This window comes from Dasypus novemcinctus, chromosome 27, assembly GCF_030445035.2.
Source record: "Dasypus novemcinctus isolate mDasNov1 chromosome 27, mDasNov1.1.hap2, whole genome shotgun sequence".
Classification (NCBI taxonomy): Eukaryota; Metazoa; Chordata; class Mammalia; order Cingulata; family Dasypodidae; genus Dasypus; species Dasypus novemcinctus.
Genome location: NC_080699.1, coordinates 31,715,148 through 31,787,236, shown reverse-complemented (window position 1 = coordinate 31,787,236; position 72,089 = coordinate 31,715,148). Strand labels below are relative to the sequence as shown.

Sequence of the window (72,089 nt, the reverse complement as noted above, 5' to 3'; positions counted from 1 at the left end):
GAGGATGGACATCTTATCTATAGTGAATCAATCAAGCCATAACCACAGTTTATCTTTCATTTATGTCTTATGTTATTACTTTCATTAGCATTTTACAGTCTGTCATGTGTAGGTTACGTACATATGTTATTAGATTTATGCCTAATTATTTCAGGTTTTGGTGCTGTTATGTAGGGTATTGCATTTAAAAATTCACATATCATTTAATTCATGCCTATAATGTGTACGATTAATTGTTTTTTAGTTTATTCATAAGATTGGGCAGTCATTCCGATAATCAATTTTAGAACATTTTCATTGTATCAGTAATGATCTGGTTAGCGATCACTCTGCAATCCCTCCATCAACCTAGTCCTAGGCAAATCACCAGTCTACTTCCAGTCACTATACATTTTCCTACCGTGGACATTTCTATGAGTGGCATAATACAGTATGATGTCTATTGTCATTGTCTTCTTTCAGTTAATATTTTATGGTTCATCCATGTTTTAGCATATTGCAATAGTTCATTGCATTTTATTGTAAAATGATATTCCATTGGATGGATATACTACATTCCATTCATCCATCAGGTGATGGATTATTACATTTTTCCACTTTTGGTTTTTGTGATTAAAGATACAATGAACATTCTTGTGAAATTTTGCATAGACATACGTTTTCATCTTCCTTGAGTATATAGCTAAGGGTGGAATTTCTGGGTTATAACAGAAATGTCACATTTAGTATTTGATGGAATTGCCACACTGTTTTCCAAAGAAGCTGTACTATTTTGCATTGCTACCAGCAGTGTATGAGAGCTCCAAGTTTCCACATTGTGATAAATGCTTATTGTCATATACTTTTTATTTTTCTGTTCACTCTAGTGGGTCTGAGGTATCATAACATTTTGATTTTGATTTGCATTTCCTTTATTACTAAAGGTATTGAAATCTCTCATGTGCTTATTGCTCACTTGTGTATCTTCCCCGGAGAAGTATCTTTTCAGATCTTTTGCCCATTTTTAAATTGTGTTATTTGCCTTTATATTATTAAGATGTAAGAAGTCTTTCTATGTTTTTCATACTGGACACTTATCAAATAGGCCGTTTGCCAATATTTTCTCCCATTTGGTATTTGCTTTTCACACTTTCTTGCTATTTTTCAATCAGATCTGTTTTCTTTTCATTTTTTATTTGTTTTATTTATTTTTATTCTTTTTATTCTTTTATTATTTATTTTTCTTCTAGGCAGATCTGTTTTTAAATTTGGAGTAGCCAAATGTATTTATTTTTTGTTTTATGCTTTTTGTTTTGTTGTCTCTCTTTTATCTAAAAAACATTATCTAACCTAAGGTTATGAAAAAGCACTACAATATTTTCTTCTATGGCTTTTTCAGTGTTCTTCTTACATGTTTAGGTCTATGATTCACTCTGAGTTAACAATTTTTATGGTGTGAGATAGACATCCCACTGCCCATCCAAATATCCCAATACTATTATTGAAAAGAATACTCTTTCCTCATTAAATTGGTATCCTTGATGACAAAAAATCAACCATAAATGTAAGAGTTTATTTATGGACTCTCAATTGTATTCCATTTATCTATTTGTTTAATATATGCCTCTATATAAATGTACATATATATTTATATATATATCTGTATATAGATATATATTTATGCAACTATATTTATATGTATACACACTCACAAAAACACACACACCCTGCAATATATTTAAATACAGGAAAACTTTCTCCATGTTACCACACTTCGGTTTTCTTTTTGATATCATTTGTATATGTTGTAAACGACATGACTCATTTCTTAAGAGTTTCAAATTTCCACTTCTTAATAGTTAAAAATTACAGTAGAGGTGGTTGTGGAATGCTTCCAATCTATTATTTTCACCATTTGTAACCATCCTGAGCAAAAAGAGTAAAGGTGGGGTAGAAAGAGGAACACCCTTAATGATTTTTAGCTCTTTGAAACTTCAGCAATTCTTAACAAACTCCAGAGAATTCAAATGTGAGAGGAGAAGGGGAAATGAAAGGAGAGTGCAAAAGAATTGCCAGGTTTTTCTCCCACAATTTACAATTCATAATATTTTCTGGAGTTTAAAATTATACAATTTTTAGTCTGATGCAATTGTGATACATATATATATATATACATATATATATATCTCACATACATATCTTATGTATTTAGGATATTCTGCAAAGCAGCTTTTTTTTTCTTTTAATTAGTTCAAATCTTTAATCAAAAGTCTCAAAAGAGGGAGCTAGTACATTACCTCTGAAATATTAATATATAAGGAGAAGATATATATTTAGCTAACTATATAACTACATTCTTTGATTTTTAGGTAAATTTCATACAGATTTATGTTTCATTCTGCACTTATTTTGATACCAAAGGAAATTCTAATTTGAGTGCATTTGCAATATTTAAGAAAGCTTCTTCCTGAGGGTCAAGAGTACCCATTCTGCTATGCCATGATTTATGCTGTAAACCATGTAGAAAACTTATTTTCTAGCTACCTCTCAGAGATAGAAAATTTCTACAATAAGTGCATTGTGATAGGAATGTCAATGTACAGAATAGTGTAAAATTGGACCTTTGTGCACTTCTCTTGAAATAGGGCATATACAGATTGTGAGATTTATTAAGGAACATTTCTGAGTCCTACTGCACATAAATGTCATTAATTTTTACCTTTTCACACAGCATTTCCACACTTTTAATGGATTCATAAATTTCAAACTCTAGCCAGTTTTGAGGAGGGCAAACATGCATCTATTAAGCAAGGCTAACTTTGTTTTGGACACAGCATAGTAATTGAATGCTCTGGTCATATAAATCATGGATTGTCAGATGCCCTTTGTATATTATCCAACTTTACCTTAGTTCTAAGAGATAAACAGTCAGGTTAGCCAGCTCTTAATGCATCATAATTCTGATTTGAAGCATTATTGTATTAAATTCAGTTGAGCGACCTTTGATTAGACTGCTAGATATGATTACTTTAGGGCTTTTGAGTGGACTACATCACTGTCACTGATGCATGGGTCAGCTTGGGTCTCCACCCTCTTTCTTTCTGGCTCTGATATAAATGGAGACATAGTTTCTGGAGAGACACCGGGAAAGACATTTGCCATATATGATCCAGCTGTGTGAGAGAAAGGACTTCATGTTTGCCTACAGCTGAGCTCAAGGAGAAAAGCCTTGAGAGGCTAAAGATGCTGAGGCCCAGAGAGAGATGACTGATCAACCAGAGTTCAAGAAACATAGTGAGAGCATGGCAGACCTGACATCTTGCCTGATCACCACGTGGCAGGGCACTAAGCTCAACAGTAGCTGACTTTGGTGAGAAAGCATGTCCGATGGTGCTTTGACTTGGACTTTTCATGGCCTTGGAACTGTAAGCTTTTACCCCAATACATTTCCCATTATAAAAGCCAACCCATTTCTGGTATTTTGTCTTGGCAGCTCTGTGGCAAACTAAGACAAGTCCTAAACAAGGATAGCAGAGAATCCATTTCTAAATCATACATAAAATTTAAATTTCAGAATGCTTAATCTTTATTCTTATGCATCACAAATTCAGTGCCCAAATTCAATCTCTTTCTGTTTGGGGTTGCCACTCCTCCTAGACCCCCCCAAAAAAGTCATCATAATTTTGGTAACACAAGTCATTGTTCTCATGTTTGGAGGTATTCCTTATTTTGAGCAGTTTTAAAAGATTAATAATAGAGTCTGGTGTTTTCAGACTAACAAAGAAACCCTCTCTCTATATATATATATAGCTTGATGCCCCATCCACATAATAATAAAGTGAACATGCATGTATTTTTATATGGTATACTGAACCAGATTAGTTGATCTAAAGCATAAAAGAGCAAATTTACTTTAAAAAAAAAACAAATATGATATATAAAGTGAATAAACACAATTTCCCATACAAACATATTTCACTACCTTCTTTATTGTGGCAGACAGTGCTGATGCCTCCCTCTACTAGCTTATTTTAGAATCTTCTTTCCAGGGATTGAGGCTAAATGTGGGATAGACTGATTTTGTAAGTTTTCCTTGCATCTAATATTTGTCACCTGACATAAATCTGACTGAAGAAACATAACAAAAGTCATGTATTGGCTTCTGTAGAAAATTTGCTTCATCATAATCAGGGAAAGACCAGTGAGGAGAATTCTTTTTCTTACACACTTACTTTCTTCTTTGGATATTTTTACATGACGATATAATTCTTGAAGCTATAACTGTCATTTTGTGACCATAAAGTGACAAGTCTGAGGACTAAGACCAACAGTTGAGTGCACTAGAGTGGAGGAGCCTGGTACTTTGGGGAGAATGTTACATTGTTGAGCCTATGCTATGACATTCTACCTCCATCTTTATGGTTAGATGAGAAAAGAAAGCACCTATTTTAACTAGGATCTTAATTTTGTGTTCTGTAATGAAGCTAGAAGTTTTCTATATCATAGAAATAGATATGTGCTTAAAGGGTAATTTGCAAAGACACTGAATCAAAAATACATTACTTAACATATCAATATATTTGGGGAAATAACTGGCTCCTTTTTGATAAAAATTGATGAGCAAAATTTTAATTTAGCATTGAGTTGGAGGGTTTGTGCTGATTGAAACTTAAATTTTAAATATAATCTGTTTCACCTGACTAATGTTCATTGTTCATTATAACTATGATTTCTCTGTAATGTAAACATTCTCCAAGATACTCTTTATAATATTTGCTGAGAAAGTTCAGAATTTGCACAATACTTAGGTGCTCAAAATAATTAAATCAATCAGAATATTTCTTTCAGAGCTTGTCATTGGATAGAACTCCCTCTCAGTTCTTCCTTTAAGTTTCTTCAAGGTGGAATTATAGATTTGGGGGCTGTGAGCCTGTCTTCCAACTGCCAGAGGAAACTCAGGATATGGCAACAGAGTGTGTGCCAGTAGCTCCATTATAGTATTTAGGCTGGCCTGCCTTATCAGAAACCAAGTCCATGAAGATCTTTTCCCAGCAGGTCCATGGTGACAAGATTAGGACTGAGTACATGGAGGCTACAGTAAACAAGAGGGTAAGATTGGTTGGTTCTGAAAAATTCTAGGAAAATGAGACTGAAATGAGAGGCCTGAAATTATCTTCTCAATCAGACAGAGGCTTCTTTCAGATAAAATGGCCATGAATCTTAAACAAGTTCTCCCTCATACACCTTCTGATCCCACCACAGTGTATTCTGGAGACATACTATTGGGAATGGTTGTGGTTTCTCATTCACAGCTTGAAAAATCAGTAGTGTGGAGTTACTCTTATCAGATTTGATTCTCATCTGAGCTCAGTGGATTTTTCAAACAGTGACTCCTTATTCCAGATTTGGTAGAAAAACAAAGGATTATTCGCATCAGAGAAAGAGGTCTTGGATCTGGGAGAAGAAAGAGCAAACCAATATTCCCCCTTTGACCTTCCACATTTCAGAGGATGATGATAGCTGTTGATTTAGTTAGTAGATTTTGAAGCACAGAAAGCTTTGCCTCTGTCTTGAGGTTTAAGGCTGTCTATTGGACTAGAGGGCTTGGGAATATTCTCTGGTAGTCAGCATTTCCTGAGAGGTCCTTTAATATATGTTACGTAAAGGAAAAATATCATTATTAGCATGTGAGCATTATTGGACTTCACTGTTCCACTGGACCTTGGCTAGGGAATAGCAGTTCACTGGCATCAAACCTGATTAGTCTATGTATGATTGTAATGTTTCTTTTCTTTGAAAGAAATTTTCCTATATACAAAATAGAGTAACAGGAAAGCTCAATGTCATGCCCCTTCCCTACAAGAACTTTGAATATTGATGTTTGCTCCCTGACCATTATTTAATGGTTAAGGCCCCATCACTGACATTCACGTAGTTTCTCAGTTGGCATTTGAGAACTCTTTATCTAACCACGTAGTGTAGAAATATCAACTTCTTCACCCCTGTATAGAAAAGTCTTGCCTCTCACTCACGGGAAGGCAGGAGGAATTGGTGGCAAAGCCTGGAGTGTCCTAGTACTCCATATTCCACTAAGTACCTCTTCCTGCCTCCACACACACAAAGGCAGTAACCAGCTTCGCTGTGGGGCAAGCTCCCTTGGATCTGGTGCGTTTTTTAATTTTTAATTTTGTTTTGCTTTTTGTCTTATAAGTTTTAAAGTTAGCTCTTGAGGGGATGAACCTAAGCTGTTCGGGCTTGGGATGTGGAGTCCTAGATATAAAAATGTAAAATATTCAAGTTCATTTATAGCTTTTGTATGCTTTCAAGTTTTGAATCTGTAAATTGGTGAATTTCTTAAAGCTATGGATCTCACTGTATACATCTTTCTTGTCCTCTTCTTATATCACAGATACTCCATGAAATTTTTAACCTGGAAAAGCATTGTTTTGCTTACATTCATCCCCTTATTAACATAGGTCAAGGGCATATAATATTTTTACATAAAAGCTTAACTTTGTTAATTTTACTTTGTTCCTGAGCCAATCAGTTTTTGCCAGATAGGGGTGGACTTCTAGCCATATTTCTCTGGAAGATTGTAGCCCATAAAGTGGCTTCTGGCAGGTCAAGTCAGGAGGGGTTCTGATATGACAACACAATGTCTTTGGAAGTCAGGAAAAACATTAAGAAAACAAAGCACCCTCTGCCTCATTCAACAGCTTAACCAAAAAGCTGTTCAATCACCTGAGCACCAGCTACTGTGGCCACATGCGGAAGTGGGCAGCACGCATGTAAGCAAGGGCCTATGTTGCAGCTGAGAGGCCCAAGGAGCAGAGTGTGCAGCCTTAGGTGCAGCAGTCTTAGTGGTAGGAGCCAGGCTCGGTATCCTGCTGGTCCCCGCCCAAGCCTCAGTCTCCCCATATCAAGCACGTCTACCTGTTTCTTGCTGTGATGTCCTTTTAATGGCATCTAAACTAGTTGCATTGTGACTACACTAATATTGTACAAGGTTTCTGTAAAATAGGGCTTCTTTGTTATTTTCGGTATTTGAAATTAGAGGTGAAATTTGGTTCCAAATTGGTTAAACATTAAATGTGTCAACAAAAGAAAGAACTTTTACGATATTGACATATGATTTCAATTGTTAATTTTTGGATGGTTTTCAAAATGATTTTGGACTGCATTACTTACTTTTGCATTCAATATTTCTTATAGATGTTGAGTGGAAAAATATTATGATTATAATATAAAGAATAATTATTGACCAGTCTCTGTTTAAATACACAAAACTAAAAAAAATATGTTTCACAAGAAAGCACAAGTTTTCATTAAGAATATGATGATACATAATTTGGAAATATTACCTAAGAAAAAATAAAATAGCCACAAATCTCTCTTAAGTTACAAAATAGATAATTTTAAGTTCTGAATAAGTCACTGTAATATGATATATAATGAAAATACTGATTTTCTAAATTTTACTACCTGGCATAACATACATATTGAAAAGTTCATGGGACTTATCTTTATATTTCAATGAATAATGCAAAAAATCAATGTAATCAGCACTTAGGTCACAAAATAAATATTGCCAGAATATTGATATTTTATTCAGTATTTTAGTGGTTTTAATAATAGGTGTATAGGTACTAATAACCTAGACCAGCAACTCCCGATAGGTAAGTAAATAGTTTATATAGTCTTTATTACCCCAAACTAGGGTATGTGGGCTGGGTCCAGTCAACAAATTTCAGTTTTGTGAATGACTTCATAGTTGGATAAATATTTATATAATCAGATTTTTAACATTTAAAATATGGGATGCCCAATATTGTAGTTTTGTCAGGCTTTTTTGGGCTTACGTTCATTAAATATTTGAAAGACTTATTTCACCTTTACACATAATCATTTAAATAATGTATACAATTTTTGTGTGTGGAGAAAACACATAGATGAAATAAAACAGCTGTATAGATAGTCTATATTGTTTCCTTCAGAATTTTCTCATATCCTTTGGCTCCCTTTGATTCCTGTACCTGAATCTATACTTGTACACCTAGAAAACACTATTAACCATTTTAGTCTGTGCACTGCCCTAGTTTTATTATTATTTACACTATAGAATAGTTTTTTTAATACTAAATTTTTAAGTAATATTGGAAAATAGAGAGAAACAAAAATATACTCAACATAAATTATTCAATTTTCCTAAACTGCATATTTTTTTTTTTCCAGCCCTTTTTGGACTCATACAGCTTAGTAAGCACATAAGATCTTTTCTTCACAAATTCCCTCAACACATCCTATTGTTTCTTTGTCTTTCGGTGCTGATCTGGTTCCATCTTATTTGACTAGAATTAATCCATTAATCTTTTTAACTTATATATTTAGGGACAAACTCCAGTTATCTCTCTTTTCTAGACTGAATTTTTTCTTTACTAAAATCTCCCACCACGCGCCCCCCCCCCCCTTCTCATTGCTAATATTTTAAATTAGCTTCTTGTTGTCCACTGATTTTGAAGTACAGTGACACTGATGCTTCTTGAGTCTTCGTGAGCAAAGTGGACCTTACTGGCTTTTGCCATCAGGTCCATTATATCTGAAGCATTTGGTGATTATGCCTTTCACTTATTCACCCTTGCCTGAGGGATGCTGTCAGTGTACATCTTGTGACCAGAAATGGAAATCCTGTTCAGACTGGGTCCTGCGTTGAGGTAGCAAGACCAAGAAAGGATTGAGAGGAACAAGGTCTTGGTCACATCATCCTGCTCAGGGTTCATCCAAACCTAGGAAACCCTTTGAACTGTCTATTAATGAAGAAATAACTTCATTTACTTTATAAGCTATTTATTTTGCAAAATGCCAGTTTTATTCACAATAATTTGAATGGTTCTCTGTAACAATAAAATGTGCACCAAGTGAATGTATTTGCTTATATTATATATCATTCCTCAGAAAAAATGGTGGCTTAAACTTACAAAATATCTATTTCCTGGAAATAGATAATAAGCAAATATTTTTATTTAAAGCCTGTAAAATATTCAAGTAAACAATTTTAAGTTGTTATAAATGAAACATGATTTATAATGGTAAAGCTACACCTGTTTTGGTACTCTGTAGCCAGGCTTCTTGAGGGCACTACTCTGCTCTAATTTTTACTTTTTAAAGTTTTTTTTATTATTTTTTTCAAGATGCTTAGATCATACAAAATGTTACACACAAAATTTTAAGGGATTCCCATATGCCCCATTCCTCACACCTCCCACCCTTCCCCACATCAATAACTTCTTTCATTAGTGTGGTACATTCATTGTAATTGATGAACACATTTGAAGCATTGCCACTAAGTGTGGATGATAGTTTACATTGCAGTTTACACTCTTTCCAACTCAATTCTGTAGTTTATGGCAGGATATATAATGGCCTGTATCTGACATTGCAAGGTCATTCAGGACAATTAAAAGTCCAAAAATGTCTCCATATCATATCTATTTTCCCTCTCCCTGACATCAGCACCTCCAGTCAGCCATTGTCTCCACATCAATAATAAAGTTTCTTCCATTGCTAGAATACTGATAAGTCTATAGTAGAATACCAGTAAGTCCACACTAGTCCATATTTTATACTCCAATCTTGAGGATTCTGGGATGGTAATGCCCAATCCAACTCTAATTGAGAGGGTCAGTTGATCCATACAGCTGATGGACGGGGCTCACTTGCTTGCAGATATAGACTCTCTTGATTTCTTTGTTTGGTGGTTGTCCATCTTCTCCTCCTTGTTGGTTGTCTGGGGTGAGTCCAATGAACTGGAGAGTAAGCTTTGCAACTTATCTGAGGCTCAGGTCTCAGCTGGCACATGGACAGCTCAAAGATACAAGTTTCTTGGACATAGGCCTCCCAACTCCAGCACCTACTATAGGTTCAAATAGAAAGAACAGAAGAGGCATGTGTAGAGAAGTCACATCTGTGTCCAACTTTGTCACACTCAGGAGCACAACTCTGAATTAGGGCCCACTGTTGAGGAACCAAACTCCAGAGCTATCTGCCATGATCATAGGACCTGGATGCCTCCAGAGCCCTCAAGCATCCCACTATTAGGGGTAGCATCTACTTTGGTAGTCTATGGGATCCTGCTGAGTCATGCATAACCATAACCTCTGGGATGACCTCCCAATGCACTTTGAAGTCTCTTAGTCATATAAACTCATTTAACTTTACCATTTCCCCCTTTTATTCAAGGTTTTTTTCCAGTTGCATTGCTAGTAGGTGCTTGGTAGCAATCCCTCCATGCCAGAGTGGCTCATCCATGGAAGTCATGGGCAGAAGGTAATGCATTCATAAGCTGAATTTGGCTTAGGGAGGTGCCACATTTCAGCAACATGGAGGCTCTCAGGAGCTAACTATTAGGCACCCTACAGCACTGGGCTAAGTTGCAATATCAAGAGCAAAGGCTCATAAGTATAATGGTCAATATCAATGGCCCATCAAGGGACCATCCTTCTTCACTAGTCATTGCCCTGCACTTGGGGGATTGTTGCTTTTCCTTTAGAGAATGTGGCAGAACTCGCTGGGATGGGAATTCAGTATTCTTCATTATTGTGTGAATCTCCACCTACTGTGGAAATGCCCTATGAACATTTGAACACATTTATTTACCTCATATGTATGCCCAGGTGAACTTCCTCCCATGTATCTCCCATCACTGACACCCTACACAAATCATCCTCCCTTGACAAAATTGTAAACCTTTTATGGTCTAAAACTTCTTCAAAAATTAAATCAAGAATATCGCCAAATACAATTAATAGGAAAAATGAAATAATATAGGTTTAAACATAAGAAATAAAAGACATAATAATTTAGAAATACTAAAACTAAAATAAAAATTTAAAAATTGGAATATTTAAAAATTATTAAAATATTTTTAAAAATTATTTTTGATGTTTTGCTTTTCATCACTATAATATCTGTTGTCCTGTATATGCAGTGATATTTTCTTCCATTTCTTCCACAGTGTCTTACTTTTTTTTTTTTTTGGTCTTAAAAGAATTTTTAAGCTCACAGTAAAGTCACGTACAGAACACAGGGGATTCTAATATACCCAACATCCTCCCCTTTTCTCACTTCCCATATCAAAAACCTTTTTATATGAGGATGGTACATTTGTTACAATTGATGTACAAATATTGAAACGATGCCACTGAGCGTGGTCGATGGTTTACATTATGGTCTAAACTCTAGACCGTACACATTTATAAATGTGTGATGAAATTCAACATGGATGGTATCCATTATGCCAAGATGATGCAGAACTCTTCCATTGCCCCCTAAATACCCCCTTTTCCATCTATTCTATTCCTACCTCCCCTCCCCTCAAGGCCTCCCATGATGACCACCAGGTTTCACTACTTGAAGGAAAGGATTCATAATTATTTGTCACAATACTGAGGGCTTGACACACTGGCCTGTCTTCTCCTAATAGGAACTGCCCGTGCTCTCAAGAGACATCTACCCCTAGTCTGAGAACATATCTGGCCTCCCCAGGATGGGAGTCCAATTCCTTCCCATTCATTACATGGATCTCCATCCACTGATCCAATACACTATGACAAAATGATCACTTGCACATTCACTAGAAGACTGCCCCGCAGTCCAATTGCACCCACCCACCCCCAATCCAACATCCTAAACCAGTAACTCTTCATTGTCATATTGTCAAAAGAGCTTTCCCAACAGTGTAGTTTCACCCACATACCCACCAGTCTCCAGTGTTCACCTGTTCCCTCACCCAACCCTACCCTAGTTCCATGGACCATCCATCCTACCCTTCCCACCCTACCCCCGTGGCAAACTTGCACCACCGAATCCAACTGTATCACTACACCCCTGTCATATCTCTTCACTACACAACTACTCACTTCCACCTTATCAAAGATTTCACCCACATGGACATTGGATCACAACCTTCTTCTCCCTTTCTATTTTCTGTAAACCTATCTTCCAGACTCTAGCTCTCTGAGTCTGCTCAATTTGTTTAATTCATATCAGTGAGGTCATGTAATATTTGTCCTTCAATTCCTGACTTGCTTCGCTCAACCTAAGGTCCTCATGATTCATCTTTGTTTTCCTGTGTGTTAGTATTATATTCCTTCTTATAGCTGAGTAATGGCCCTGGGTGGACTGGGGATAGTGTAAACTGCAATGTAAACCACTCTCCATGTGGTGCAGCAGTGCCCCAAAATGTATTCACCAAATGCAGTGAATGTGCCACGATGATGGGGGGGGGGGGGGGTTGTTGGTGTGGGAAGAGTAGGGTAGGGGGGTGGGAGGTATATTGGGACTTCATTTTTTTAAAAGTTTTTTATTTTTTATTTTATTTTTTATTTGTTTCTCTCCCCTACCCCCACCCCAGTTGTCTGTTCTCTGTGTCCTTTTGCTGTGTGTTCTTTTGTGTGCTTCTGTTGCTGTCAGTGGCATGGGAATCTGTGTCTCTTTTTATTGCATCATCTTGCTGCATCAGCTCTCCACGTGTGTGGCGCCATTCTTGGGCAGCCTGAACTTTCTTTCATGTTGGGCAGCTTTCCTTACAGAGTGAACTCCTTGCACGTGGCGCCCCCCTATGCGGGGACACCCCTGCATGGCACAGCACTCCTTGTGCGTATCAGCACTGCCATTGGCCATCTCCACATGGGTCAAGGAGGCCCGGAGTTTGAACCACGGACCTCCCATGTGGTAGACGAACACCCTATCCTCTGGGCCACGTCTGCTTCCCTCATTTTTTTTAGTGTAACATTTAAAAAAAGAAGAAGGAAAAAATATTCCATTATATGTATTTACCACATTTTGTTTATCCATTCATTGAAGGGCATTTGGGTTGATTCCAACTCTTGGTAATAGTGAGTAATGCTGCATTGAACATTGGTGTGCATATATCTGTTCATGTTCTTGTTTTCAATTCTTCTGTGTATATACCCAGCAGTGGAACTGCTGGATCTTGAGTTGATTTTTGCATAAATGTGATATGGTATTCCTCTCTCATTCTTTTGGATATGGATATCCATTTCTCCAAGCACCATTTGTTGAAGAGGCCATTTTCTCCCAGTTGAGTGGGTTTAGTGGCTTGTTGAATATCATATGACTGTTTATACGAGGATCAATTTCAGAACTCTCAATTCAGTTCCATTGGTCAGTATGTCTATTCTTGTGCAGATACCGTGCAGTTTTTTTTTTAAAGATTTATTTATTTATTTATTTCTCTCCCCTTCCCCCACCTCCAGTTGTCTGTTCTCTGTGTCTATTTGCTGTGTGTTCTTCTTTGTCCGCTTCTGTTGTTGTCAGTAGCACGGGAATCTGACTTTCTTTTGTTGCATCATCTTTTTGTGTCAGCTCTCCAAGTGTGTGGCGCCATTCCTGGGCAGGCTGAACTTTCTTTCGCACTGGGTGGCTCTCTTTACTAGGGCACACTCCTTGTGCATGGGGCTCCCCTATGTGTGGCACGGTACTCCTTGCGTGCATCAGCACTGCACGAGGGTCAGCTCCACGCAGGTCAAGGAGGCCTGGGGTTTGAAATGTGGACCTCCTATGTGGTAGACAGATGTCCTAACCACTGGGCCAAGTCCACTTTCCACCATGCAGTTTTGATCACTGTAACTTTGTAGTATATTTTAAAGTCAAGTAGTGTGATTTCATTTGTCTTTTTAAATATATTTTTGGCTATTCGGGGCCTCTTGCCCTTTCAAATAAATTTCATAGTTAGTTTTTCCAATTTGGTAATAAATGGGATTGCATTAAATCTGTAGATCAGTGTGGGTAGGATAGACATCTTAATGATGTTTAGTCTTCCCATCCATGATCAGGGAATATTCTTCCATTTATTTAAATCTTCATTGATTTCTTTTAGTGTAGTTTTTCATGTATAAGTCATTTACATGTTTAATAAAATCTATTCCTAGCTATTTGATTCTTTTAGTTGCCAATGGAAATGGGATTTTTTTAAATTTTCTCCTCAGATTGCTCATTACTGGTGTACAGAAATGCCATCTTGCCTCCTCACTCTATACTTCTTTGAAATTTGCAGTTTTACATAGCCAAGTAACATAAAATGACAGTTTAATAACATCATGTTATTTTAAAACAGGTTGACACTGGATGTAAAGAAAAGCAATTCCTTTAATCTGTGCCATTATACTTTGCATACAGTATATTAGCTAGTTAAAATAATTTTCACATATTTCTAAAAATGTTTATTTCTTCTTAATTACTGAAGGATATTTATACTGAGTATAGAAAGCTAGGATGACAGCTCTTTTCTCTTTCAATAACTTAAAGGTGTTACTCCACCACTGTCTAAATCAATTTACAATATTTTAATGAAAAGTCTGTTGTCATTCTTACTGTCATTTTTCAGTATGCTGTGTCTTTTTATTATGTCTCCCATCATGCTGATTTCTAGATTTCATCTTTATCATTGGTTTTAAGTAATTTGAAGACCATTTACCTTGTTTTCTCAATGTTTTTTCTGAATAGAGTCCTTTGAGCTTCTTGAATCTTTAGATTTGTACTTTTAACTAATTTTGGGGAAGAATTGGCCATTATATATTCAAATATTTTATCTGGTTTCCTCCTTCTTTTGGATTCTAATTACCCATGAATTTGAGCACCTGAATTTGTGTCATAAATACTTCAGTAATGTTCTCTTCAATTTTTTTAAACGATATATTTATTATTTATTTCTCTCCCCTTACCCCCCCCCCCACCCTGGTTTTCTGTTCTGTGTGTCTATTTACTGTGTCTTCTTTGTTCACCTCTGTTGTTGTCAGCGGCATGGGAATCTGTGTTTCTTTTTGCTGCGTCATCTTGTTGTGTCAGCTCTCCGTGTGTGCAGTGCCATTCTTAGGCAGGCTGCACTTTCTTTCACGCTAGGCAGCTCTCCTTATGAGGTGCACTCCTTGCGCGTGGGGCTCCCCTACGCGGGAACACTCCTGCGTGCATCAGCACAGTGCATGCGCCAGCTCCACACGGGTCAAGGGGCCCCAGGATTTGAACCGCAGACCTTCCATATGGTGGACGGACGCCTAACCACTGGGCCAAGTCCGCCGCCCTCTCTTCAATTTTTAATCTTTGTTAATTTCAGCTACAATGGTTATTCAAGTTCAGAAATATTTTTTCTCCTTTATTTTTCTTTTATTCCTATTTGCTGTATTTTCTATTAAAGACTTTTATTTTACAACTTTTGAAATTTTATGTGGATTTCTCATCTTTTGCCTCTTTTCCGGATGCTACATCTTGCCTCTTATTAGTTAAATATATGGGATATATTGATTGGTGATTTACTATCCTGGTCTCCTAAATTTATTATGTGTTATTTTGGATAGTGGTTCTACAACTTCATAGTTTCTTTATTATGAGTTGAATTTTCCTGCTTCTTTGCATAATTTGTTTAACTTAATGTCAAGGTTTTTCTTGTTGTTATAATATGTCTCAACAAATTTGCCTTGAAATTACATTGAAATCACTTCTTTTAGAATTTGCTACTGTTATGTTTGTGACTTTGGGTTGCAGATTTCCTAAGGAAAATGTTTCCCTCTTGGGATGATGAGTCTTAGGCTCTATTTAATGCTTTTGCAAGGTTTTTTAAAGCAGTGCTTTTAAAAAAGTAAGCGTGGGAGCATGTTCATAGCTTGTGCCCTATACAGTCAAGGTGTCATTCAACTGATTGACGAGAAGAGTCTCAATTTGGAGATGATTATATACATTTGGGGACTCTCTCCCCTCTCTTATACCTGTATTTGGTCTACCTCTATTTAGAGTGACAGAAGCCCTCTGTCACTAGGTTTTATGGTCCCTTGTATGTAAAATGTCCACAACAACATTTTTTAGCAAATTATTTTTCACTTTTTTTAAAGGTACATAGATCACAAGAAAGATTACATTAAAAAATATGAGGTTCCCATTTCCCCATTCCCCAGCCCTCCCCCCACTCCTCCCACATCAACAATCTTTTTCATCAGTGTGGCACATTCATTGCATTTCATGAATACCTTTTGGAGCACTGCTATACCACATGGATCATAGTTTAAATTGTAGTTTACAGTCTCCCCCAGTACATTCAGTGGGTTATGGCAGGATATATAATGCCCAGCAACTGTCCCTGCAATATCATTCAGCACAACTCCAAGTCTTGAAAATGCCCCCATATACACCTCTTCTTCCCTCTCCCTGACCTTAGCAACTCCAACATCCACTGTCTCCACATCAATGATACAGTTTCTTCCACTGTTAGAGTCACAATAATTCTACAGTAGAATACCAGTAAGTCCACCCTAATCCATATTTTATTTCTCCTTCCTGTGGACCCTGGGATGGCAGTGTCCACTCCACCTCTAAATTGAGAAGGGGCTTAGATCCCACATGGCTGATGGATGTGATTATCCCACTTGGAGTTGTAGACTCTCTCAGTTCCCTGGTGTTGTGGTTGATCATATAACCTCCATGTTAGCTGACCTCGGTAAGTCCAACGAACCGGAGAGTAGTTGTTGCAACTCTGCTGAGGCTCAGGCCTAGCTGGCACATGGAAGTCCATAGATTCAAGCACACACCAATCCCATTGCCAACCACAGGTTCAGTAAAAGTGACAGAAGAGTCATGCGTAGAGAGGTCACATATGAGTTCAACTCCACCACCACTCAGGAGCACAAATTCAAAGTAAGGCCCACTGGCAAGGCAATGAACTCCAGAGCCATCTGCCATTACTGTAGAACCTGTGTGTCTCCATAACTCTCAGGAGCACCACTGCCTGGGATTGTATCTACTTTGGCTGTCTCTGGGATCCTGCTGAGATGTGCATAAGCACAACCCCTCTGATGACCTCCTGAGTCATTTTGAAGTCTGTTAGCCATATAAATTCATTTATCTTTATCATTTCCCCCTTTTATTCGAGGTCTTTTTCTAGTTGCATCACCAGCTGGTGATTGGTAATATCCCTCGGTGGCAGGCAGGCTTTTCTCCAAGAGTCATGTCCCACACTGGGGGGAAGGTAATGCGTTCACATACTGAGTTTGGTTTAGGGAGTGGCCACTTTTGAATAGATGGAGGCTCTCAGGAGGTAACTCTTAGGCACCCTGCAGCTCTAGGCCTAGTTGAAATTTCAGGCACACAGGCTCAAAAGCACAGTCATAAGGATCAAGGGCCCATCATTAGACCATCCTTCTTCACTGGTCTTTGCAATTACACTTGGGGGATTGTTGCTGTTCCATTGAGGAATGCAACAGAACTCCCTCAGCTGGGAACTCAGCACTCCCTTAGTTGTCATGTGTAGCTCTTCCTACTATGACAATACCCAACCAATATCCGAACACATTTATATACCCTATATACATTACATGGAGTAGTCTCTCCCACCTATGCATCCCCATCAATAACACAACACACCAGTGATTGTGAACATCTTTTCATGTGCTTTTTAGTCATTTGTATTTCTTCTTTGGAGAAGAATCTGTTCAAATCTCTTACCCATTTTTTGAATGTGTTATTTGTCCTTTTATTTTCAAGATATAGGATTTCTTTATATATGTTGGCTATTAGGCTCCTATCAGATATATGGTTACCAAATATTTTACCCATTGGGTAGGTTCACTTTTGACTTTCTTGATAAACTCCATTGAAGTGCAAAAGGCTTTAATTTTGAGGAGGTCCCATTTATCTATTTTTTCTTTCACTGCTCATGCTTGGGGTCTGAAATTCATGAAGCCATTTCCTGTTACAAGGTCCTGTAGATGCTTCCCTACATTGTCTTCTATGGTCTTTATGGTCTTGGCTCTTATATTGAGATCTTTGATCCATCTTGAGTTAATTTTCATATAAGGCACAAGGTTGTAATCCTCTCTCATTCTTTTGCATATGGACTTCCAATTCTCCTAGCACCATTTGTTGAAAAGGCCATTCTCTCCCAGTTGTTTATATTAGAGTTTACACTTTGTACTGCACATTTTTATAGGTTATGACAAAATGTATCATGCCCTGTATCCACCATTGAAACGTTGTTCAGAGCAATTGCAATATCTTAAAAATACCCCATCTATTCTTCCCCTTTCCTCCCCTCAGAGCCCCTAGTGACCACTGCCTTTATATCAGTGCTATTCTTCCATTTCCAGAATAATAATAAGTCTACTTTAGTCCATAGCTACATTCCCCCTTATAGTTGTTCATTCCTCAGTCTTGAAGATTTTTAGGATGGTTATGCCCATTCTGTTTCTGACTGAGATGGGATTTAAACCCCACAGGGCAGATTGATGGACCTGTCTTGCTTAGAGTTGTAGATGCTGTCTGTTTTTTAGGATGAACATTGTCCATCCTCCTCCTTTTGTTTGTTGTCCTGGGTGAATCTTATGAACCAGAATGTAGGTGTTGCAATTCTTGCTGAGATTAAGGGCTCATCTGGCATCTGAACAGACAAAAGATTTAAGTCTCTACTACATATATTTAATGAATATAGGGCTAATTGTAGGTTCAAATTAAAGAGGCAAAAGAGTCATATAGAGGGAAATTATAAATGAGTTTAACTCTTCTACATTGGGGATCATATATTCCAAGGTAAGGCCCACTGACAGGGTGCCAAATTCTGAGATTGTCTGCCTTGCCTATGGTGTCTAGATGTTTCTAGAGCCCTCAGTAGCACCCCTGCTTGAGGCACTGTTTACTGTGGCAGTCAGTGAGATCCTCCTGAAATCTTCATAAGTATAACCTCTGGAATGACCTCCCAACTCACTTTGAAATCTCTAAGCATAAAAACTCATTTGTATTTAATATTTGCCCCTTTCAGTCAAGATCTCTTCCTGAATGCATTGCTGCTTGGCACTTGGTAATAATCCCTTGGTGCCAGGGAGGTTCGTCCTTGGGAGTCCTGTCACATGATGGGAGAAATATAAGCTTTTTAATGATTATTTTAACCTTGACTTATTGGTTAATGGCCTCATAGTGCCTGTACCCATGGGTGGAGACTCTTCCCTGGCCCATCAGGAGCTGGAGACCCTCCAGTCTGATGTCAGGTCCACCAACCTGGGCTGTCCCACTGCATCTGTACTGTCTTATTCCTGGGAATCTATCTTTACTTGGGTAGCAGTGCAGTCTTAATATGATTTTGGTATTGTCTTGTGGAAACTTTCACAGCACAGACATATATATAATACAGGTAGAAGGCAGCAACATACCAGAAAGTAGCCAGTGAGGGACTTACAGGGTTTTGCACTTCTTTAAGTTGAGTGGTGTTATTCTTCATTCACTGTCCCCAGATTGTCCTGTAACCGTGTATGCTATTCCTCACTTGGCACACAGATCCCATCCTTGAGGCCAGCTGTCACATTCAGGGCTTTGGGTGACAGGGTTCCAAGGGAATTTTGCCCCTTGGCTAAATCTATATCTTATATATAAATATATATATAAATAATATATATTTATATATATCTTATATATAAATATATATCTTATATATAAATATAAATATAAAATAAAATAAATATATATCTTATATATAAATATAAGACTAAGACACCATCTAATATTTTTAACAACTTTATTTAACAGCCTGTTACAAAAATAACAGTGGGAACATAGTATCTGGGCACTGTGCAGGTTAATGGATTTTGCAACCAATGGAAAGGATATGTGCCCAGAGAATATTTTCAAAATTTGTGGTGACTCTCCCTTCTCTCATTATTATATTTTGTCTTGGTCAATAAACAGGTGTTTTATAAAACAAAATTATAAACTACTTTTACAAAAACAATCATTTAAAATATTTTCAAAATTAGGTCTAGTTTTCAATACCCAACTAATGAAATCTTCTTATTAAGGTTACAGCAGACTGTTAGGTGACACATGGTGTCAGCCATGGGAGACAATCTATTGAACCTTTTATATTCTATTAATTTTATAGCAATAATGAGTCCTTAAGCATACCACTGCTATTAAATAAAGCATACAGATTGATGCTTGGTTATTACTGCTGATGAAAGAAACACAAGCTCAATAATTGGTGGGTCTTATGGGCAACAAGCTTAGATGGAAGAAATGATTGTCGGCAGTTCATCTCTTTCTCTACTGCATTCCGACTGTGTGTTTTCCTCAGATTCGCTGGTGTTTTAGTTTGTCAAAGGGTTGCTGATGCAAAGTGTAGGTTTTTATAAAGGGGATTTATTTGGGGTAAAAGCTTACAGTTCGAAGGCCATGAAAAGTACAAACTGGGCACCATCAGAGATGCTTTCTCACCATAGCCAGTTACTGTTGATTGTCACATGGTGAAGCAAAATGTCCCATGATCATTGCCAAGGCTTCAGTCTTCCCCTCCAGACTCTTCATATCCTCTTTTATTTTTAATTTTTGTTGTTTTTTTATGAAGATACATAGATCCCAAAAAATATTACTTTAAAAAATATAAGAGTTTCCCATATACCCCACACACCCCCTCCTCCTCCCACCTCAACAACGTCTTTTATCATTCTGGCACATTCATTGCACTTGGTGAATGAATGCCTTTTCAAGCACTGCTGCACTGCATAGGTTATAGTTTACATTGTAGTTTACACTGTCTTCCAGTACTTCCAGTACTATCAGTGGATTATAGCAGGATATATAAATGTCCAGCATCTGTCCCTGCAATATTATTTAGGGCAAATCCAAGTCCAGAAAATGCCCCCACATCACATCTCTTCTTCCCTCTGCCTGCCTTCAGCAACTGTGTAGCACTTTCTCTACACAATTACTAATCACAATTGTTCTATAGTAGAATAGGAGTAAATCCATTCTAATCCATATTTTATTCCTCCATTCTATGGACCCTGGGATGGCGATGTCTACTCCACCTCTATATCAAGTGGGGGCTTAAATCCCACATGGTTGATGGACGCTACTCTCCCTCTTGGAGTTGTAGGCAGTCTCCATTCCCTGGTGTGAGCTCCTCAGTGGGCCCAGCCTCTTTGGGGCTTTCTGTTTAAACAATTCTCTAGTACTCTTTCTACTGGCATAGGGCTTATCTCTTGGGGCTCACTCTTTGTAGCTCAGCAGTGGACAAAACTGGAGTCTTTCCTTTTACCTGGCAGAATCAGACATAATTGTTCCCTTTTATCCTATGCCTGTCCATTTGAGTTCCTTTATATGAGACCCAGCAAGGGGGTAGGGACACAACCTGAGTCATATCTCACTGATGTAGTTCAATCAAAAGCCCTCAAGGTATCTTATCAATAATATATTCAAAGGGCCCTCAACTGAATTTAATGCAATCTAAGGAATAATGCACAGAGGAATAAATTAGTTTAAAAACATAGAATTTTGTTTTGGGATTCATAAAATAATTTCAAACTGCCACAACTAGCATTCTGCACGTTGTAGAGGTAATGAAGATAGAAATCAGAATTTTTCCTATGAATACATCAGAGTCCTATGCTACATAAAACTACTGCTCCAACTAGCCTGGTTTATATCTCTAATGGCATGGAAGAGAGTAGATTTCCCCTCTGATGTCAATTTTAGAGATTAGAGATGGTTTACAAAGAAGAAATGTGGTAGTTTCCATAATATTTCCCAATGGATGGAGAAAATATGAGATTTTAAATTTTTTAAGTTTCATTTTAAAAAAGACTTTACAGGTATAAAAACAATAAACATTACATAAATACAATATAAATATTTCTTTAAAAATATGTATAAGTTAGCAATTTCTTGGAGGTAAGCCTACACATTCCTAGAAATGATTTGACTCAAACAATATTTGACCTGCACAACCATTTTATGTTAATATTTCAAACCTAATACATGAAATGTTTCAAATGGCACTTCATAAAATATTTATATATTTAGCCCTTATGTAAATTAACGCAAGTTCACATAGTTACATATCAATAAATTAGAACCAATTAAAATAGTGTCCTAATGTTTATACCTCTAGTTTCTGACAGAGAATAAATTAAGTTATGTGCCCATTGGACAAGTTTCTGACCAGAAGAAGCAATGCCCATGAATTAAACTGATCTTTGGCTATTTGATTTCATAGAGCCCTCAGGATGGTCTTCATGAATTTCTCGAGGTTTTGCAGAATGAGGTGATTTGTTGTGTCCTTCAGCCAGTTTAAACTTTTATTTTTGAGGTGTAATTTATATATAGTAAATCTGACAAATCTTAAGTATCCAACTTGATGGCTTTTTAATTATACACTCATCCAATTTCTACCACAACATCATGTAGATTTCCATAATACAAGAAAGTTTCCCTTGCCTTTTTAAGACTCATAACTTACCTTCAGACAACATTGCTTTGATTTTTTTTCACTGATTCATTTTTCTTAACAAATCAATTTTATTGATACATATTAATAAAGCATAAATGCATCCAAAGTATACAACCAATGGTATCCAGTATAATCACATAGTTGTACATTCATCACTTTAATTATTTTTAGAGTACTTTCTTTATTCCAATAATAAGCAAACGAAACCTTAATCACTTCTCAATCTCTCAATGCTTCACCTGCTGTATATAGTTGCTATTCTAGGTGTCTCTTTAGTTTATTTGTATTTATATTTTGTAAAAAACAGTCCTAAACCTGCAATATCACCCATATGCATATTTTACATTAGGTTTCATTATGTTACATAGTCCCAATTTTGTCTGTTTTAGAACTTCAGGAAAAATGTAGTTACATAGGATGTGCTCTTTTGTGTTTGACTTCTTTTTATTTATTGTGGTGTTATTAGTTTCCATTTTGTTGTGTGCCTCAGTACATCAGCTTTATTATTGATGAATAATATTTTGTAGGAATATACCCACAATTATTTTGTCCATTCTCTAGTTGATAGACATTGAATTTGAGTTCAGATTTTGGACATAATTAATGAGTTGCTATTAGGCTCGATGTGTAAGTTCTTTTGGAATTTTATGCTTTCATTTTCTTGGAAATATCCTGGAGTTGAATTACTACTTCATAGGTTAAGCATTTGTTTAACTTTATAAGAAACTTCCAAATTCTTTCCCAGGTAATTTACTATTCCACTGTCCCACTGTTTATACAGATAAGTTAAAATTGTTTCACATCTTCACCAACAATTTGTCCTGTTAGTTTTTCTAATTTTAGCTAATTCTCATAGATGTGAAGATGTGAAGTAGAAATTCACTGTGTGTGGTTAAATTTTTTATTAAGATATAATTTGAATAGAGTAACATTCAAAATTTTAATTATATTTCTATAAGTTTTTTCAGATACGTACATTAGAGAAACTCACCAAAATCAAGACAGTCCTTGATGTCCCTTTGCCCAATCCTGGAATTTGGAAGTCAGTGATCTGCTTTCTGTTTGTATAGTTTTGTCTTTTACAGAAGGTCATTTAAATTGAATTATAAAGTATGCAGGTTTTTAGCTTAATTTCTATCACTTAGCATAATGAATTCAAGAGATATCCATGTTGTTACATGTATCTGTGTATCTGTCCCCTATATTTCTGTGTAGGTTTCATTATGTAGATGTACTGGAGTTGCGGTATCCATTAATTAGCTGTAGCATGATAAGGCCACTATAGAAATAATTTCACAATTTTTTTGTGAAAATAAACCTTTACTCTGGTAAATACCTAGAAGGAATAACTCTATAAGAAAACTCAATAAGAAACTGCCAAGTTGTTTTTCCTGAACTAGCTGTACTATTTTGTATCCCTACTGGTAATCCAGTTGCTCCACATCTTTACCCACACTAGTATAGTCAGTTTTATTTGTCTTTAAAAACTTAGCCATTCTCATCCTAATTTTGTGATAGCATCTTATTGTGGTTTTAATTTATATTTCTCTAATGAACAATGATGTTGGTGGGGAAGCGGTGTGGCTCACTCAACTGGGCTCCTGTCTACCATATGGGAGGCCCTGGGAGCAAACCCTTGTGAAGGCAAGCTGGCCCACGCTTATGGAGAGCTGACAGCCAGCGCCTGCGGAGAGCTGGCACAGCAAGATGATGCAGCAAAGGAGACAGACACAGAAGAAGGTACAGCGAATGGACACAGAGAGCAGACAGCAAGCAAGTGGAAAGGGGGGATAAATAAATAAAAATGAATTTTTAAAAAATGATATTGGGCATCTTTTCATATGTTTATTTGAGATTCTATATCTTTTTTGCTAAATGATCAATTCATATATTTTGCTCATGTATTTATTGGGTGGTTTGTTTTCTTATTGTAAAGTTAACTGTTCTTTTTATATCTGGATACATGTTAATTATTAGATATATGGTTTCAAATATTTTACCAGTCTGTGACTTATATTTTCTCTCCTTGGCTATTATCTGTCCCAGAGAATTAGGTCTTAGTTTTAATAATACCCTATTTAACATTTTTGTTTGTTTTCTGGAGAGTCCTGCTACATTCTCCACTAGAGAAACAAGAATCTCTCAAGAACATAGGCAGCACGTAATAAATAAATTTAAAAAGACCCTCAATATTAAGGCATGTACCTATGAAAATTATTCTTCAAAAATTGAAACGTAGTGATTGCCATAGGCTCTGAGGGTAGTGGACAGAAGACTGGGTAGAATATAGAATTTGGGGGGCATTGGAATTGCTCTGCATTATCTAACAATGGTGGGTTATACATTAGGCATTTTGTGAGAACCTATAAAAATGCAGAGTGCAAAAATGTCAACCATAATGCAAACCATTGACCATGATTAGTAGCAATGCTTTGATAATTGTTTGTCAATTGTAACAAATATACTATACTCCTCAGAATAGGAGTTTAATATTTTCTTATTTATTATGTGTGTCTCCACCCACTGAGATAACACCCTATGACAAGATGAACACATTCATATTCCATAGAAGCATGCACCTGGGGCATACTTCTAATTATATGCAACAATTATAATGAATTATGAACTATTCAGAGTTTACATTAGGGGCTTACTGTTTCTCTTGTAATGTCTATGGAATTTTAAAATTTCTCTTCTGGTGACATACATACAATTTATCTTTTAACCACTTTCAAATATACAATTAAGTGGTGTCAAGCACATTCAATATATGTGCTACCATCACCACCATCCATTATCAAAATTTTCCATCACCACAAACAGAAACTTTGTGCCAAATAAGCAAGAACTCCCCGTTCCTTATCCCATCCCTAGTTCCTATATTGTGTTTCTGACTATGAATTTGGTTATTCTAATTATTTCATATAGGTGAGATCATACAATATTTTCATTTTGTAGCTGGCTTATTTCACTCAACGTGATGTTTACAGGCTTCATCCATTTTGTGAATATATCAAATTCCATTCCATTCCATTTATGCTTCAATAGTATTTCATTGCATGTATATATTAATGCCATGTTTTATTTCTTTACCCACTTGAATAGACACTGAAGCTGCTTCTAGCTGTTAGCTATTGCGAATTATTCTGCTATGAACACTGGTGTACGAATATTTGTTTGAATCATTGCTTTCAGGTGTTTGGGGTATATACCTAAAAGTGGTATTAGCGGGTCATACTTCACTTCCTGAGGAACTGCCAAACTGTGTTCCACAGCAGTTGCTCCATTGTACATTCCTAGCACTCCTTCCAACATTTTTTTCATTTTTTAAATAGTCATCTCTAGTGGGTATGAAATGGTATCTGATTGTGGTTTTCCTTAATTACTAAAATTTTTAAACATACTTTTATACGCTTACTAGCTTTCTGTATATCTTTTTTTATTTGTAGAAATGTTTATTCAAGGCTTTTGTCTTTTTAAAAATTGGGTTGTCTGTCTTTTTGTTGTTAAGTCATAGGATTTCTTTATATATTCAGGATATTAAATCCTTATAGGATATGTGGTTTCCAAATATTTCCCCCATTCTGTAAGTTTTCTTTTCTACTTTCATGAGGAAGTCCTTTGCACAAAAGGTTTAAATTTTTATAAGATGCGATTAATCTACTTTTGTTGTTCTTCCTCTTGCCATTGGTGTAAAGTCTAAGATAGCATTTCCTGACACCAGTTCCGGAAACAGCTTGCCTATATTTTCTTCTAGGAATTTTAAGTTTTGGTTCTTATATTTAGGTCTTAGGTTGATTTTGAATTAAGTTTTGTATATGGTGTAGGAAGGGTTCTGCCTTTCTTCTTTTGCATAGGGATACTTGGTTTTCCTACCAGCATTTGTTGAAAACAAATTTTGGTACAAGTTGCTTGGGTCTTAGAAATAAGCATGATGTTTTCCCTCATTTTTAATTTTTTGAAGGACATACTGTGTAGAATTGCTGTTTTTTCTTCTGTGTTTGGTAGAATCAACAGTAATATTCTTCTGCTCTTGAGTTTCCTTTCTGAGAAGACTTTTAATGGAAAGTTCAGTCTCTTTAATAGCTATATGGCCATTCTGAATACAGATTTCTTAAGTGGGCTTATGCTATCTGTGTCTTTCAAATATTTACACATATCATTGTTTGAAAGGATTATTAGCATAATAATATCCCTTACTTTTTTCATTTAAATACTTACTGATATATATCATTCATACATAAATAAGTGTATAGTAAAAGCTGTGAATTTACAAAACAAATATGCATAACATTATGCAAGACTATCATACATCACCCCACCACCATAATATTTTGACAATTCCCTTACTTTCCTTTGACTATCATAATATCTGTACAAATGTCCTCTCATATTTCTGACTATGATATTTTGCGTCTTTTCATATATTATATTTGTAGGTCCACTGACTTCAAAATACTTTCCTATTCCCTTTTTAGTTCATCCTTTTGTAAAGACTGTATTTTTATTGTTTTCAGATAAAAACTTCATTGAAATATAATTCACATGCCATACATAGAATCCACATGTTTAAAATATATAACAATGATTTTTAAAGAATTCTCAAAGGTGTGGAAGTATTCTTACAACCAAAGAAATAAAAAAAATTTTAAAACTCAATAGGCAGATTTCCCTCCAGAGATGAAGATGGCATGGCAATTGAGTTTCTTTTTTTTTCAATGGGTAATAATCAAACCCTAGACAGAAGTGAAAACTTGAAAAAATATTGAATTCATAATGAAACACAATATGGTCCTGGGTGTAAATACAATAACTTTATTTCCCTATGACACAAAGGATCTGTTCCCTGGGGAAGAGACTGAGCAAGATGCTCACTTCTTTATAACCAAGTGCATTGTATCATTAAACTCACATTAAGTCTTCTGGACTTATGATGTTGCAAATGTGATAATAATAATGTATTTTTCCTCTGCTGCTTGAGCAACTCATAGTGAAAATCAGAAATTTTGTATTATAGCTAAGCATGACTTCCAAGGCATATCAGAAATTGTCTGGTCTTCATTTGAGTAGAATCAAAGGATCCAGCTCAGACCTTCAAATTGCCCTTCTAGGACCACAGAGGAGAATAACAGATCAGGAAGTACAGGTGTTTTCGTATCTAAAGAAGGTGAGTTTCTGAATTTTATTCATATTATGTCCTCCTTATTTTGATGTGGAAGTCCAGAGATTAAGCCATGACAATCTCTTTCCTACTTTGTCCAGTTTTGACACTCTGGTGAAATAGGTGGAAGAAATAGAAAATGTTCAGAGACATTAGACCCTCAGGGTTCCAGTATCTCAGTGTTTATGTTCCTTGTCCATGGAGGGAAATATAACTCTTGTAGATTTAGGGCTTTTCTCTGTGACTTGGGTCTGACCCTCTCTTAGAGGCCTTTCTCTTAGTTTGAATCCTGAGATATTGTTTTTGTTTCCCAATCCGTGAATGTCCAATCGGCATTAAAGGCCATCTCTAGGAAGATAAGACACCTCTGCCTCCAATTTCATCGGTGAGGAAAACTGAGGTGACAAAGAGATGACAAGATGAGAAAGAAAATTCTGTCTTTGTCGCTCTACTCCCTTCTTCTTAGTTTTTTTTCCCAGCAGTCATGTTTTTGTATGGCAGCACTTCTTTTGCTCCGTAGACTAAGTTAGATGTGCTCTTGGCCCTATTTAGCTTAGGACTCTATTAAGGAGAAGTCAGTGCCACTCAGTATTATGATAGTGACAAAGGCAGATTCCATAGGATGCATTGAGCTAACTTCAGAATAATCCCAGGTTCTAAACCACACTTCTGGGAAGAGGTATTGTGAGAATATCTGGGCTGCCCTCTAATATAACCCTTTTTTCTTATCCCACAGATATACCTAAAGAAGAATGGGTCCTGTAAATGGCTCTTTTGTTACTGAATTCATTCTGGTGGGACTAACAGACCACCCAGAACTCCAGCTCCCCCTGTTTTACCTGTTCCTAACAATGTATATGTTCACTGTGCTGGAAAATTTAGGCTTGATAACTCTAATTGGACTGAATTCCCACCTTCATACCCCCATGTACTTTTTCCTCTTTAACTTGTCCCTCATAGACCTCTGTTACTCTTCTGTTTTTACACCCAAAATGCTGATTCACTTCTTGTTAAATAAGAATATCATCTCCTACCAGGGGTGCATGGCTCAGCTCTACTTCTTCTGCTTTTTTGCCATCTCTGAGTGCTATGTGTTGACATCAATGGCCTATGATCGCTATGTGGCCATCTGCAATCCACTCTTGTATAACTTTGCCATGTCCCCTCAAGTGTGCTTCAATCTTATGTTTTGTTCATACTTGATGGCATTTTCTGGAGCTATGGCCCACACTGGATGCATGCTGAGACTGAGCTTCTGTGATGGCAACATCATCAACCATTATTTCTGTGACATCCTCCCTCTGCTCCAGCTCTCCTGCACGAGCACCTATGTCAACGAGCTCATGGTGTTCATTGTTGGTGGCATTGACATCTTTGTGCCCAGTCTCACCATCTTTGTCTCTTATGGTTTCATTCTCTGCAGCATTCTCCACATTAGTTCCAATGAGGGCAGGTCCAAAGCCTTTAGCACCTGCAGTTCCCACATAGTAGCTTTATCTCTGTTCTTTGGATCAGGCTCATTTATGTATCTCCAGCCATCTTCTGCTCAGTCTGTTAATGAGGGAAAAATATTTTCAGTCTTTTATACCAATGTGGTTCCCATGATGAATCCCTTAATCTACAGCTTGAGGAATAAAGATGTTAAACTTGCTCTGAAAAAAACCTTGAGTAGGAAATTTTTTTAAAAATCCAAAATGGGATCTCCTTGAAGGTAATTTTAGAACAAGGAGTATAAATGTGTTGATTTACATTATAATTAGTAGCAACCTTCTTAATCTATTTCTTTTTTATCATGGTGTGGTGAAGGAAAGTTGAGCCTTCTCTCAAAAAATATTTTCCACTTTTGTTAGAGTGAATATCCTTTTCCTAACCATTTGTACAATTTCTTCTTCTATTCTTTCTTTTTCCTCTTTGAGAATAACATTAAAGAAGGGATTTGTTACATATGTTGTTTTCGTCATCTATTTGATCTTTCATTTTTAAAAATTATCTTCTGGAATTAGATGTGGTCTGCAAGGATGAAATAAGTAACAATACGGTTAAATTTTATTATTGGAGGTGAGACACCCTTGTCTGTCCGTTCTATTGTTCCAGTGGCAGCATTAGTAAAACAATATGTCTCCACCCCTAGCTTCACCTTCAACCAGCAGGAGTATGTCTTTTTCAAATGTTAAGGTTTCAAATGATAGAAAGTTCCATAAAGCCTATCAAGAATAACTCACATATAAATAAAAACCATATGCACTAAGATTTACATCAAAGTTTTTTTTTAAAATTTTCATCCTTCCAAATATATATAATAGATGTTCAATGCACATTTATTTCTCAGATATGAAAGTGAAACCCAGAGAGCTTTAATGGTATATTTAAAGTCACACAGCTTCTCGTTGAAAAAGCCTAGAGCAAACTCTAAGGTCTTAAATTCAAGTTTATTGCTCTTTCTAATATACTTTGCTCTAGTTTTATTTTATTGTTTTTATTTCATTCAATCTGAAATATAAGAAAATATGATCCATTTTGAAACTTTTCTGTGCTTTTTTTTCCAGGTAGAATATAGTAATTTCTCCCATGGGATTTGCTATTTTTGTATATGAATATATTTTGGTGGTTTCTTTTGTGGGAAAGAGGAAGTTTGTCAGGTTTACACATAATAATAAAATATAATAAAAACAACCACAACAATGATAAATGAAACAAAGGTAATTTATGAGTATAATATTTTTACTTCCCAATATATCAAGAAAATTATATCTTTTTAAATTTTCATTTTTATTTTTATATTGACAAACATTTTGTGTCATGTATAAAATATCTATATGTTCTTCCCCCAGCTTCCTTATATAACCAAAATACCATTTTCAAAACCAGAAAACTATGTTGCTAAATATTAATACTATTATTTTATAATTAATATTCAATTACCACAGCTTATTCCAGCTACATCTTCTTTTTTTTAATCCATAAGCCAATCCAGGGCTTCACATGCTGTTTAGTTGTTATGTCTCTTTTTTCCTCCAATTTGTAACAATTGATGAGTCTTATTTGTGCTACATAATAATCTTTCTTTTAAGGATACTAAACAGTTATTTTGTAAAATGTCCCTCAGTTTTGATTTGTCTTCTTCATCCCCATAATAAATTTCAGTTTATATATTATTGACAAGGATATCAAAGAAATTACGTATACTTCTTAGTTTATATCATTTAGCATCACTACTTATCTATCATCTATCACATTTTCATTCATACATTTTTAAAATATTTATATTGATTCATGGATAATTATTATTTATAATACATTATCATTGTTATTTATTTTATTGCTCCAGTGCTTTCATATTTTACCATAATTATCTCCTAAGTCTTTTGGCATTTAGACCACTGTCCACGTGGTGCAGTAGTGCTCCAAAATGTATTCACCAGGTGCAGTGGATGTGCCATGATGATGAAAGAGTTGTTGATGTGGGAGGAGTGGGGAAGGGGGGTTGGGGTCTACAGGGACCTCATATTTTTTTAATGTAACATTTAAAAGAAAATAAAGAAAAAAAAGAAAAAACAAACAAACATAAATGAATACTGCCTTACTTTCTGTCACCAGAAGTTACTCTAGTTTCATCCTTGGTATGAATTCAGCCATTTTTTAAAGCAACCCTGGTTCTTTTTACTGGAAAATGCTATTTAGAAGGCATAATCTGAAAAGCAGATATGCTTAATGCTGCAAGGTGTTATTGCTTCTAGGATTTCAGCAAACAGTGCAAGAAAATGCATTTAAGTATATCTATTTCCATGACTATATTTGAATATTTTTTCAGTTTATGTTGATACCTTTGACTTTAATCTAAGACCATTATGTTTATTGTAATCACCCCATACTTATTTGTGAGAAATCTTACTTTTTATTATTAACCAAATGTTTACAATTTATCTATTTACTTGCTACAATATTTTATTTTATTCTTTTAAAGATTTTTTAAAATATTATTTCTCTCACCTTCCCTGCCCCTCCAGTTGTCTGCTCTCTGTGTTGGTTCGCTGTGTGTTCTTCTGTGACCGCTTCTATCCTTATCAGCAACACCAGGAATCTGTGCTTCTTTTTGTTGCGTTGCATCATCTTGTTGTGTCAGCTCACTGTGTGTGCGGGGCCATTCTTTTTTGTTTTTCTCTCCCCTTCCCCCCGCCACCCCGATTGTCTGTCTGCTCTCTGTGTCTTTTTGCTGTGTCTTCTTTGTCTGCTTCTGTTGTTGTCAGCGGCACGGGAATCTGTGTTTCTTTTTGTTGCATCATCTTGTCGTGTCAGCTCTCCATGTGTGTGGGGCCATTCTTAGGCAGGCTGCACTTTCTTTCCCGCTGGGCAGCTCTCCTTATGGGGCACACTCCTTGCGTGTGAGGCTCCCCTACGCTTTGGACATCCCTGTGTGGCAGGGCACTCCTGCATGCATCAGCACTGGGCATGGGCCAGCTCCACACGAGTCTAGGAGGCCCGGGGTTTGAACTGCGGACTTCCCATGTGGCAGGCGGATGCTCTATCCATTGGGCCAAGTCTGCTTCCCCAATATTTTAAAATTTAATGTTTTTCTTTAATCTTGTAAAGTTTCAGAATTGATAAATCATGCTTCTCTGAAAAATAAATTTAATATCTACAATATAATAGCATATACTTTTTGCTTTTGCCTCAGAATATATGTCAGTATTAAGTTTTCTCAAGTTACTTAGTTTAGTTCTTTTTTCTCCATTACTTTCAATATAGTTAAGCTATTCATTTATAATAAAGTTGTTTTTTTGAAACTGTTCTTATTTGATTTTTGGTTTTCCAAGATGCTGGTTGATTTTAATTATTCATGCATTTATTGATTTCATGAAACTTAAAATGATTCTAGATATTATAATTGTACAGAATCATAGTCAGAAATTTACCCAGTCTCAGTTCCAATTTTTTCTCCTTATTTTCAATTTTCATCTATTCTTTATAGTAACCAATTTCATTAGGTACTGATTTATCTTTTTTTGTGATTCTTTTTGCACAAATTTTTAAAAAGTTTAATTTTCCTTTTTTTACACATAAAGGGTAGCATGCTATGGATACCAATTTTATTAAGATATATTCACATACCATGAAACACACAGTTTTAATGTATACAATTCAGGTTTACTATATTCCACCATCACCACTTTATAATTACAGAATATTCTACTCATCCCAATCAGAAACCCTGGGCCCATTAGTCATCTCTCCTCATTCCCAGTGCCCCCAGCTCTTGGCAACCACTAATGCTTACCATGGACATTTCATATAAATTTAATAATATGATAGATAGACTTTCTTGCCTGGCTTTTTTCACAGACTGTATTTTCAAGGTTCATCTGTTTTAGCATATCTCATCACTTCATTCCTTTTAATGGCTGAATATTGCATGGATATACCATATTCTGTTGATCCATTCATCAGCTGATGGACTTTTGAGATGTTTCCACTCTTTGGCTATTATGAATAATGCTGCTGTTAATAATTTGTGCATTAGTTTTTCTGTGAAGACGTTTTCAGTTCTTTTGGGTTTATACCTAGGGATAAAATAGCTCATCTCTGCATTCAACCTTTTGAGGAACTTCCAAACGGTTTTCCAAAGTGGCTCCTCCATTTTCCATTCCCATCAACAATGTCTAATTGCTGCTTGTCTAATTGGATGTCATAATGGTTCTAGCACAATGGATAGTAATAGAGGCAGTGGGCAGCTTTGCCTTCCCCTGGCCTTAAAAGAAATGTTTCTACTGTTGCTCCATCAAGTAAGAGTCTGGTTTTAGGATGAAAGTGTATTAATTTTATCATACTAGGAAAGTATCCATAAACTCTGTAAAATTCTAATTTTTTAATTATTTCATATTTGTGAACAAACTCATAGAGTCGGAAACTAGAATATAGGTAACAAGGCTGAGGGTAGGGAAAGGGGAGTTTATGGTTAAATGTACAGAATTCCTAGTTAAGATTATGAAAGAGTTTTGGTAAAGTTTGGTGATGATTCACAGTATTGTATGAATGTACATATTGTGAATGTAGTTAACAACTCTGACATGAATGAGGTTAAAAGAGCAAGTTTTCAGTTGTATATATGTTACTAGAGGGCTATATAACAGAATAATAAATTCCAATGTAAATCATGGACTATATTTAAAAGTACAATTACAAGAATTTTCATCAATGCTCAAAAATATACCACACTAATTAATGGTGTTAATATTAGGAGTGGTATATAGGAACTCTATTTTCTGCATGATTTTTCTATAAACCTACTGCTTCACTAATAAAGAAATAATAGACTATGTTTGAACTTATCTAAAGCCATTTCAACATTTATGAATTATCTATAAAGATAATCATGTATTTTTCTTAGATCTATTAATTTGATATATAATATTAATGAATTTCCCAACATTGAATCAATATTGAATTAGTGGAATAAATCCTACATAATAATGTTTTATCATTTTCTTGTTTTATGTATGTTTCTGTTTGCTAATATGGTATTTAGTACTTTGCATTTGTATTAATAAGGGATATTGGTCTATAGTTTTGTTTTCTGTACTGTTTGTTTTCAAGATTAGGTATAATGCTACACTTGCTCTGCCAAAATAAATTAGTAGTTTTGCTTCATGTCAATACTGTGAAGCAATTTATAGATCATTGCGCCTATCTAGAATTTGAGGATTTGATTGAATTCCTCTGTGAAACCATCTGTGTTTGGTGAAGTTCTGAGGGATAGTTCCTTTATAACTTCTCTCCTTCCTCTCTGGAATTTGGTCTTAGAAGCTTTTAAACACTAGTGATAATTTGTACCTCCTTTAGAAATTGTTGATTCTTGTTTCTCTAGTAAATTTTGTCATCTCAGCTTATAGATTTATTTCCATAGATTTCTGCAATAAGCTTATTTTTTAAATTAGTGTTTAATTACGCTGGCTCCATTTTTTTTTCTTGATTATGTTAGCTGATGGTTTCTTATTTTGTTATTAAATTTTAAAATGATTCTACAAATTCCCTATTCCCTGTATCATTAATTTCTGCTTTGATTTTTTATTTTTATTTTTTGCTGTATTTTTTGAAGATACATGGATCACAAAAAAATATTACATTAGAAAATATAAGAGGTTCCCATATACCCCACCCCTGACACCCACAGTCCTCCCACATCTACAATGTCTTTCAAAATTGTGGCACATTCATTGCATTTGGTGAATACATTTTGGAGCACTGCTGCACCACATGGATAATATTTTACCTTGTAGTTTACATCTCCCCCGCTCCCCAGTACATTCAGTGGGTTATGGCAGGATATATAATGTCCAGCATCTGTTTCTGCAATATCATTTAGGACAACTCCAAGTCCCAAAAATACCCCCATATCACATCTCTTCTTCCCTATTCCTGCTCTCAGCAACTACCATGGCCCCTTTCTCCACATCAATGCTGCAGTTTCTTCCATTACTAGTCACAATAGTTCTATAGTAGAATATCAATAAGTCCACTATAATCCATATTTTATTTCTTCATCCTGTGGATCCTCGATGGTGATGTTCACTCCACCTCTCTATCAAGAGGGGGCTCAGAACCCACATGGTTGATGGATGTGAATCTCCTGCTTGCAGTTGTAGGCATTCTTGGTTTCCTGTTATGGTGGTTGACCATCTTCATCTCCCTGTTAGGTGACTTGGGTAAGTCCAACGAACCAGAGAGTAGGAGTTACAACTCTGCTGAGGCTCAGGGCACAACTGGCACATGGCCAGTCCAGAGATTCAAGTCTTCTAAGTATACACCAACCTGAGTATCAGCCACAGTTTCAGTAAAAGTGACAGAAGAGGCATGTGTAGAAAGGTCACATCTTAATTTTGCTTTCTTTTGATTTTTTTTGTGTTTTCTTTTCATTTTTAAAAATTTGGACCTTTAATTCAATATTTAATCCTTTATTTTTGCTGATAAGTGTTTACAGCTATGACTTTCCTATAATTGAGCATAGTACATTAAAGGCTGCTGTTTAAGTGTGTTTCTAACTGTATCTCCTTACAACTCTTGTAGTCTTACTATCAAATGATGTTTGCTGATTGCTGTTTACTTGGTTGATTGTTATTCACAAGTATGAAATATCCATTGTTAATTATAGCTCTTAGCATCAAATAAGTCTTCCTAAAGTGTGTCTCTTCTATATAGCACATGATTGAATTGATTTTTTCTTGTGGTGAAGTTGAATTGTAACAATTCACTGGTCATTTCCTTGGCCCTCAAGGATGCAGCTGGGATTAACCTACTTGGAAGATGGACACCACCAGCCCTTTGGGTCCTTGGCTTGAAGGATAAATGCTATGGCATTAGGGAAAGCCAAATTACAGCCTTCGAAACTGCCTATCTCACCACGTTACTGAATAAAACACAATAATACAATCTCAAAGGGGGATGGTATTCACAGCACCATTAAAGACAGAAACATAACAGAAATTTAGGTTCCATCATTTGCCATTCTGACCTCTACTGAAATTGGATATATTCTGAGGAATGACTGTATTGTACTGCAAGCTTAACTGGATATTAGCCCCATTACAGGAACTATACCAAATTGGAGTAGTTGCTAGAACAGATAAATAAGGCCCAGATAAATGTCATGTAGTCTTTGATTTGGTGAATACATTTTATGCTTTTTTTTCTTTTTTTAATCAGAGAAGTTGTAGGTTTGCAGAAAAATTACCCATAAACTAGCAGATTCCCATAAAGCATCCTATTGCTAAAAACTTGTGTAGTGTGGTACATTTGTTATAATTGATGAAAAAAAGTATTTTTATAATTATATACCATTAACTATAATCCATGGTTTATTTTAGGGTTTACTGTGTTGGGACATTCCTATGGATTTAAAAAATTTATTCTAGTAACATATATACAACCTAAAATTTCACCACATTTAAATATATAATTTGGTGCTGTTAATTTTATTCATAATTTTGTGTTACCATCACCAACATCCATTATCAAAACTTTTTCATCATCTCAAATAGGAACTCTGCAAAATTTAAGTATTAACTTCCCATTCCTTACTCTTACCCTGGTTCCTGGAAACCTATGTTCTAGTGGCTGACTTTATGAATTTGCATATTTTAATTATTTTCTATCATTGATCATACAATATATTTTCTTTTCTGTCTGGTTTATTTCATTCAGAATATGGGCATTTTTTCACATGTATAAGAACCATTCTTTTTTATGGCTGAATAATAATCCATTTTGTACATATCCTGCATTTTATCTGTTCATCAGTTTATGGACACTTGCACTGCTTCCATCTTTTGTCAATCGTGAATAATGCTGCTATGAATTTAATGTCCAAAAATCTGTTCTAGTCCCTGTTTTCAATTCTTTTTGATATATATACCTAGAAGGGTGATTGCAAGTTTATATGATCAAACTATACTTGGCTTACTAAGGAACCGTCAAACTGTCTTTCACAGTTGCTGCACTCTTTTACATTCCCACTACTGAATGAGTGTTCCTATTTCTCCACATCCTATCCAACTCTTGTAATTTTCCATTAGAAATAATAGTAGCCAGTCTACTGGCTGTAAAGTGGTCTCATTGTGGAACTTTTTCCCCAATTTTTATCCATTTCCTGAGGAAGAAAACAATTCAATATTTTTGTTGTATAAGGAATAGCACCTAAGGTGGATACTTACATTCCTTTCCTCAGCCCAATGCACATGCTCCTGTTTTATGAAGCTATAGGACAGCCAAGTTGGAATTGAAAAGAAAGGTAGATAGAAGACAACAGATAAATTGGACAAGAGTACAAACTACAGAAAGAATAACAGCCACACATGTGACAGTCAAACACTTTTAGTCCCTGCATCAAATCCAAAAGGTGCCAGCCAAGTCTGCACTGGCTGTTGACCCTGCCATGGATGGCAGATGACAATGTTCAATACGAAGGGAGCTGAGTGATGAGAGAAAACACTTGTTTTCACAACTACAGACGGATAATCCAGAGGGAAAAGGGAGAGTACCAGATTTTGCTGCTTATGTCACACAAGCTAGAAAACCCAATGTCTCCCTTTAGGGGAACCAACTTACATTCCACCCTCCTTGCCTTACCATATTGTATATCCTTTTTAGAAAAGTGAGACTTTGGCTAGATGCTCCATTCCTAGATAAGACTGCACAGGCCTAGAACTCTAAGAGACTGCCTTTTTAATAAAGATACAAATATTGGATTAAGGTAAGTGGGGATGACAAGAATTGAAAAGATTTTTAAAAAGAAAATAACCGAGAGAAGATCTGCCACCACACAGCACCAGCAACCAGTTCTTGCACTTATCTTCCCTGTCTCAGTATTACCCTCAACAGAAGATTTACAAAATTGGACAGCTCTTTCTTCCCTGCAAAGTCTGCTGGTACCAGGTTCTAACCTGGAGAGTGGGGAATGACTGCCTTATGCTGGTTTGTACATGAGACCACATTAGGTCTCCTTGAGGACATTTATCTTGATGCAGATTTGAGGGAAGGGCCGAGCTTGATGTTCATGCATCATGAGATGCAGTCATGAGACGTTCTTCTTTAAGTAATAAGAGGGCCTGGCCATCAATTTCCTGGGGAAAAAAACTCCTCTGAAATCTCTTGGCAGCCTTGTAAAGAAGCGATGAGTTCATCCACCTCCTCTACACTCCAATGGCTAGTGTTACCAGAGAGTAACACAGGCTTGATGCCATTTAATTTTGGTATAGATAGAGCTGTATTGGAGTTTCCCATGCCAAATTCTCCATTCCCAGCTCTCACTAATAAAGGCCAAGGAGATGTTGGGGCAAGTGCTTCATCATAAGTAGAATTACATGAATCCAGGCTAGAGTCATCTTGACACTGGTGGCACTTGCACTGGATCTTGGCATGGGCAATGTCAGAGCAACCGTGATGGGGCCCACACCAAGCAGACCTGAGCATAGTTGGCTTCTTGAAACTCTTTCATTTTCTTCATCTTCAACTACAACTGGTGGCTATAGTTCACATTGCACCTCTTAGCACAAATCATGGAGGAGAATCTCTTAGAGCAATGGAACTGCTCAACAGGAGCATATTTCCCACAATACTCATACTTTAGGAGATTTGCCTTCTTACCTAGTTCAGTAGAAGGGCTGTCTCCTCCCAAGGGACCATACCAATGATTCTCCTTCAGCCTTGTTGGGAGACCAGTCTGTAGTAGTTTCTCAGACTTGCCGTAATTGAGAACAACCCACTGAGAAAGGTTCTTCTCCTTAATGGATAACAAAGCCTTCTATGATGTGTGTGACAATTTGGGGATTCACAATGGCCTGTGGGGGTTTTGAGTCACCCAACTGTCTGAACACCACAGCTAGCAAACGAGGTGGTAGAAGTTGAGGCTACTAGTTTACTGCTTAAAACATTTGCGTTCCCTCTGGCCTTGGTTCAGCTTTCACTCCAAGACTGCTCTTCTCCTCCATGGCTTTGGACTCTCTGCTACTGGAGATGTCTTGGCAGGAAGCATTGAACCCAATGTACAGACATCTTCTCTCTCCTCCTTGCATTTTACTGTCAAGGTCTGGGGTTTGCGTGACAGGTGCACAGAATGCTTATAGAAGCAGCAGGGACCTGAGCAGTTGAGGAAGTAGTGGCCCCACCCTATACTACATGTTCTGTTTCCCGCACAGGGTCAAGGGAAATCCCACTGGCCAATGTGGGAGGGCACTCCTGCAGTGTACCAGGTGTCTTTTATGAAGGTGGCCAGGAGGCCAAATGGACCTGAACCAGTACCTGGCATCCCACAGGAAGTCAGTACAGAAGCTGCCAGCTGTGCCATCCCCAAAGTATGTGCCTGGGCCATACCTTTCAGGTGCTCACAATTTGCACAGGGATATGGGGTGGAGGTTGCTGGGTAGCTGACATCTTAGCAGCCCCTAACAGTGGAAGCTTGATTGATAGTTCAGGTGGTTTGGACTGGATGGGGATAGGTGGCAGGGGGGTTGGGTCAGGTGGGAGGTACAAGGGTGAAGATTAAATGCAGGCAGAAACTGCACCAATCTTTTGTTTTTCCTGGACAACTCCCACCACCACCCATTCCTGAGGAAGTCTACTGACCCAAACCCAATATGCCTGGCCACCTCTTCCTGGATCCATGGACCCTGCGATGCTGTTCCTACTGCCTCCTCCAGCTTGACTAAGTTTGGGGAACTGTCTTGTGGCCCCAGAGAATGCTTGAGCCACAGCTAGGCCTGGCTAGAAGCTTGAGAAAGGCTAGAGGCCAGGGGAGGCTCCAGGAGGAATGGTTTTCTGAGTTCAGCCTTGCATTTGGAGTCCTTGGGCTGAGGCCTGTAAGTTCCTCACTGCCAAGGCCTGCACTTGATCTGTATCTGCATTAAATCAAGGAGACTGGGCAGATGGTCCTTCCTGCTAAACTGCAGTCACTGGCTCCTTAGGCATCAGGATGAGTTGGGAGGTTAAAGGCACATTCTATCCCAGGGTATGATTTACCTGCAACAGGTTTCCCAGCTGTGGCTGTAGATACATCTGACCCTGGGACTGGTTGAGGGGTGGGTAGGTGATATGCCACAGTAGCACAGATTGGGTCAAGGTGGTGGCACTGGAATAGCTCCCACTGGGATTGGTTGATGAGCTGGGCCAATGTGATGGCCAGATAGATCAAGACCTGGGTGGTGGTAGTCCATTGCTGTGTCATGTTGGTGTTTGGGCAGCTGGCCTGCCTACTGGTAGCAATTGTGGCCTGCTGGAACAGCAGCTAGACCATGCAGCAGGGCATTGCTGAGCTGCTGCTGGACTATGAACTGGTTAAAATACAGAGCAGCACTGGGCAGCCTCTGCAGGGCTTGCATAGCCTGTACTGTTTGTGTTCAGATAGTAACATATGAACTCCACTGGAGGAGGGGGAGTTCTGTTCACTCTCATTCTTGGTAATAATGGTCCAGGGTCACTGGCATTGATGCTCTGACTCAAGACCTTTGATCCTGACTTTGCATTCAGGTCCCTTAGGAGGAGCCCTCCTCATGTGTTGGGGTTTCTTGTAGCCAGGCTGGGTTGAGGGACTTGCTCCCGTAGCCTCCTCTCATTCTTGGAGGGGCAGGAGGCTGGGGGCTGGGTTTGAGGTGCCCAGTGTGGCCTGGGCTCATACCCACTCACTCCCCTCAGGATGCAGGTCCTCAGATGTTCTGCAGGCCTGGGGTGCTGACTCCAGGCCTGTCACTTCCTGCAGAGCTGAGAAGATGGGGGTTCCTCATCGTGGTTTGTATTTGCATTTGCCTAATGGCTAATGATGTAGTACATCCTTTTCTGCTTTGGCTGGTTCTTCCTCCTATCAGGAAGAGTTCAATCTCTGATCAGGAAGGTCAACCCAAGGTAAATGCAAAGTGTAGGTCCTCTGTCTTTTCTGGTCTTGTGTCTTGTTCTGGGTTTGTGTTTGCTAGTGGCCTTAGGAGTTTCTCTGTTTATAGGAATTTAAATGCCTCCTCTACTCCCTAGGAAACAGATCTCCTCCCTCTCCTGATGTTCAATTCAGAATTAAACAAGTAATGAGGGGGGAAACCAACAAGGGTGCCAGATGCTTCTGCTATGGGTCTTTGAAGCTACCATTTCTTGTTTCTGTGCCTACCCAGTAAATGCAGCCCTTTATTTTCAGTTGTTTTGAAGAAGTCTACTATCTTTAAGCCTTCTCTGCTACTTTTTACTGTATGTGTTGGGACAATAGCTGCTCTGAGAACTAGATCCCCAGCCTTCTAAAGTAGCTGATAAAAGGCAGTGATCAGCAAGTGGATTGCACTCCCCTGGATCTTTGGGAACTAGGTTTTTATATCCCACCCTGGTATCAGTAAGCTGTAACAGGAGTTGTGCTTGAAGACCTCACTGCTGCCTACTACAAGGACACTTGCTGGCCATGGTAATCACTGCAGAGAGAATGACATTCACTAGTATTTACTTCAATTTACCTGCCTCTTCCTCGCAGTTTTCCCTAGATGTGCATAGTGTTCTGCTAGACTTAGAATTCTGAAATATTTGATTCAGGAATTTTCTGCCTATTTATCAGTTGTCTGATGGAGGGATGGATACTGGAATTTCCCCTACAAATTTCCAACATTCCACTTGTTTTGGATGCTATGTGAAAGTTCTTTTGGTGACTGGGAGCCAACACAGATAGTCAGCTGGCTGAGAATTCAGGGAATGAAAGCTTTGTTAGCTCAAAAGCCCTGGAAGGGGGAGAAGGGTGAATGAAGGTAGAAAAGGGTCCCTGGGTTTACTTAATTTAGGCTCCTACAAATGTCCTTGGAGAAGCGGACATGAGGTGTACACGTGGGTCTAGTGCTCTTTCTTCTATTATGACCCACATAATAAAGTAGGATTTTCCTTGGATGCTAAGGATTGGCAATTTCAAACTGTTACTAATCTCCTTCAAGTTGGACCCTTAAAACAAATCTCCTGTCTGGTATTGCTCATGCCATTGAATGAGATCAGTTTCAATAAAGCAAAGGAAAACATTTATTTTCTCATCAAAGCATGGAAAAAGAGAGCTCATGTCTGTAAGGCACCTTCTCCTAGAAGGGAGGTAGAGGGGATACTTTTATAGGAGCTTGGGTGAGATGACAGAAGCACAGCTCATGGATGCACAGGTGGTTCTTCTCTGAACTCCACACTTTTGCATATATTTTATTTTGCCTACACCACCGTGTCACTGTCTTGGATAGGATCAGTTTTGCTCAGGCTTGCAGTTTATGGCATCCTGCAGCTGGTGGCCTACTTTCTACTAGCAGGTGTGGCAGTTTAATGTTATTTATGAATTGCAAAAAGGGACATGAGATTATGTTTTCAAACTGGTCTGTTCTTCTTTGTGTGATACCCTTTGATTGTATTAGATTCAGTTGAGATGCCTTTGATTAAATTATGTTAAAATTAGGGCTTTGATTTGGCCACATCCTTAGGGTGAATCATTTTGAGTCCCTGCCCTCCCTTTGTGAGCTATATATATGGACACCTGCTCAGGGAGAACACAGTAGTTATACAGAGAAGATATACAGAGAATCCTGCAGATTCAGAAAGAGAGCTGAGCCTGATAGTTTACAGCTATCCTGTGGTAAAATAGCTTGAATTTGAATGTGGGAACCTGCCTTGAAGTTGAAACATTTCCATGATGCAGATAAAAAGTGTGACTTTAGGAACACCAGCCCTGACTAGATGGAATGCTGTCTGTTCAGCACAAAAATTGTTTGCATGAGGAAGCATTTGAACTTTGTATGTCCTGTTCCCTAGTATTACAGGTGTTGCAGCTTTAATAACAAGCAGCCTTGAAAGTAAATGTAGATAGCAACTGCTTTGTAATTTCCAATAAATATGATGTGGAAACTAGTGTCGAGTCTCTCAGCTCCAGAAGCTGTTGAGTGCCCTGGTCCCATCTTTATTTTCTCTCTTGTGTCTTTCTTACTGTCCTTTTATTTCTTGAGTTCTGCATCACCTTCCCTTCATGCAGATCTTTTGCTGAGCTGGTCTCAGGAACTGGTGCCCAAAAAGGGACTCGAGGGGAAGAAGGATTGCTTTGAGTGAAGCTAAAAGTGTTGTCACAGCACAGAGCCCCGAGCGGTTTAGAAGGCCTTCCAAGTCCTCAGTGAGTAAGGACACTCTGGGGTATTTTAGCAGGGTTATGATGGGAAAACAGATACAATTAAAAAAAATACCACATATATGTCTGTCTCCTAAAACAACTCTTCAAGTCAAGAACAGGCGAGGCCAGTGAGTCTCACATTTTAGAACTCTTCAAGATTAGAAAAAAAAATATTAGTCATAGCTCCCAGCAATAAGAAGTTTAGAATTAGGAAATTAGGAAGAGTAGGAAAATGTTTTAAAAAATTACATGTACAAGGTGTTCTGCTCTCTGTTACTATTTGCCCCACTTGGACTATTATTATATCTGATTTGATACTAAATTGAAAGTTGTTTTGCCTTCAGTTCCTTCTTTAATTGATTTTAGAAAGATCACTTTCCCCTCCACCAACACCTCCTCCTCCTCCCATACCCAGAAATGCTCAGCCAAAGTTGTCAGCTTTACAATAGGGCTTCTTGCAGGCTAGAATAGAGGGAAATCATATTGAGCTGCTTGTGCAAGTAAAGGTAAACTCAAATACAATGTCCTGTATAGGCCAAAGTGCTAAATAAGGTCCTTGTTAGTGAAATTATGCTTGTAAGAAAACCCTCCATTAAAGTGTTAACTAAGATGAAGAAAATATTCTGGCAGCAACTGTGCAAACCCCCTGCTGCCTACATGATAATGTGGCTGTGGGCTAGTGGGGGATGATAGAATTAAGCTGCTGGAAGGGGAGGAAAATATGGCAACATTGGTATTCTGGTTGTTTCCATGCTGATTCTGATTGGACCTATTTAGCTAAATTAATAAAATTATTACAAAACTTTTATCAAGGTGTTAAAAGGAATTTTTGGTTTTGAAACAATAGCTTGCTCCTGAACTTCAAATCCCAGTGTAGTCTTAAAGAGCAGTAATCCAAAAATGCGTGTTAACTGTCTGTCTAAACTGCTAAATAAGAGTTTAACTGCATTTATGCTGCTCAAGTTATCCTAACTGGTTGCTGATTATTAATAAAAGTGTTTCCAAAAACAAGCTTGCATGTTATGGGCAACATGGATTCCAGAAGAAATCTTACAAGCAGTAAAATCTAAGAAGTGAAATGATGGAGAGCTTAAAAATAGCTATATCAGAAAGTAAGAATTATGAATAAAATTGTAAACTTTATGTTTCTGTTGCTGTGTTGTAATTGTTTCTGTGTTTATCTGCTTGTTCAATTTCAGTGTACATTTTATTCCTCCAGATGGTAATATAAATTGATAAATAAAAATTTCTAAAAGAGCTATATTCAAATGGCCAAAAATTAAATAATTGCTTATATTAATACATAAGTTTACATGTTAATATGATCTCTACAGTTATAAAAATTGTTAGTCTTTATTAACAAAATTACTGTAAGTCTCTTCGTAAATAGTTCTCACCGAAACCGAAATGAAGAGTTTATTTTTCTTCACAGGATAAAATGAAGGATGTAAAACTTAAATGAATATTTAAAAAGGTAAAAAGTTTGTGAGAGTGCTAACTAAAATTTAATAAGTTTGTTCAAAAAAGTATGTTTTAACCTAAAATAAGAGGAATGGTTTTCATAAAATCAGAATGAATATATGTAGGATGGGACTCGAATGCATATAACAAATTGTAGAAGGTATTGTGGTAAAATTATGTAAAGGAATATCATGAAGGTGAAATTTGTCTTAAAATAATATAATTATAGTCTATATGGTTATAAATAATTATAAAAGTTTGTGGAAGCATTGTTTGAGTTAGAGTTTAAATGTCTAATTCTAAGAAGTCGTTATTAAACAGAAACTAAATTGACGATAATAAAAAAAAGTCATTTTATAACAGGAAAACTTGTTGGCAGCCAACCTCCCCTGCCAACTTGTTTCTAAAAGACTATTTCTAGTATTGAATGCTACCATGTATTTAAAATAAAGAAAAGTTATATTTGCATATAACCAAACTGAAGAATTATTTTGACAAGTTTTCTTAATGTTAATGGTAATTGTATGTTTTAAGAAGTTTGCTTGGAAATAGTTTCCAAAATCACTTTGGAAACTTGTGTATGTAAAGTGTATAGAATGTGTTTCTATTATTACAGAAACAGAAAATAATTGTGTCCTAAGATAAAATGGTTGGTTATACAGAAAGAGTAAAATGTGGGACAAAACCTGAATGAATACAGAAAGTGCAGAAGGTTTGCAGAAAAGGAATTTTTATGGTTAAAGCTGAGTAAGGTTTGATGGTTTATCTATAAAATTTTAAAAGCTTTAGTATCAAATAGTATATTGATGCAAAATTAAAATATTTTTCTTTCTCAAAGTTTCTTAAATCATTAGTCTGTTTTAGTAAAAGTTTATAAAGAGCTTTTCTCCTGAATAATCAGTATACAAAAAAAGTTCTATTTTATCAAAATAGCTTCTTGTAGTTTAACATTATCATTTCCTTGGTTTCTTAAGAAGAAACAAATCTCATCACTTTTAAAAGAACATAATGTTCAAAACTGCTTTCTCAAGTCAAATCCTGAAAAATATCTTTTTATTTCAAACTCTTACAAAAGATTTATTCTTTTACCTTAAAAAAAAATGTAATAAAATAGTTAAGTTCCTTTAATATGTTATATGTTGAATTGAAAGTGTTTAAAAGTGTTATAAAATTAAAAGGATTATTTCACCCTCTATTAATTAAAGTTGTATGAGTAAAAAGTTCATATGAATACTTAAAGAGTGTATAAAATTCCTGGAAATTTACCAATGTTTCAGCATAACATTAGATAAAAGTACAATGTGGTTAATCATGGTTTTAATTATTATTAAAAATAGTATGTGTCACAGAAACAACCTCCTGTCATAAATTAAAGTAACTCCATTGTGGTATGCAACAGTCCCAAATATTGCTAGTTTGTTTCAAGAAATTAATATCCAATTGTGTCACTATCACATTGTTTTAAAACTTGCTAAGACTTTTTTTAGTATTTCCTTAGGCAAGACAAGCCAGCCTGCATTCTCCTACCAGCAGGAAAGTCAACAATGGATTTTGCAGTGCTTCCCAAAGGCTGTGTGCATTACGCAACTATCTTCCCTGGCCCGGTGGCAAAGAGTCTCGTTGCATAGAAGAAATCTGTGGCTAAAACTCTACTAATGGAAATACATAAACCAGTAATCCTTTTTTCAGAATTAAAAGAAACATCAAAGACAATAGTATCTTATCTTAAGAGCCTAAAAGAGGCAAACAATTGGGACAGGCTATAAGGTCCCTGGTGCTCTATCAAATTCTTTAATGTTATTTGATTGGGTAAGACAAAACTATACTCTCTGCTGTAATTGGTAAAGTACAATGTTTTATCATGTTAATGTAGTTTGTAATGTTGTTGGAATACTAAAAATCTTTCATCCCTTCCTTAGCTCATATATTAATACCATTGTATGTGTTAATTGGGAAAAGTCCTTCATGGGAGTAGGAGGACTTCCAGCAGGCTGCTTTAAAAATAATAAAAGAGGGAAAAAGTGGACATTGGCTTAGCCTGTGAATTGGATGTGGCCAGCACCAATATTGGCTTTGGGTGTGGTTTGTGGCAAAGGCAGCATTCTAAACAAGTACCCCTTGGGTTTTAGTCACAATTCTGGGAAAGGGCCAAAAGTATAATATAAAAAAGCAATTATGTGCAGTATAAGAAGCCCTGCTGAAAGTGAAAGGCTTAATCCAATAGTGTCTGGTCACTCTGAAGACTGCCATCCCTATCTAGGGGTGGATTGCAAATACTAAAAACAAGACAGAAACGATGGACTGTTGTGACTCACTCTCTGGGGAAGAGATCTGTGGGGAACATCTGGGATGCCTGCCAGTGGTGACAGGTAACTGTCTATCATGTCCTTGCTCACTCCTCTAACATCTCTCTTAGGACTGCTGAGGCAGGTGCCTTCATGAAGATCCAGAGTCATACCATTGAGACCTGAGAAGAAGCACAGTGGCTCCACTGGAAAGGCGAACATCTTGAGTACCAGAACCTGTGGTGCCTAGTCCAGAAGTTCTGGCTGCCTGTTACTTGCCAAGCACATGGACTTCACCCATGAATGTCCACCATGTTCATTTCAATGACTGTGACTTTGGTCCCCTCCTGCTCTTGGGAGGGATGAGGTACGCTTTCGCTGCTGCAGGCACTGCATCGGGACTCTTATAACAAGACATCTAATATTTTCTGACTAGAAAATAAATCCTCACAACTCTGGACTAAGTTTAAATTCAATACTGAGTTTTGACCCCAGGTCCAACAAAGATGCTAACAGAGAGACCAATGAAGTCATTGAAATTATGAGTTAAAGTTCCAGATGCCCCACAGTCCAAGATGGGGAAGTAAAAAAAATTGTTACTGCCTATGCCTCAAACTATACATACTGGGGAAAATGAGGTCATTTTTGATCAAGTACTGGCTATTATAGTTTTGCTGGTTGGGAATCTTAAGCCTATGAAAAATGAAAGTCTATTCATTAAAAGTTGGAAGTCTTGTTGTTTATTGTTGTATAATCTACTGCAGTTATAGATTACGTATACAATGCAGTTTTGAGCTTGGGAGGAGAGTTACAAACTGTAAGTATGTGCTTACACCTACCATGTGATTGGATATATATATGACCCCTCCATGTATACAATAGCAGTGATATTCCTTAGGAATCAGTGAAATGTCATTTGCGTGGTCATAAAAACAATTTAAGATTAGATATTTCTCAATTACAAGCCCAAGTAACAAGCATTCAACATGTCCAATTGCAATTGTTTTCTGCCTCAGAAACTACGACAGGAATTGCAGATGGATTAAGATCCCTGAACCCTATGATGTGGATTAAGAGTTCGAGAGAGGGTCTTCTAAAAGGTATAGTAATTATCTGTTCCTGTCTATTTTGTATGTATTTAGTCCTCAGATGCATACTGCAAACCCTCCAGGGATTAATACAACAAGAAACCACCCGAGCTGTATTCATTACTTTGCAAAAACAAAAAGGGGGAAATGTGGGAAAATAGCTTGAATTTGAATGTAGGAACCAAGCTCGCAGTTGAAACATTTCCATAACGCAGATAAAAAGTGTGGCCTTAGGAACACCAGCCTTGACTAGATGGAACGCTGTCTGGTAAACATGAAAATTGTTTGTGTGAGGAGGCATTTGAACTTTGTATGGCCTGTTCCCTAGTAGTGCAGGTGTTGCAGCTTTAATAACAAGCAGCCTTGAAAGTAAACATAGATAGCTACTGCTTTGTAACCTCTAATAAATACGATGTGGAAACTAGGTAGAGGCTCTCAGTTCCAGAAGCTTTTGAGTCCCCTGGTCCCATCTTTATTTTCTCTCTTGTGCCTTTCTGTTCTTTTATTTCTTGAGTTCTGCATCAACTTCCCTTCCTGCAAACCTTTTGCTGAACTGGTATCAGCACTATCCTATTACTAGAATTCTTTGTAATTGGAATGTATTTAGATGGACAAAGCCAGAGGGAACAACCAGAAGTTGAACACAATGGAATCCAAATGAGATGAGAAAGACCAGGAGGCGCTGCCATGTGCCTTGTGCCATGTGACAAGCTAGGGACCAAAGCTCCCCAGCAGCCAACCCCAGAATGCTGTAGTGTTGGTTTGGGAAGAAAGCATTGCCTTGATGATGTCTTAATTTGAACATTTTCCTAACCTCAACACCATGAATGAATAAATCCCCACTGTTTAAGTTTACCCATTGCATGATATTTACCTGACCAAGCAAGGAAACTAAAACATGCCTCATTTGGTAGTCCTAGAGTTGTAGCTATTTTTCGCAAATATTAGTCTTTATATGTTCTCAACATCACATATTTGCTCTTTGTACCTTGCAATATATTTTTAAACAATTACCTGCATTAAAAATCTTGTGTGTGAAATACGTGGTGTTATATTTAATTTTGACTGAACTTTGTCTAACACAGTGACAACAATTTGTTATTTTGATGTATCTGATTTGCCCACTACACAAAGGTATATTTCTGTCCAATCAGCAAATGCTAAACCCTTGTTACCATGCTGAATTCAGAAATAGTCCCTAGGCTACACTTGTTCTTCATCTATAGTACCAAATTTTCCCAAGGAAAAAAATAGTTTTCTTCCTGGAGGTACTGTGCTGGTATGATTAAATCTAAGGATTCAGGTGGTCCTCTTTTTACTTCATGTGGGTAAGATTATCTGAGCATAAAGCCAAGTAGTTCCAAGCTGAAACAATGGAAATAGCAGTGGTACAAGCCCCTATAAGAGTTGACCCTGTCCAGCCACACATGTACATTTTATGTTGAACCAGCCTTGCATACCAGGAATAAATTCCATTTGGCCATGGTGTATAAGTCTTTTGATATGCTGTTAGACTCTATTTGCAAATATTTTGTTGAGAGTTTTTGCATCTATGTTCGTTAGAGAGATTTGTCTGCAATTTTCTTTTCTTTTTTTTAAAAAATATAATGGTTTCAATTTTATGTAACTTGAGTGTAATCTCCCATAGTTAATTTATAAAATAATTAACATACAAAATCTTTAGAGTAATGAAAATTGTAAGTTCACATTAGTAAAATTAGGCTAAAAGAAAAATTGTAGATATGCTCTCTTAAATAAATAGAGTAAATTTCTTTAGTTGGTAATTGTAATTTTTTTTTCCAAATTCTACTCAATTTATTCATTTTTTAAAAAAAATATTACATTAAAATAGTATGAAGTTCTTTTCTTATAGTATCTTTATCTGGCCTTGGTAATAGGGAGAATTTGGTTTCATAAAATGTGTTGTCAAATATTCCCTCCTCTTCAATTTTTTGGAAATGTTTAAAAAGAATTGGTGTTAATTCTTCTTGAACTGTATGGAAGAATTCACCTGTGAAGCCATCAGGTCCTGGACTTTTCTTTGTTGGGAGATTTATTTTCAACAAATCAATTTTATTGATACATATCAACAAACATACAACTCATCCAAAGTGTGCAATCAATGGTGTGTGCCATAATTACACAGCTGTGTGTTCAATCATTATTAGAGCATTTTCATTATTTCAATAATGATAATAATAATAAACCAGACAAACAAGCAAGAAAACTCCTCTCCTCTCAACCTCTCTGTGCTTCCCTGTTGGGAGATTTTTGATGACTTGTTTAATCTCTTTAAATGTGATTGGCTTGTTAAGTTATTGCATTTCTTGTAGCATCAGTGTAGGCTGTTTGTGCATTTCTAGGAAGTTGTACACTTCATCTAGGTCATCTAGTTTGTTGTTGTACAGTCTGCAATAATATCCTCATGATCCTATTTATTTCTGTGGGGTCAGTCATGACTTAACCCTTTCACTTCTGATTTATTTGCATTTTTCTCTTTTTTCTTTGTTATTCTAGCTAAAGTTTTGCCAATTTTATTGATCTTTGCAATAATAAAATTTTGATTTTGTTAATTTTCTCCATTTTGTTGTTGTTTTCAATTTCATTTATTTCTGCTCTAATCATTATTATTTCTTCCTTTCTTATTGCTTTGGGAATGGTTTGCTCTTCTTTTTCCACTTTCTCCAGTTGTTCACTTAGATATTTTACTTTAACTCTTCTCTTTTAATTTAGGCATTTAAGACTATAAATTTACCTCTCAGCACTGCTTTCACTCTATCCCATAAGTTTTGAAAAAGTTGTGTTCTTATTTTCATTTGTCATAATATATTTACTAATTTCACTTAAACTTTTTTTTTGACTCATTGCTTATTTAGGGGTGTGTTGTTTAGCCTTCAAATATTTGCACATTTTCCTCTTTCCCATCTATTTTCTTGAGGAGAGTTATTAAATATATATATATATTTATGTATACGTATGTATTTTTTAAAAAACTTTAGATTACATAAATGTTACATCAAAATATGGAGGGGATTCCCAACATTGTACTTTTAACTACAGACATGCAAATTCACAAGGGGATTCCCATATATACCACCACTTTTCCTTCCCACACTTTCCCAATTTAACATCTTTCATTAGTATGGTACAATTGTTACAAATGATGAACACGTAGTGAAGCATTGTACTAGCCAAGGACTATAGTTTACATTATAGTTTACACTTTGCATTGCACAATTTTATAGGTTTTGACAAAATGTATAATGGCCCATATCCATCATTGCCAGGTCATATGGAAGAATTCCAGTGTCCAAAAATGCCCTGATGTTGCATCTACTCTTCCCTCTTCCTCCCTTCAGAACCTCTGATGACCACTGCCTTTATATCAATGATACAGTTTCTTCCATTACTAGAATAATCATAAGTCTACTTTAGTCCATAGTTGCTTTCCACCATTATGTTTGTTCATTCCTCAGTCTTGAAGATTTTGGGATGGTGATGCCCACCCTGCCGCCAGTTAATCTAAGAGGGCTTAGATCCCATGGGGAAGATGGATGGAACTGTATTGCTTGTAGTTGCAGACACTCACTGATTCCTGGGATGGGCATTGTCCATCATCACCCTTTTGTTAGTTGTCCTGAGTGAGCCCAATAAATAGGTGAGTAGGTGTTGCAGCTATGCTGAGATTCAGGGCTCAACCTGCATATGAACAGATTGAAGACATAATTCTCTGGGACATATATTATTGATTTCCAGTTTCATTCCATTGTGGTCTGAGAAGGTGCTTTGTATAACTTCAAACCTTTTATATTTATTGAGGCTTGCCTTGTAACCTACCACCTGGTCTTACCTGGAGAAACATTCATGAGCACTTTCAAATACTGTATAACCCACTGAGTTTGGGTGCAACATTCTGTATAAGTCTCTTAGGTCTAGCTCATTTATCATATTGTTAACTTCTCATTTTCCTTGTTGATCTTCTGACTTGTTCTATCTAATGATGTGAGTGGTGTGTTGAAGTCTCCAACTATTATTGCAGAGATGTCTGTTTCTCCCTTCGGTTTTGCCAGGGTTTGCCTCATGTATTTTTGGGGCACCTGGGTAGGTGCATAGATATTTATGACTATTATTTTTCCAGGTAGACTGTCCCTTTTATAAATATATAATGGCCTTCTGTATCTCTTATAGCTTTTTCTTTGCATTTAAAAACTGTTTTGTCTGATATTAGTATAGCTACCCCTGTTTGTTTTTGGTTACTGTTTGCATGGAGTATCTTTTTCCAACCTTTCACTTTCAACTGGTTTGTATCCGTGTCTCAGGTGAATCTCTTGTAGGCAGCATATGAATGGCTCATGTTGTTTTTATCCATCCTGTCAGACTATATCTTTTGATTGGGGAGTTTAATCCATTCACCTTAATGATATTACTGTAAATGCATTGTTTACTTCCACAATGTATTCTTTGGCTTTCAATTGTCATATCTTATTTTCATCTGTATTTTTACTCTTTTGGCTAGCCTTTCTGCTATGCTTGTCTTCTACACTCTCCTCCAAGCCTCTTTCTCCTGTGTTTTTCTTTCAAGCTATAAGGCTTCCTTTTATATTTCCTGCACAAGTGGATTCTTTTTTACAATCTCTTAGTTTCTGTTTGATTATGAATATTTTAAACTCACCTTCACATTTGAAGGATAACTTTGCTGGATAAAGCATTCTTGGCTGGCAACTTTCCTCTTTCAGCATCCTGCTTGTATCATACTAGTGTCTTCTTACTTCCATGGTTTCTGATGAGAAATCAACACTAAGTCTTACTGGGCATGCCTTGTACGTGATGATTTGCTTCTCCCTTGCTGCTCTCAGAATTTTCTCTTTATCGCTTGCATCTGACATTCTGAGTAGTATGGTGTAGGTCTATTTGGATTTAATCTGATTCAGGCAGGTTGCACTTCTTGGACATGTGCCTGGGCCACATCTTCCATTTTCTTAGTATAGCTTGTAATTTTTTGCTTATGTCTAGGCATTTGATTATGATGGTGAGTTTACTCAGATTCTCAATTTCTCTCACTTTCATAGGGATTTAGTGGCAGGAGTTTGTGTGTTACTGCTGTTCTTTCATTCTTGTTTCAACCTGTTCTGGGTCTTTAGGTTGTTAGTTGCTCAAATCTGGTTCCTGCACCCAATAATGGGTTTCAGAGTAGCTTTCAAGAGCCTTGGGGAGGGATATTATAAAGACTGGAAAAAGCCTCTCTTACTTACTTTTAATTTCCTCATGTCTACCTCCTTGGTCTACCAGCATATGATGCTCTTTGACAGCTTTCTCATTTCAAAGCCTGGTTGGAGTGTTTTCTGCAACATGGACTGGAACAATGTCCTAGAGATCCTGCCAAGAAGCTAAGAATATTGCAATGCAAACTTTCTCAGAGGCAGTTTTCCAAACTTTGCTGGCAGCCCCCTCCCTTTGAATTATGGAAAGTCCAGAGGGAAAAAGGAATAAAATGAGAAAATCCTGGCATAAATAATTTAAGAAATATTTTCCAGAACTGAAAGACTTCAATTTCCAGAATGGACCTAATTTATAATCCTCCTAATGTATAAAAATAGACACATAGAAAACATTGTGAATATTCCAAACAATGGGCAAAATACAGTTCTTAAAAGCTTCCAGAATGGGGAGAAATAGTTTTTAAAAAAAAAATATATATATATAATATATATATAATATATATATAATCAGATCATTGAACTTCTCTGTATTGGATCAATGCTTTCAAAATGTTTAGCAAAAATGATTTATAAGCCACTAGTCTATTCCCATGTAAATGTCTAATATATAGAACATAGAATAAAGGGAGTCTCAGACATACATTGTCAGTGCAATTTGTAATCTGTGTTCATTTCTCAGGAAGCTAAATTGATATATATCATCACAGTTGATATGTTGCCACTACTGACAATTCTATGCTGAGGCAGAGGATTCGTATGTGTATTATAGGATGCATGATATCCCTGTCTTTTCAAGACAACTTAGATAATTTCTGTCAAATGACTCAAAATCTTACAGCCTTTATCCATTAACAAATTCCAAATCTAGTCCACATTTTTAGGTATTTATCACAGCAGCACCCCACTTTTCAGTACCCCAAACTCTGTTACTTTGTCAGGATTATTGTAATAAATACCATAGATTCTCTGATGTGTGTAGCATCCTGGTGCTGACTGCCAGGATTCTACAATTCATGTCCCTCCATCCTATGGTCATCTGTGTACATCTGTCCCATAGTTATGCCTACTAATGTGTCCACATATTTCCTGTTCATATGGAATCCAATGCATTAAGGACCATCCTGATTCCATTTGGCCTCATCATTTTTATTTTATTTTATTTTTTATATCAGTGTTAAAATTTATTCTGTTAATATAAGAAATAACTGCAATAACAATAAACCTGTTTTGGTCCATGGTTATAATCCCCCTTATTTTTGTTCATTCCTCAATCTTTAGGGTGAGAAGGGAAGAGATATTCTGGGAGCAGAGTAGAGGAATTGTTTTGCTTGCAGTTGATGAAACTACTTGTCTTAGGCATGGGACTGTACATCAACATCGTTTTGTTAGTTGTCCAGGGCATGCCCGAAGAACTGAAGAATAGGAGTTAGCCACAGCTCTGCTGGATTTCAAGGTTCAACTGGCATATGAACAAACCAAAGATTTAATTATCTAAGAAATATATTTAACAGGTACCTGAAGAATTATATGTTCAAATGAAAGGAGTAGAAGGATCATTATTTGAGGAGTTATAAATGGATATAACTATGTTATATTGGGGAAATATATTTTTCATATAATCTCAAATAGGAACTGCCAGGAGTTGTTGAATTCAGGAAGCTGTGTAGCTTGCCTGTGGTGTCTGGACATCCTTACAGCCTTTGGGACCACTTTTGTTTGAGGCTGTGTTTACTGTGACAGTTTGTGAAATGTGCTAGAGATCTGCATTAGCGTAAATTTCATAATAACCTCCTGACTCACTTTGAAAACTGTTAACCATAAAAACCCTATTTTATTTGGTGTTTCCCCTTTTGGTCAAGGTAATTTTCCAAATGCATTACTGAATATGGGAGAATCTTAGGTATATGGTTGAAACTATAAGGTTGAGAAAACTCTTTAGAAAATATAATAAGGAAGGATTACATGTTTAAGGTGCTTAAGGGGCAGCATCTGGCATAGGGGCAGGCTGCTAGGGAATGTGTGAGTGCTCAGTTTGTCATCGTGTGTTAAATCATTGGGTGGAGACCGTAAAATGAGTGTGAAGGTGTACCCACATCCGGGGGTGACCTGATGTTCTAAAATGGAGAGAATTGTGTCCCTCAAGAGAATTGGTGGCTCCCAATGGGTTAGGGCAGTCTACTATGTCAAGCCCTCAGCACTGTTGCAAGTATCTGTAAATCTGGTCCCTCAATTAGTGAAGATTGATTTTCACTGTGGGCCCTGAGGGGAGGAGGAGGGAGGTAAAGAATAGATGAAAAAAGGGCAAATGGGGGGCAATGGAAGTACTCCACAAGATCATGTAATGGTGGATATAGGACATGTTTACATACACCCAAAATATATACAAGTTTATAAGCTAAAATGTAAACCATAATTTAAAACATCAGGAAATGAAAAATTCAGCAATTTGTACCATCTGAAATATAAACCATAATGTAAACCAAAATGGAACCATGTTTGAAAGCTATGTTTCAAAATCTGTACATCAGCTACAGCAAATGTAACATGGACATGTAAAAAGATCATTGCTGGGGAAGGCGGAAAGGTTTGATATTGGATATATGGGAGTCCCCTATATTGTATACGTGAATTACTGTGATATAAAACTTTTTCAAAGACAAATTAAATATTAGAAAAAAAAATTTAAAAAGGAATGGATGCAGACACTGAGGAAGAAACAAAAGAAAGTGCCTTGCCACTGTACATACAGGGCAACACCTATTACAGTGATGAAAGGCAACATGTTAAAAACAAATCTTTATAATATTGTTTATTTTTTATTAATACAATTTATTTTTATCTTAGTATTTCTAAATTAGTATGTATACTTCTAATCTTTAAACTCATCACTGTATTACATTTTCCTATTAATTGAATTTGGCAATATATTAGGCTTCATTGTTGAAGAAGTTTTGGCTCAACAGAGAGGCTCAACTATGGCAGGGGAGGAACACTGGTGTGGGGCGTTATTGATGGAAGGGGCATATGGTTTGGAGGAAGTCCTCCAGGGCATGTATATAGGGAACATAAAAATGTTTAGATAATAGTTACAAACGACAACTGAGGGAGTGCTGAGTACCTAGCCAGGGGAGCTCTACCACATTCCCCAATGGAACAGCAACAATCCCCCAAGTGCAACAGGAAAGACTAACAAAGGATTTTCCAACAATGAGCCCTTGATACTAATGACTATGCTTATGAGTCTGTGGCCTGAAATATGAACTAGGCCTAGAGCTGCAGGGTACCTAAGAGTTATCTCCTGAGAACCTCCATGTTGCTCTAATGTGGCCACTCTCTAAGCCAAACTCAGCATGTAAATGCATTACATTCCCCCCAGCATGGGTCATGACTCCCAGGGATGAACCTCCCCGGTTCTGAAGGGATTACTAGAAAGCACCAGCTGGTGATGTAAATAGAAAAGACCTTGAATAAAAGGGTCAACTCAGACCAGAAGAATATCTCAGCCCACATGTAGGATCATGTGTTAAAAACTGCTTTTGACCTTGAATAAAAGGGGGAAATGGCAAAGACAAATGAGTTTATATGGCTAAGAGTCTTCAAAAAAAAGTCAGGAGGTCATCAGAGGGGTTACAATTATGCACTCCTCAGGAGGATCCCAGAAACAGCCAAAGTGGGTACAACCCCAGGTACTGGTTCTCCTGAAGTCTATGGAGACCCACAGGGATATGGTCATGACAGATAGCTCTGGAGATCAAGTACCATGTCAGTGGGCCCTAATTTGGAATTTGTGTCCCTGAGTGTGATGGAGTTGGACTAAAGTGTGACCTTTCTATACATCCCTCTTCTGTCACTTTTAACTAACCTTTGATTGGTGCAGCAGAATTGCAACTCCTATTCTCTGGTTTGTTAGACTTACATAGGTCAACTAACAGTGAGGTGAAGATGGTCAGTCATCACACCAGGGAACTGAGAGTGCCTACAACAGCAAGCAGGAGAATTGCATCCATCATCAATGTGGAATCTAAGCCTCCCTCTCAATATAGAGGTAGAGTGGACATTACCATCCCAGGGTCTACAGAATGGAGGAATAAAATATGGATTAGAGTGTACTTACTGGCATTCTGCTATAAAACTTTTGTGACTACTTATAGAAGAAATTGCATCATTGACAGGAGAAAGTGGCCACAGTAGTTTCTGAGGGCAGGGAGTGGGAAGAAGAGATCTGATGAGGGGGCATTTTTGGGACTCTGGAGTTGTCATAAATGATATTGCAGGATCAGATGCTGGAAATTATATATCCTGCCATAACCCACTGAATGTACCAGGGGAAGAGTGTGAACTACAGAGTAAACTATTATCCACGTGGTGCAACGGTGCTCCAAAATGTGTTCACAATGATGGGGGAGGTTGTTGGTGTGGAAGGAGTGGGGTGGGGGATGGAGGTATAGAGGAACCTCTTATGTTTTTTTATAATGTAAGCTTTTTTTGTGATGTATGTATCTTCAAAAAATACAATTTACAAAAATGATGGGGGTGGGGGAGTGGGGTGTGGGTTATATGGGAACCTCTTCTGTTTTCTTAATGTAACATCCTAAGTGATCTATTAACTTTAATTAAAAAAGTGTTATTAAGAATAAAATAAATAGTGTACATAAAATATTTGGGGGAGAAAATTCCCTATATTAGGTGATATAGCAGTATAGAGACTCTGTTCTTTCCCCCTGAATTCTCTCATGTTTTTCATATTTTCTTTCCTTTTATTCCTTTACCTGAACCATTTCACATTGGCACTGAGGAGGCACACTTTTAACCATTTTTCTCTGTCCAGGACCTACTTCACTATTACTTTTCGCTATACAACAGTCTTTTCATACCTGACTTTTCAAATGTAAACTGGGGAAATAATTTGCCAACACTAGAAAGATTCTTTTCTTCCCAAATTTCCTCGATGTGTACTATTGTTTTTCTATCTCATACAGTACCAACTCATTCCATCATAATTCTTTAAAATTAATCAATCTTCTCAGTTTGTCTGTTCCCTAACAAAAACGGTTCATCATCATCTAAACTAAAATTTTCCTATTTATTAATAGAACCCATCTACTCTGACTTCCCAGTTCTCATGTCCTGTTGATAGAATTCTCTAGTTAACCAACTATTTTGTAAGACATTCACACTGGTTCTTCTTGAGTCTTAGTGAAGTGGCCCTTTCTGATCTTAGTGAATCTGCTGCCTTTAGTGAAGACAATTTTCACTTGTTTGCCCATGCCTGAAAGAAAACTGCCAGCTAGTGTCCTGTCAGTGGCATCCTATGAAAAACAGTGGAAAATCTGGTTAGAATGGGCCCTGCACTGAGCAAGTAGAGAAAGAAAAGGATCACAAGAGTTTAGGCCTTGGTCACATTATCTGAAACGCTGGGTCAGGCTTCTTCATCTGAAACCAGGGAAACATTTGAAGTTTTTACTTAAATCAAAGAAGTTTTTTTTTTTTTCATTTTTATTATTTAAGTTACATTTTTAAAAATGCCAGCTTTATTAACAATAATTTGACAGTTTTCTAACTGTGGCTATGAAACATGCAGTCATGTATATGTATTTGCTTCTATTATGTTGTATTACTCAGCATAAATAATGACTTATACCTACAAATTATGTTTCGACTGGAAAAAGATAATAAGCAAAAATTCTAATTTACAATTAGTGAAAATTTCAAAAGAGGAAACAAATTATTTAAAAAATAAACACATGATTTATAATATTAAAGTTACAAGTCCTTTTGGTTTTCTAATTGTATGTCCATTTGAGGGCACTAATTTATTCTACTCTTTACATTTCTTTCAGATTTATGGTTTAAACATATCTAAGTATCATGGAATTTACTCCATCAAATTTTATCACCTCAGGATTTTTGAAAATTTGGCATGGATGCAAGGAAAAACATCCCATTTCTTTCTAAACAATTATATTTTCTGTATGCTATAGGGGCTAGTTATAATTTTCAGAATTTGTGTGTATAAAAATGTTTATTTTTAATTGTTCAAGATAAATTTACTGTGTATAGCAATCTAAGTTAACAATTGAAAGTTTCTTTTGCCCTTGGTAAGTTCATTCTATTGCTCCATTGATCACTGAATTACATTTTTAACAAAACATCTGTTGTTATCCTTGTCTTCTTCTGTATGTGAAGTGTCTTCATTTCCTTTGGTAGCTTTATACATTTTATCTTTATTGCTGATTTTAAATAATTTATTGTCATGTATTTGGAGAAGTTTTCCTTACGTTTCCTCTGCATGAAATTCTTTGATATTCTTGAATCTGTAAATTTATAATTTTCATCAAATCTTTAAAATTCTTATTATTTATTCAAGTAATTTTACTTAACCCCTTCTTTTGTGATTCCAAGAATAAATACATTACACTACTTGAGGTTTTTCTCACAGCTCAGTAATGCTCTGTTCATTTAAAAAAAAATTTTTTGTGGCATCCAGATTGCCTTTAATTCCATTCAGTAATTTTTTTTCAGATATGATAGTTTCCATCTCTGGAAATTCTAATTATGTTCTTTTTACCTCTTTCACTTCTCTGCCCAGCATGCTCTTTCCTTCCTCTATCTCCTTAACCAAATGGGATTCATTGCTAATAGTTGTTTTACTATCCTTGCCGCTACTGTAGCATATTGTAATTTCTGGATGCATGTCTACACCTAATTATGAGCTAAATTTTCCTGCTTCTTTGCATGCCTATAGTCAATATCTCACTGAGATGAAGAGACAGGATTGGTGCAAGGATGCCCATAATGGGAATTTAGTTGTCTTTTTTTTAAAAAATGTCACAGGCAGTTGTGGATTTATCAGGGGGATTTAGAAAAGTAATTAATACAATTGATTTCCCTTATCTTTATAGTGTTATCCAATAGGCTGCAACATAAATTTCCATTTTCTTACCTAATTCAGTGACTCTAGCAGTATCAATGTCATATATGATATACTGAGATCATAAATGAGAAAGATAGCAAAGAAGAAGCTTCCAAATAGAATCTAAAATTGAAATTTCAGAGTGCTTAATCTTTATTCTTATGCATCAGAAATTCTGTGCCCAAATTGTCTGTTCTATCTCTTTCTGTTAAGGTTTGCCATTACCAACCACAACAAAACCACCATTATGGTAGCTTAAGTCGTTGTTTTGTGTTTGGAGGCATTCCTTTTTATGGGCAGTTTGAAAACATTAAGAGAGAGTGATTTTTTTTTTTATTAACAAAGAAAACTTCTCTATAAATAGAGCCTGATGTCCCCCCCACTATTTATAAATAAATATATAAAGAGTATGTGTGTAAATATATAGATAGATGTATATATTCATTTCTCATGTACACATGCATTTATTTATATGATGAGTAGATCTCAAGTCAGATTAATTGATTTGCTGCTTAAAATTACAAATGTACTTTATAACAAATATCAAATATATTAACCACCTAAAATGAGTAAACATAATTTCCTATTGCAAACATATTTCACTACCTGTTTTGTTGTTACAAACAGTACTTGTACTCCCACTACTGCACTATGTCAGATTCCCCTTTTCATGGTGGAGGTTAAAAATGAGAAATGCTCATTTTGCAACCTTTCCTGTAGATTTGTCAGATTGGCCATCTGACAAAATTCTTATTGAAGAAACTTTAAAAGAAGTTCAGTTATTGGTTTGTGGAAAAAGGACTGAGAGGTGTACAGGGTTTTTCTTTTTTTTTGAGTAATGAAAATGCTCTAATATTGCTTACAGGGGTGAATGTACGATTCTTATTATACCAAATGTTACTGACTGTATACTGTAGATGGATTATATGATTTATGAATATATTTCAATAAAATTGATAAAAAATGAAAAAAAACACAAATAACTATGCATGCAGTTTGAAGGACATGGTTATTATAAATTATATTTGGAGAACAAATTTCTAGCTGTTATTAAAACAAAGCTGCTCTAGCAATGCCCTTATAATAATGCAGCTCTTCCCATTAGATTCCAGTTCAGAGATTCTTATGCTCCTTGAAATGATTGTGGTATTGGTAACACTTAAAATTAAATGTCTTTTGATTTAAATAAAAGTTATTTAAAAAAAAATAAACAAGCAAACAGAAGCCTGTTGCCCGAAGCACATGGACATACTCTTTAGAAAATGGGAGTAATGAGGGAAACAAAACAATGCAATAGACAGATTTCCATTGAGAGATGAAAATATTAGGGATATGAGAGTTCCTTATTAGCTCTACAATGAGGCATGTAAAATCCCTAATGTGAAGTAAAAACTTGAGTAAAATATTGCATCCCTAAGGAACTAAAGACATATCATGGTCTAGAGATTAATTACAATTCCATAATTGCACAAGAATCTTTTCTCTGGGGAAGAGTACGAGCAAATTCTTAATCTGTTTATAACCAATTGCATGAAATTATTAAACCAACATTAAATCTTCTTCACCTTTACTAAAGAATGCCCATTATTTTTTCTCTGGTGCATCAGGGAGCTCAAAGTTAAAATCAGAAATTATGATCTGTATCTCAGGAAAATTTCCAGTGCATTTCAGAGGTAATGCCTGTTCTTCATCTTCTTAGAATCAAAGGAATCAAAGTCTCAGGGTTAGAATTTTCACTTCCATGACTACAGGTGTAAATAAAAATGAAGATGAAGCTCAGAGTTGTTCTGGCCTAAAGAGAGTGAGTTCCTGAATTTTATTTATATTACATCCACCTTATTTTGAGAAGGACATCCAGGGATTAAGACCTGCTGCTCCCCCCCACCCCCATTCTATAATCTTGCCAGTGAAGAAAAATGGTAGAAGAAACTGTTTTAGGGCCAGTAAACAATGTTAGAAGACATAAAGGTGCTCAGGGTTCCCCTATCTCAATGTGTAAGATCCCTCTTTTTGGAGGCAACTCACTCTTGTAGATTTATTTATTGCTTTTACTAAGACATGGGGGAGTTTCAGACCTCTACTAGACTTTGGTCCCTTAATTTATATCCTAACATTGTTCATGGTTCATACCCTGCAGGATCTAACCTGCATGATAGGTCAGATGCAGGGTGCTAGGGCCTGTGCCTTCTGGTATACTGGTGAGTGTATGGCTCAGGTGAATGAAGAGATGATCAGATGAGGGAAAAAGATTCTGTCTGGTCCTTCTTCTTCCTTCTCCTTTGTTTTTCCATCAGTCATGTCTTTACCTGGCAGAGCTGGCCTTAATCTGTAGGCTAACTTGGTGTTGCTCTTGGCTACATTTGGTTTAAGACTGTAGTCAGAAGAAGTAATTGTCACTCAGTATCATGATAGCGGTAAAGACATATTCTATTGTCCAGGATGAGCTAATCATACAGTCCCAGTTTATATGCCTTCTTTGTGGGAAGATCTGGGTTGTCCTCTGATGTAACCCTTTTTTCTTATCCCACAGATCCCCTAGAGCTGAATGGCTACTGGAAATGGCTCTGTTGGGACTGAATTCATTCTGGTAGGATTAACAGAACAACCAGATCTCCAACTCCCACTGTTCTTCCTATTTCTTTCACTGTATGTGTTCACCATGCTGAGAAACCTGGGCTTGATAACTCTAATTGGTACGAATTCACACCTTCACACACCTTCACTTTTTCCTTTTTAACTTTTCTTTCATTGACCTCTGTTCTTCTTCTCTTTTTACACCCAAAATGCTGATCAACTTCTTATCCAAGAGGAATACTATCTCCTATCAGGGATGTAAGAGTCAGTTATTCTTTTTCTGTTTTTTTTTTTTTTTTTTTGTCATCTCAGAGTGCTTTGTGCTGACATCAATGGCCTATGATTGTTATGTGGCCATCTGTAATCCACTCTTGTACAACATTGCCATGTCTCCTAAAGTCTGTGCCAAACTTATTTTTGGTTCATACTTTGTAGCATTTTCTGTTGAAATGATTGGCACAGGATGCATGCTGAGACTGAACATCTGTGATGCCAACAATATCAATTATTATTTCTGTGACATTCTCCCTGTGCTCCAGCTCCCCTCCAGCACCTACATCACTGAGCTGGTGATGTTCATTGTGGGTGAGATCAACATTACCATGCTGAGTGTCACCATCTTTATCTCTTATGGTTTCATTCTCTGTAGCACCCTTCATATCAATTCCACTGAGGGCAGGTCCAAAGCCTTCAGCACCTGCAATTCCCACATAATTGCTGTTTCTCTGTTATTTGGATCAGGTTCATTTATGCATCTCTAGCCATCTTCTTCCAGGTCTATGAATAAAGGAAAAATCTCTTTTGTCTTTTACACCAGTGTGGTTCCCATGATGAATCCCTTAATCTATAACTTGAGGAATAAAGATGTTAAATTTGTCCTGAGAAAAACCCTGTGTAGGAGATATTTTCAATCATAAAGAGGACCTCCTCTGCAGATAGTTTCAGGACAGGCAGTTTTAGTGTGTTTATTCACAATATATTTGGTGGCAGCCTTCTTGGCCTTTTTTTTTTTATTGTTATGAAGAAATAAATTTGAGCTTTCTTTCAATAAATTATTTCTCATACTGCTAAAGAATATCTTCTTATTTTCCTCACCATTTGCCCAATTTGTTCTCCATCTACCTGTTTCCCTTCTTGACATTACCTTTAAGGAAGGAATTTATTATATCTGTTTTTTTCATTGTCATTTGGAATTTTTTTCCCCCTGGAATATGATGAATGGTTCCGCAATAACTGAATAAAGTAACACTAGGGTGACATTTTATCACTGGAGGGGACTGGAAGTTGGAATTTGCCATTGGATGCATAACTCCAACAATATGCTTCCACTTCTGTCTTTCCTTCCTCACTAAGCAGATGAATGTCTCCTTCAAATGACAGGGTTTCACAGAGATAGGAGAGTCCATAAAGACTGTGAAAATACCCCTCCTTTGCAGATGGAATACTATGAACTAAGCTTTTTTTGAAAAATTATTATTTATTTACACTGTATAATTCCATAATAGATGCTTAATCTATGTTTACTGCTTGGGTAGGAAAGTGAAACCAGTAGAAATTAATGAATTTTTTTTAATGTTACACAACTTCTCAAAGAAAAATCTACTGAAAACTCTAGGGTCTTGAATTCAAGTGCACTGCTCTTTTTTAGATACCTTGCTTCTAATTTAATTTTATTATTTTTATATAAGTAGACATAAAATATGAGGAATTATTTTTATTTTGAAAGTTGACTATGCTTTGTTCAAGTAGTAGACATGAATTTCTTTAAGGAGTTTTGCTGCTTTTGTTCATGAAAGCAGTGTGATGTTTCCTTTTGTGGGAATGAAGAGACTTGTAGGGTTAGTATAGTTTAGAGATTATCTGCTCAAAAAGAAACTGACTTTTTCTTCAAAGTAATACAAAAAGAATTTTGAATGTTTCATGCTGCTTATATTTCAGAGAATATGGGGATGAGAGAAATGAGCAACTAGCAACATGAAATTAGTCCAGGACCCAAAGAGACGGATGGTCAATAATGAGAAGTCCTTGGGTTGGAATAATCAATGCAGGGTTAGAAAACACATTTCAGTCTGAATTTGCATCCTCTGCTGTAGCATGCTGTCATTATCCTGTAACTGCTCGTAAAGCTTTGATAAAACTTATAGTTCATAATTTGTATGCATCATCAGTAGTGTTTTACAGAATGAAGGAGATAAAGCTCTGGTCACATTTTTGAGAATCAGGTAAAAAGGTATAGCAACTACAGGAAATAAAATAGTGAGTAGTAAAAACAACTGAACTTAGAAGTTAAAACTTAAAATGATGGGAAATTGAAACCCACTACCAATCCTGTCCTTTTCCTTATAGGGTCCCCTAGAAAGATTATGGAGATCACAGGATATCTCTGAGTAGGATAATGGTTTTGGCTATTGGATGTTAAGGAAATATTTAATCCACAGGGCTGGAGGACCTCGTAACAACTAAATAACACCTGGTGTTTTTTTTTAGCTTCCATCTATTACTCTCATATGGATTTTAAGTGATAAAAACACAAATGCAGCTAGAATAGCAATTATAATGTGAAAGAAACATTTTTCAAACAAAATTTTAACATCTTCTCTAGAATAGGATGTTGTATTAATTTTTTTTGGAGAATACATTCTTACAATGACTACTCTAATGATCCTTAATCTGGTCTGTTGGGGATTGATTTCTGACCTCCTGTAAATACATATACCAGTCTCAACCAACATTGCTCTGAGTGCAAACCAATTTGTAAATTACATCTTTGAGGATGCTATTATTTGGGGTGGACTAGTTTATGAGTAGGATCTCTGAAAATGAGAGTACTGAAGCAAGGTTTGCCTTCATCTACCTGACTGGTGTCCTTCCAAGCTGTGGAAATTTGGATTCAGGCAGTTAAAGAACCAGTGGTGCTGCCTTAGTGCTGCTTCCATGGCCGTGTCTTTGCTGCTCTTTCTGCAGCTCCTCATCGCTTCACCCTAGTCTTTTTTTGCATCTTTTATCTTCTTTCTAACATATTCACTCTAAAGTCTTTTCTCACATTTCAGTGTAACCAGGCAGGCCCTATCCTCAATTCCAAAGTCATCCTCAGTTCATAGAGGCCCCAACCTGACCTGTATTCCTTGTGTCCTGTCTAAAGATAATGCTCCCTTCCAATTTCTTTTTCTGTACGTTTGTCTTTCCCAGCCAAGGTAAGACTGGGATGCTGTCAGGCAAGTTCATCTCTTCTTGGCTTTCTTTAAAAATTTACAAAAGACTCTTTCTTCTTTCAGTTGTTGTATTACTTAAAATTCATTAAAACATAGAAGGAGTTGACAAACATTATGCACAAGGTACAATCATAACAATTTCTAAATTTTGTGAGAGGTCTTTTAGTAATGGTTCTTGTGCTGGGTTTTTAGCTTCAAATCTGTAAAGGAATTGCCTCCCTTTTTGGACATGTTTCTTTCAGTTTTGAGGATATATGAGGGCAACTGAAAGCCATTGCTCTGCCCATCTTCCTCAAACCCCACCAATAATGAAGATTTAGATAGTTTTTGTGAATGCCCATGTTTTATTGCATTGTTCAGCTGATGTTTTGTCGTATCAAGAATTTAAATGTTATTAATTTCTCTATGTATCTCCTGAAGAAGTATTATTTTACATGTAATGTTTTCCTTTTTCTCTGTAAATATTCTGGATTTCATAAGGCTTGTGATGAAATATTGCACAGTGATATACATACTTGGCTACAGACCACAGTGCCAGATAAATTGTTAAGGTTCTCTGTTATCCCAGCCATGTAACAAGGGTTCCTCTTTGCAAAGGAAGAATGTCTGTTCACTCCTTTCAATACCAAACAAATATATTATGAAAATAACCTGTCCTATGGGGATATATACTTTCAAAATATACATTTAATTTCTATAACTTTTTGTTTTGTGTGATATACAAAATCTCCAAGCAGAATTTGATACATAGTGTCTACTTCTATACTTTTTGTCTACACCCATTAAGATGCTTGGGTGACAGTTTAAAATTGTTTGATTTGAATTTTGCTCAAAAGCACACATTTTTAAATTTCACTTGGTTTCAAAATGACAAACTAAGGTCTACATCATTATCTTAAATTCTTGGAAATTAACTAAAAACGTCTTTTGAATGGCAGACATAGCACACATCTTGTTATGTGAGTACTATATTATATTCATTAGCACAACCTAGTGGAGTGTAAGTCAGCAAATAGTCTGGTTCAGGTCTGTTAAGTCAACAGGCTTATTTTACAGGTTGAACTTATATTCTTTATTGACCTTGCAAATCTCATCACTTAAATTTTTTACATTAAATCACATTTTATAATGTTAATAAATAAAATCTTTTCGATTCAAAATTAGTATTTTTGAAGTTAAAGAAATTAGAAAAGTGGATATAAAAATTTAGACTATATAAGCTTAATTATAACTATTGGATGTTTGGAACTATTTTAATCTGTAAATTGGTATATTTCTTAAATATATTGATATTTACACATATACATATATCTTATCCTCTTGGTTAGGCTGTATTTTCAATAAACAATTTAAATTGAGACAGCTTTGTTTTACTTAAATTCAACTCCATATTAACATATGTCAAGGCATACAAATGTTTTACATGTAAAATTAACTACATTAATTATAATTTTGTTTTAAGGAGATTAAGTAACATTAATTTAATAGAGGAATATCTCCAAGTTTAACTTTCAGGGAAATACGAAGTTAGCAAACTCTGGTACCTATTACATTGGTGATTATGGAATGGTGCCAGTATTAAAGAAGTTAATTCCAAAATCAAGGAACTGAAATGTTTTTGGGCCATAGTGGAAACCTATTTAGCTTGGAAACTGCATTGATGAAGTAGAACCAAGAAAATTATTGAGAGAAATAAGGACTTGGTAGCATCATTGGAAATGCTTAGTCAGACTTGTTATGAATCCTGGAAAGCATGTGAACTTTCTATTTAATGAAGAAATACATTAATTGTATTATGCAAGCTCTTTTTCTCCAAATGTAAATTTTATTCACAATTATTTGTCTAGGTCTCTAAATGTGGCTATTTTAATGTTTCTGCTTATATTATATAGCATTATTCAGCAAAATCAATGGTTTACACCTAATAAATTTTTTCTGGAAACAGATGATAAGCAAAAAATCTTGCTTAGAATGACTAAAATATTCAAGCAAGCACATATAAATTCTTAATAATAAAACATGATTTATAATGTTGAAACTGTACCTTCTTTTGGTACTATAGTTGCAATGCTTTTTGAGGCCACTAGTCTACTCTATCCTTTATATTTCCTTCAAATGTCTATATTTTTAAAATTTTTAAAAATATTTAAAGAAGATTTAGATTGCATAACTGTTACATCAAAAATGTAGGGGATTCCCATATACCCCACCCCTTTTCCTTCCCACACTTTACCCCATCTTTAACATCTTTTACAACATCTTTCATTAGTGTGGTACATTTGTTACAATTGATAAACACATATTGAAGCACTGCTGATAAGCACGGTCTATAGTTTACATTATAGTTTACACTTTGCACCATACAATTTTGTAGGTTTTGACAAAATGTATAATGGCCTGTATCCATCATTGCAATGTCATGCAGGACAATTCCAATGCTCAGAAATGCCCCATGTTATACCTATTCTTCCCTCTTCCTCTGCTCAGAAACTCTGGTGACCACTGCCTTTATATCAGTGGTACAAGTTCTTTCATTGCTAGAATAATAATAAGTCTACTTTAGTCCACATTTACATTTCCATCTTTGGTTTTTTCATTCCTCAATCTTGAGGATTTGGGGATGGTAATGCCCACTCTGTTTCTGAGTATTAGGGGACTTAGATCCCATGGGGCAAATAGATGGAACTGTCTAGCTTGCCATTGTAGATACTCTGTTTTTTGGGATGGGCATTGTCCATCATCATCCTTTTGTTAGTTGTGCTGGGCAAGTCCAGTGAACTGGAGAACAGGTGTTGCAAGTCTGCTGAGATTCTGACATACCCAAGTTACTTTAGCCAGAAGCAAGGAGACCCAGAAGACAAGGGAGAGATGAGTGGATGCCCCCATGTGCCTGATCACCCACAGCTCCAGCCTGGAGAGAAAGTAAGCTTGGAGGCAGAAACTGCCTTTGTGTCCTGCCATGTGCCTGATTGCCCACAGTTGCAGTTCAGTGAGAAAGCACCTCTGGTGATGCTTTGATTTGGATATTTTCACAGCCTCAGAACTATAAGCTTTTAACCCAATAAATTCCCATTGGAAAAACCAATCCATTTGCTCCCAGCAGAATTTTGCAAGCTAAAATAACGCTACATTCCTAAGGCCAGCAGGGGACTGGCCATTGATGAAGATCTGGAGCTTGTTTGTCCTGGCAGGTGCACTGATGTGCCATGTCAGCCTCAAAGAGAGTCTGAAAAACTTAAGAGACTTGTCAGAGATGATCTAATTAAGAGACCCTCTTTGGCACAGTGGCCAGTACAGTTGCCCTGATTCAGCTGTCGGCAGCTCAGCTGGGGGACCTCGGGGAATGGATTTCACTGTGAAACATATTGTCAAGTTGTTCTGAGTAGGGAGGGCAGGCTGTTGTCTTGAATACCTAGTGAATTATTGTGTTTTGTCTTTTTTAGGGTTATGAGTGACTGCAAGGCATGATTTACACTGGGGGCTGTTGCCAACAGGGCTAAGAGATTTGACTTGTGCTTAGGGCTTCCCTAAAAATAACTAAGGCACTGGGCCCAGAGTGGCTTGTCTGGGACTCGGCCAGTAGTGTCTGTCTCCGTAAGGGTGGCATCTGGGTAGGGCCACTGGAGTATAACTCTACTCAGTGCTGAAGGACACTCCTGTCCTTCCTCAGTTGCACTAGTCACACATAAGTGAGCTCCTGCTGGGATAAGCCATGTGCCGGGCCATAAACACCCATTGTACCAATGTGTAGGGGCCATAAATGCCCATTGTGAAAAGGTTTTATCTGCTCTCAGTGCCTCTAGGGCCCCACCTGGCTCTGTTTTAGGATAATCTTGCCTGGGCCTTTAAGTAATGAAATGATCTTACCTTCTCTGAAGATAGCTGCTGCCAGCTGTTGCATTTTGACAGGTGACTAGCGGAGGTGTGTCCTCAGGGTCATGTGGTAGAGCCCACAAGGCTCTTGCATCAGGTCTTTGAGCTGGCCTAGAATTACTGTCCCTGTTAGGGTGGACTTTATTTATTTTTGTTTGTTTGTTTTTGTCTTTTTATTATGTTACATTAAAAAAATATTAGGCCCCAATATACACTCCCCCCCCCCCCCACTCCACTCCTCCCCCCATAACAACAACCTCCTCCATCATCATGAGACATTCATTGCACTTGGACTTTATTTCCTATCCCGTGGTGTCTGGGGCACGCCCTCCTCCTCGGGGCTGGCCTGGCCGCGGCTGCTTCTTTCCCTCACGCCGGGTGGCAGGGCGGCGCCTGCGCTGTAGCTGCGGACGCGGCACCTCAGGTCATCCTTCCAGCGCCCCCAGGATCCAGAGCTAGGACCTAAAGGTGAGCCCGTGGGCTTCAGGTATGTTGTTCAGGCTCAGTTAGAAGTGCCCAGAAGCCCCATGGGGTGCAGGGCACCCCTTCAGGAGCGTCACGGTTTCCTCGCGGTGAGCTGAGGAAAGGGGTGGGCGGCATTGCGCCCTGTAGTGATCCTGTGACTTCCTGCAGCCTAAGACCAGGGGTCTATTGGGATAGAGGGTTCTTTTAACTCTCTCGTTGGCGGACAGCAGTAGATACGCTTTAAAAAAAAAAAAAAAAATTGTTCCTTCCCCCCATGGCTTGGTTGCTATCTGCTCTCTGTGTCCTTTTACTGTGTTTTTCTGTCTGTATTTGTTTATTTATTAACTTATACCCCCTTCCCCCCTTTGTGGCTTGCCTGTTTTCTGCTCTCTGTGTTCATTTGCTGCACACTCTTCTGTGATTTTACTTGTCTCCCTTTTTTGTTGGGTCACCTTGCTGCGTTGGTTCCCTGTGGCGCTTGCCAGTCGGCGGCACTCCACAGCCCTGGCGGGGGCTCTCCCCAGCCTGCGGGCGAGCCCGCCTTCACGAGGAGGCCCCTGGACACGAACCCAGGGCCTCGCATATGGTAGACGGGAGCCCAACAGTAAGCCACAGCTGCTTCCCCAGATACGCTTTTTAATGACCGTTTTTAGCTTGGCCTTTTGGGTCGGCTCTCCAAGGGAAGCGTGACCCCAGGTGACCATATTCACTTCTCCTGGGAGTCTGTCCCTTCTTCCTGAGGTTTCAGGGGGGTCTTAATAAGTTCGACTGACGTTACCTGGTGACAACTGTCACAGCACAGGCATATACAGAAGCACGGAGAAGGCAGAAATATACCAGAAAGTAAAACAGGACCCGCCAAACCACCAGGGGGCTGAGAGGGCTTTCCCCAGGCGAGCTGAGGAGCTTCAGCGCCCAGTCAGCTTCCCCAGATGACTCCTAGGCACCCGCACCGCTCTTCCCTTGTTATGTGGATCCCATCTTTGTGGCCAGTTGTCATGTTCCAGGCTTTGGGTGACAGAGTCCCCGGGGACCACGTTTCCCCCTTAACTCAGTCTACATTAAGATCAGCCTTGGCATCTCTAAAACTTATAACAAGTTCATTTGAACAGCACACTTAAAAATAACAGCACAAATATATTAATGTTATGGGCTCTGTACAGTTAACGGTTGTGCAACCAACTGTTGGGAAGGGTCTGTGTCCAGAGAAGTCTCATTATTTGAGGAATCTTTCCCCTCATACCTTTGTTTTGTCTGGGTCCCATGCCTTGTACAGTCCTTCCAAAGTGTACAATCAGTGGCTCTCATTTTCATCAGAGTGGTGCTGTCATCACCTCAGTCAATTTTAGAATGTTTTCATTACTCCAAACGGGAAAACCCCATACCCTCTTATATCCTCCCTTATTGTTGACCCTTAGAATTGATATAGTATCTTCTTTGCCACTGTTGCAAAAATATTACAATATTGCTGTTAACTATTGTCCATAAGTTACATTAGGTATGAGGCGATATATGGTGGTTCTGCACGATATGCATATTTATTTTGTAAGTTCATTACTTTTACACTACATTTGCTTATGTATTTTCATGTGTAAATTATATACTTCAATAAAAAATTATAAACAATTCTTATAAAAATAAGCCATTTAAATTTTTTAAAAATCAGACCTATTTTAAAGTAGACCTAATTAATAAAATCTCCTGGCTAATGTTACAGAAAAATCTGAAGTGACACATTTTGTCAGCCCTGGAAGACAAAATTATTTTTTGAGGGGGGCCATTTGACTTCTTTTAATTTTGCAATCATAACGTGTCCCTATATATACCCCAGCTATTAAGTAAAGCATAGAGTGTGCTTGGCCATTATTACTGATTAAAGGAACACAAGCTCAAAGTAATAATTGGTGGCTCCTAAGGGTAATAAGCTTCAATTAGAAGACCTATTG

General features: G+C 36.9%; 1 protein-coding gene and 2 pseudogenes across 1 annotated transcript; 2 read left to right on the top strand and 1 right to left on the bottom strand.

Annotated features, from left to right (window-relative positions):
* The first annotated feature begins 26,381 nt into the window (after positions 1–26,381).
* Positions 26,382–29,101, top strand: LOC101422408 (olfactory receptor 8B3-like). Its single transcript, XM_004475964.3, has 2 exons — positions 26,382–26,392; positions 28,165–29,101. Exons 1-2 carry the CDS (start codon positions 26,382–26,384, stop codon positions 29,099–29,101), a joined length of 948 nt encoding a protein of 315 aa, XP_004476021.3.
* An 8,798-nt stretch (positions 29,102–37,899) lies between these two features.
* Positions 37,900–47,021, bottom strand: LOC101421965 (polyhomeotic-like protein 1; annotated as a pseudogene).
* Positions 47,022–62,564: 15,543 nt separating this feature from the next.
* LOC131276280 (olfactory receptor 8B8-like) lies at positions 62,565–63,510 on the top strand (annotated as a pseudogene).
* The last annotated feature ends 8,579 nt before the right edge of the window (positions 63,511–72,089 follow it).